General features: G+C 35.9%; 3 protein-coding genes and 3 non-coding genes across 6 annotated transcripts; 2 read left to right on the forward strand and 4 right to left on the reverse strand.

The window, feature by feature from the left end:
* Positions 1 to 26,549: 26,549 nt before the first annotated feature.
* Positions 26,550 to 26,631, reverse strand: TRNAS-AGA (transfer RNA serine (anticodon AGA)). The gene has a single exon. It is a non-coding gene; the product is annotated as a tRNA-Ser (tRNA).
* Positions 26,632 to 26,911: 280 nt separating this feature from the next.
* On the reverse strand, positions 26,912 to 26,993 carry TRNAS-UGA (transfer RNA serine (anticodon UGA)). The gene has a single exon. It is a non-coding gene; the product is annotated as a tRNA-Ser (tRNA).
* Positions 26,994 to 27,086: 93 nt separating this feature from the next.
* Positions 27,087 to 27,168, reverse strand: TRNAS-AGA (transfer RNA serine (anticodon AGA)). Its single transcript has one exon. It is a non-coding gene; the product is annotated as a tRNA-Ser (tRNA).
* A 414-nt stretch (positions 27,169 to 27,582) lies between these two features.
* LOC149954170 (pre-rRNA 2'-O-ribose RNA methyltransferase FTSJ3) lies at positions 27,583 to 30,333 on the forward strand. The gene has a single exon (XM_090168948.1). The coding sequence runs from the start codon at positions 27,902 to 27,904 to the stop codon at positions 30,278 to 30,280; it is 2,379 nt and encodes a 792-aa protein (XP_090025074.1). The 5' UTR covers positions 27,583 to 27,901; the 3' UTR covers positions 30,281 to 30,333.
* Positions 30,334 to 30,340: 7 nt separating this feature from the next.
* On the reverse strand, positions 30,341 to 35,469 carry LOC149954171 (intraflagellar transport protein 80 homolog). The gene is made up of 18 exons (XM_090168949.1): positions 35,307 to 35,469; positions 35,021 to 35,240; positions 34,841 to 34,951; positions 34,709 to 34,777; positions 34,524 to 34,633; positions 33,921 to 34,010; positions 33,711 to 33,848; positions 33,519 to 33,643; positions 33,011 to 33,184; positions 32,868 to 32,942; positions 32,647 to 32,810; positions 32,525 to 32,589; positions 32,332 to 32,470; positions 32,115 to 32,265; positions 31,116 to 31,287; positions 30,796 to 31,058; positions 30,535 to 30,658; positions 30,341 to 30,465 (listed from the first exon to the last, which is right to left on the reverse strand). Exons 1-18 carry the CDS (start codon positions 35,346 to 35,348, stop codon positions 30,394 to 30,396), a joined length of 2,304 nt encoding a protein of 767 aa, XP_090025075.1. The 5' UTR covers positions 35,349 to 35,469; the 3' UTR covers positions 30,341 to 30,393.
* A 338-nt stretch (positions 35,470 to 35,807) lies between these two features.
* On the forward strand, positions 35,808 to 36,293 carry Vhl (von Hippel-Lindau protein). Its single transcript, XM_090169861.1, has one exon. It carries the CDS (start codon positions 35,808 to 35,810, stop codon positions 36,291 to 36,293), a length of 486 nt encoding a protein of 161 aa, XP_090025987.1.
* The last annotated feature ends 35,796 nt before the right edge of the window (positions 36,294 to 72,089 follow it).

A 72,089-nucleotide genomic window follows, 5' to 3' on the forward strand; every position in this document is an offset into this window, starting at 1 on the left:
ACTTCGATGATTCAATTTGCACCATTGATCGATTACATCCGATTAAATCATTATTAAGATGATTAAACAGATTAAATCACGATTAAATCGAGTAAGTGATTAAGCTGGTTAAATCACGATTAAATCGAGTAAGTGATTAAGCTGGTTAAATCACGATTAAGATGATTAAATCACGATTAATCTGATTAAATCAGGATTAAATCACGATTAAATGGAGTTAGTGATTAAACCGGTTAAATCAGGATTAAGTCACGATTAAATCTAGTTAGTAATTAAGTCGACTAAATCACGATTAAGCTGATTAGATCGTGATTAAACTGATTAACTTCTGATTAAATCAAGATTAAAAATGTAGATCGTGATTAAACAGATTAACTTCTGATTAAATCGAGATTAAAAAATTAAATCGTGATTAACTAGAATAACTTCTGATTAAATCGAGATTAAAAAATTAAATCGTGATTAAACAGAATAACTTCTGATTAAATAGAGATTAAAACATTAAATCGTGGTTAAACAGAATAACTTCTGATTAAATCGTGATTAAACAGAATAACTTCTGATTAAATCGTGATTAAAAAATGAAATCGTGATTAAATAGAGTAACTTCTGATTAAATCAAGATTAAAAAAGTAAATCGTGATTAAATCGGATTAAAAAATTTATCGCGATTAACGGGATTTAATCGTATTTAATCCGATGAAGTATACGCCCGAAAGAGGAGTGATCTGCCCCTCGATTTCAAAAGCAATGACGCTATCTTGTCTACATTTCAACGGAATATCACCGTAAGTAGAGTAACAACAATAATTATGACAATTAGCAAATATGATCATCGTACTGATTACGCAATCAAGGTTTAGTTCAGCACAGAGGCCCTCTAGTGTTTAAACGTGAACAAGACGAAATATATTACTACCAAAGACGACACTATAGTACTCACAATTTGTCAGTGTCGAAAAAAGGTTCAGTCTGAAAATTTGCGAAAGATAGACAAATCGAGATACGTAATTTTTGAAAGGAATTCAATTATAATAAAAAACAGTTTTTATACATAGAACTGACTTAATATTTTTATACTTTTAACCCTTATTTTTAGTGAATTTAAATTAATAGATTGCCAGCGTTATTATTTTAGATTTAAAAAATAAAAAACTCGATTATCTTAAATTTTAAACTTGCTTGACTTAGTATTAAAACATTAGGAAATGTCATATTTATGGTTATTATGTTACTTATGATACCACCTATCTTTTGTTACCCTTGCCCTTGATTTAGATTTAAGTCATATCCAATTATAATACACATTTCCAACGAAAGAAAATTGTTGATGGGCGTATGTTTGCAATACTAGCGTCTGACGTTTGACATTGAATAATAATTGTTTAAGTTCGTGTACACAGTACTGTTGCAAGTGGGGCGTTCACAAATTAACAGTTTCCTGAGCATTTTTTTCGTTGCCGACGGGAGATCCCAACATCGCGTACGGGTATATTTCATTATACCAAAAGTAACGTATTTAATGTAAGTATGACACTACCTATTCTCCCAACGCCAATTTTTGAATGATTGTCTGTTTCGCCAATGACCGCGTAAATTATATCATAGCTAATTACTGAAGACTCTTTGTTAGTCGTTTCTCGTCTTTGGAACTCTCAGGTAATGAAAGCCCAATTGTTTCTACCTTTTTTAAGGATCCACCAAGGCTTAGTGAAAATTTAAATTAATTAATTTTTTCATCGAAGACCTCAGGGTGTGACGAATATCATATTACAAAACCTCCGATTACATAATTAATTCACGTCAGATGATCATTGAAAGAATTCATAGGGCATACTTATTTGCATTATGTTACTTGCGATTACACGAATTATTTAAATTTTTATGTTTAACACTCATCAGGGTCATATTAAGGATATAAATATCACGTGTAAATACGTAATATCGATAAATTATTAACACGGTCTTTAGGTTATCTTTACACGTTTTATTAACGAGCTTAATTTCTTTAAACTCGCGAAGAAATTACTCCATAAAAAACTACAAACTCAAGCCAAGATCTTCGGGTTATCCTTACACGGTTTACCGAGGAGCTTAATCTCTCTGAACCCCGTGAAGAAATTATTCCATAAGAAAACCAGTGGCGGCGCTAGGGGGTAGGCCAGGTAGGCCACTGCCTACCTTAAAATTTTGAGGGGCCCCAAAATCACCCTATAAGGGGCCCCAAATTGATCTAGAAAGGGTCTCAAAATTGTCCCACGAGATAAAATTATTTATAAATAACAATGAAACAATTGTCGATAATGTATTTAGAAATTTTTGAGGTATCTCCTAGTAAATAAAACCAGTTCTGTTATATTTGGACTCGTTTTACTGTTGTTAGAACTTTTTGTTCGTCATATACATCACTACTTTATTTTATTGAAGCATTTCGTTGAGAAAAGTGGGGTCCCGGGTCGGGGGCCCATTTATTTGGTTTGCCTACCCTCGCGAAAATTCCTGGCGCCGCCACTGAAGAAAACCACCAACTCAAGGCAAGATCTTCGAGGTCTCTTTACAGGTTTTAGTGCTAAGCTTAATCTCGGTAAAGTTCGTGAAGAAATTATTGCATAAAAAACCACCAACTCAAGGCAAGATGTTCGAGTACTCTTTACAGGTTTTAGTGCTGAGCTTAATCTCTCCAAGACACTCGCCGAATTATGAAATAAGAAAACAATATACTCTTCGGGTTCTCCTTACACGTTTCATGGTAGAGCTTAAACTCTCTGAAACTTTCGCGGAATTATTCCACAAGGAAAAAAACGAAGAAAATATGTGGAAATAAACGCTTTCACGAAGACAAAAGTGGTGTAAGTTAAAAGTAGGAGGGGGTCTCATTTCGACGTTACTTTTTAACACTTCGCCTCAAGTTGAATAACCTTTAATTCTTCGAGCGCGTTCGCCTATTTGCCCTGTATATCCTTCTCTCTAAGCGCAGCACGTGTTAACTACGGTTTGTAAAGTCTAATTATTTCGCAGGGGTGTAACGTATAAACCTATCTTGTAGTTACACACAAAATTACCAAACTTGAGAAACTACCAGTTTCCTGCAACGCCTAAATTATCATTCTTAGGTTGTTTTTTTTAAGATCGTCTACGCGACACGTATGTATTTTAAAAACTCAAAGGGAAAGTCGAAACAACAAAATTACTTTTCTCATTTATATTTAATTTAAATTGCGTTTAGGATTAACGTTTATCTGTCATTCTAAGATTCTTACAAAACCGCTTAGATATGAACACATTTTACGAGGGAGAAGGTCCTTTCACAGGGGTAACGCCATTAGATGGCGCCAACGGTCTGAAACGTAAAAATTTGAAATTATCAAAAAACCTTTCATGGCGAATTTTTCTCGAGTTGGACTTTATTTTATATTCTTTACATCAAATTAAATTATATTAGATATCGGCTGTCTGAAGGCAAAACCTAGTAAACGCCAATTTTGAAAATTTCGAGTTCGTAGTAATTTCTAGTATACATGCGAATTGCACAGTTACAACCCCCCAAAAAACCTTCCTTGGTGAGATATAACCGTAAGTTCGAATTACAATCCAATAAGAAATAATATAAATTAAAATTAAAATCTTAATAATTTCGAAATTAAAAAATGGCGTTTAATAAGATATGTCATGGAACAGCCTTTGATATTTTTAAATACATCAGTAAATAATATTTTAACGCCAAAAATTTAAATTTAGCGTCATTAGTTCGATTTATTTTTAATGTTTTTATTTAGACTAGATTCTAGTCTAAATAAAAACATTAAAAATAAATCTAACTCATAACAGGTTGCTCTAAATATTGGTTTCCTTGTAAGTAATTTGTGAATTATATTCATTAAATAAATTCTGGCAACTTGATCCACAATTGAATTGAATTTTAAATTGAAATATATTTAATTATGAAAAAATTAAACCATTCATATTTATAGTAAATAATTGCTACCGCCCAGAAATGTTCCAATAATTTTGAGTGGAATAAAAATAACGCATTGATTAGAAGTTATCAAAGATTTATGAGTTTGCGGAAAAACCCTATTACACATTTAATCGCAATTTTAGCTTTTTGACGGCTTTTAGAGACACTCGGTAATTGTTTCTACATGTGGGCGCTTAAGATAAAATCAAAGCTCTCTTAATCACCGAAATATAATTTAGGCGTTTGATGACGAAAGATTTCCCGCGCTTTGCAGATTACTGCTCCTAAAGATCCTTATTAGTTCACGTCGAAATGTGCTTGAGTGAAACTAATGTTTTGCCCGAACTGTAGTGTTGGCCGTAGACGTCATACGATAATTATCGAACAAGACCACCTAATAATGCCTTTTCTCTTCCCAAATATTTGACTGCTTTAAACCATGGTTTATCAAGTGGTTTTTTTAAATAAAAAACCATTGTGATTTTTTGGTTTTTATAATAAAAAACCATAGTGATTTTTTGGTTTTTATAATAAAAAACAGTGATTTTGGTTTTTTTTTTAATAAAAAACAGTGATTTTGTTTTTTTTTAATAAAAATCAGTGATTTGTTTTTTTTTAAATAAAAATCAGTGATTTGTTTTAATAAAAATCATAGTGATTTTGTTCGGTTGTACACATCGTAATTTTGTATAGTACATGTACCTATATTCGTTTTCAAATGTTTATATAGCGCACGCGCGCGTGAAAGTGAGTTTTTGGTTGCTGTTAAAAAAGGTGTTATTTTGCGCGTGTAAAAATAAATTAACGGCCAGTTCTGTTTTGAAATAAGAGGAAAAAGGTTTACCGGTTTTTATGTCGGAAAAGTTCGCGTCTTTTATTTCGCTGTTCACGACATTTTTTGGTCCGTCGAGCCGGATACATTCGTCAACTTGATTATGTTCCTCAACTAATCATCGAATCGGCTATCTTTCCGTGAGAGACAGTGAAAATTAGCGTGGATTCTCCGTTGGAAACCGTTTAAACCATCGATCATATCCCGATCGTAAACGAATCAACATAAGTCATCATGGATGTTCTGGTGAGAAGAAGAGCAGCTATCAAGGGACAGATCACCAGGATTGAAAATGCGGTGGGTCAAACAGCAACGAATCTATCTGACGTCGCCTTGAAGCTGTATGTAGACAAGGTGGAAAAACTATCGAAAGACTTGGATGAGGTTCACGATGCCGTAGTTGCAAATATCGATCCCGACGACGACGATTTCGCGGATCACGAAGATGAATACAACCCCCTAATCGCTCGACTCGAAGATCTGACAATCCTACTCGTCACTGAATTGAATGAAAGAGCAGCAAACATTCCAGTGAGACAAGTCAGACCAGCTAGTGATGTACGTTTACCGAAGCTGGAACTTCCATCATTCAGCGGTGGTTACGTCGATTGGCTTCCATTTCATGATCTCTTCACGGCCACCGTACACAACAACGAATCGCTCACCGGAGCTCAGAAGTTTCAGTATTTGAAGTCATCATTACGAAACGAAGCAGCGCTCCTCGTTCAATCTATTCCGGTAACTGACGCTAACTATCTGGAGGCTTGGGATATCTTAAACAATCGGTTCAACAATACCCGGGAAATCATCGATGCACACGTAAAACGTCTCTTCAGTCAAACTAACGTCATCCAAGAATCTTCATCCGCTTTACGAACGCTCATCGATACCACCGCCGAATGCATAAGGGCGCTCAAGGTTCTCAAAGAACCAGTACAACATTGGGACTCCATACTACTTCATCTTGTAAAGGAAAAACTGGATTCAGAATCTCGCCGACAATGGGAACTTTCCCTGAGGGGGACCGAAAGACCAACTTTCGAGGATCTCGTTACATTTCTTGAACAACGGGCCAGAGCCTTAGCAGCAGCTCCGCCTACAACTACTGCAATCAAGTCGAAGCCTCCATTACATCAGAGACCGAGTACAAAGGCTCAACATGGTGCTCTGAGCGAGACGTGTCACTTTTGCAACGAAACACACTCTGTATACAAATGTACCAATTTTCTGAATGCATCTTCGGACGAGCGTTGGAACATGGTCAAGAGGAGTGCCATGTGTTTCAATTGCTTACGAACCGGTCATCAAAGCAATGACTGCAAATCTGGTCATTGTAGGAAATGCAACGCACGACATAACACACTTCTACATCAAGAGAAGGAATTAACGAAGACGAAGGCAACCTCCGGTGTAGTTTCATGCCCATCTCGTGAAATAATTGGATCAACCCAAGTTATCTTGGCAACCGCAATGGTCCAAGTCAAGGGATTTGACGAGCAACTTTATCCAGCCCGAGCGCTTCTGGACTCGGGTTCTCAAGCCAGTTTCATCACGGAACAATTCACGAGGAAACTAAGATTGAAGCGAACACGTTTCAACGTCTCAGTTGACGGAATTGGAGCAACCGGAATGAACACCCCTCAAGGCAGTGTCATGGTGAATATTCGGTCAAATATCATTAACACGTTGGAGGTCATCGTCGAGGCAATCGTCCTGAAAAAGGTCACGGATTATTTACCTAACAGTCCGTTCGATCCTGGAAATTGCCTACACTTGAAAGGCTTAACACTGGCTGATCCAACTTTTCATAGCCCTGGACAAGTGGATATTTTACTAGGTGCTGACGTGTATCTAGAGCTCTTACAAGATGGCATTTGCAAGGGGAAAGAAGGTCTTCCAGGTGCCTTTAATACTCTTTTCGGATGGGCAGTTTCCGGTCCATTGCTGATGGTCGGAAGAAGTTCGAAAATAAAGGTCCACCATTGTACATTGGAAGCAGATTTGAAACATCTTTGGGAGCTAGAAGACATCCAGCCTCGAAGAATACTATCTCCAACAGAAATTCAATGTGAAAAGAACTTTGAAGAATCACATACACGTGACTCTACAGGAAGATTCACTGTACGATTACCAAAGATAAACGATGCACCAAAACTTGGAGATTCTAAACAAATGGCAATCCGTCGATTCTCTCACTTAGAACGACGTCTACGTGTTAACCCGAATCTCTATGAGGAGTACCGCAAGTTCATGGGGGAATACATTGCCCTTGGACATATGGAACTCATTCCCTCGAATGAAATAAAAATCGAAACCAATCCATCTTACTACGTGCCTCATCATGCGGTATTCAAAGAAGACAGTACCACCACGAGAGTTCGTGTGGTGTTCGACGCCTCTGCCAAATCTACAACTGGAGTTTCCCTAAACGATCATCTGCTAGTGGGGCCAAAACTTCAAGATGATTTGGTCAACCTCCTTATTCGCTTTCGTCAACATCGCATTGTAATGAAAGCAGACCTTGCCAAAATGTTTCGTCAAATTAGAGTACATCCAGACGACTCCGATCTTCAAAGAATTGTTTGGCGAAACAACTCACACGAACCCTTGCTCGAATACCGTTTGCTAACGGTTACATATGGAACCGCATCAGCGCCATACCTAGCAACTAAAGTCTTGAAGCAACTCGGCCATGACGTGAAAGAGACACTTCCGTTGGCATCTTCGGCTTTACAAAATGACTTCTACATGGGCGATCTAATGACAGGAGACGAAACGATTGAGAACGTTTTAAGACTTCAGTCAGAAATCATTCAAGCTACATCTCAAGCAGGATTTGAAATAAGGAAATGGGCGTCGAATGAAGCTGCATTATTGGATACACTACCAGCCAACATGAAGGATTTACAAAAGCCACTATGCATCGAGAACGACGAATCAGTCAAGACTCTCGGCCTATATTGGACTCCTTCGGCTGATAATTTCTCGTTTATGGTTACTTCTCCAGCGTCAAGAAGTTCAATCACTAAACGTACGATTCTTTCGGATACAGCAAGGATATTCGATCCTCTGGGACTGTTGGCACCAGTAACCGTTCGAGCGAAACTGATGTTACAGGAAATGTGGCAGCTAAAATTGAATTGGGATGAGCAACTTCCCCAACCACTTGAAGCTAAATGGAGGTCGTTTCGAACCGATTTACCAGAAATTGAAAACATTACGGTTCAACGGCACATTTCGCAAGCTAATGCTACAGACATTAGCCTGCATGGATTTTGTGACGCATCGGAGAAAGCGTACGCAGCTGCCGTATACTTGAAGACGGTGAATAACAACGGACAAATCAAAATACAACTGATCGCTGCGAAAACAAGAGTCGCTCCGCTCAAACAAATCACACTTCCGAGACTGGAATTATCTGGTGCATTACTTTTGGCTTCTCTGATTCAACTGATCAGGGAGTCATTGAGATTGGATATAGCTGATGTTCATTGCTGGTCGGACTCAACAATCGTCCTAGCTTGGTTGAAAGCTCCACCGCAACGTTGGAAAACGTTCGTAGCCAATCGAGTGTCAGAAATCCACGAGAAACTACCGAGAGCGCAATGGCATCACATTGCAGGAGACAACAACCCTGCAGATTGCGCTTCTCGAGGAATATCCGCTAGCGAACTGGGAAATCATGGTCTCTGGTGGCATGGACCGCAGTGCCTTATTTTCGCCGCAACAACGCAAGAACTACATGAACTCTCAGAGCCAAATGAATGTTTATCCGAGGAAAGACGAATTATTTCGTTAGTAACACATCATCAAATGGATTTCACGCTCCTTTCCAAATTTTCAGCGCGTAAAAAACTCATTCATATCACCGCCTACATTCTACGTTTTGTCTTCAATTCGCGAAATGCGACAGAATTGAGGATTACTGGACCTTTATCGAAGGAAGAGAACGAACAGGCGCTATCCCATTGGATTCGGGTCGTCCAAAGCAACAGTTTTAACGAAGAGATAGCTTGCCTTAAACAAAACAAGGAATTACCACGGAAAAGTAAAATCCTTTCGATGCGTCCGTACATCGATCAAGATGGGATTCTTAGAGTTGGTGGCAGACTTTGCCACTCCAACTTACCATACGAACAAAGGCATCCGGCACTGTTACCGAGACAGAGCAAATTAACAGAACTTCTAATACAACACGAGCACGAGAAACATTTTCACGGAGGTGCTCAACTACTAACTTCTGTCTTACAGAAACGTTATTGGATCGTCGGTCTTCGTGATGCCATACGTTTCCATATCAGAAGATGTGTTTCATGTGTACGACAGCAGGCAGTCACTGTAAAGCAACTTATGGGCGATTTACCACCAGCGAGAGTAAATCCTGCTCGGCCATTTTTGAAGTGTGGAGTCGACTACGCAGGACCATTTACCCTTAAACTAATGAAGGGACGAAGTCACTTCAGGTTTAAGGGATACATTGCCGTCTTCGCTTGCTTTACCACAAGATCAATTCATCTTGAACTTGTCAGTGACATGACCACCGAAGCATTTCTGGCAGCATTGAAACGCTTTGTTGCTCGACGAGGAAAATGCGCCGACATTTACAGCGACTGTGGAACCAACTTTACAGGAGCCGATCGAGATATGAAAACATTCATCAAATTCATAGTCTCTACAAACAACAACGATCAAGTGTCACGATGGCTCGCAGACGAAGGAATTAATTGGCACTTCAACCCGCCTGCAGCGCCACATTTTGGAGGCCTCTGGGAAGCCGGGGTGAAGTCCGTCAAGTATCATCTGAAACGAGTTCTTGGCACCATGGTTCTAAACTTTGAAGAAATGCAAACGCTTCTTTGCCAAATCGAAGCTTGCTTAAATTCACGTCCGTTAACGGCGTTAAGCTCGGATCCAAACGACTTCAATGCGTTGACACCTGGACATTTCCTAATCGGAGATGCGCTCACCGCAATACCCGAACCAGATCTCACTTCTGAAAACGTCAACCGCCTGTCACGTTGGCAATTGGGCCAACAAGTACTGCAGCACTTTTGGAACCGTTGGCGAAATGAATTCCTCTCTCGCCTTCAACAACGTCCAAAGTGGACTACACCAAAACCGAATCTACGAGTCGGCGACTTGGTCTTGCTCAAAGATGAAAATTTACCTCCAACCAAGTGGAGAATGGCAAGAATCACTGAACTTCATCCAGGACAAGACAATCAAGTTCGCGTCGTAACTGTCAGAACCTCTGACAAATCACTGAAAAGACCCGTAGTTAAATTATGCCAGTTACCACTAGACTGATTTTAATTGTATTCAAACTGTTTACTAAGGGTTATTTATGTATGCAAATGTAACTTTTCGGACTTTTACTATCTCATTTGAAATTCGTTATTTCAAGGCGGGCGGAATGTTCGGTTGTACACATCGTAATTTTGTATAGTACATGTACCTATATTCGTTTTCAAATGTTTATATAGCGCACGCGCGCGTGAAAGTGAGTTTTTGGTTGCTGTTAAAAAAGGTGTTATTTTGCGGGTGTAAAAATAAATTAACGGCCAGTTCTGTTTTGAAATAAGAGGAAAAAGGTTTACCGGTTTTTATGTCGGAAAAGTTCGCGTCTTTTATTTCGCTGTTCACGACAGATTTTTTTTCATAAAAATTATAGTGATTTTTTTTCATAAAAATTATAGTGATTTTTTTTAATAAAAATTATAGTTATTTTTATTAATAAAAATTATAGTGATTTTTATTAATAAAAACCATTAAGATTGTTTTCTTTTTAATATTGGTATTGTGGTATATACAATAAAACAGCAATTACAAGAGCCACAATTAATTTAAATAAGTATTTGAAATGAAACCAGGTTTAAGCCAAAAACCAACCTTTGGTTTTCCAATTCTGTTATAAAACATACCTCTACTAAGTTCCATCATAGTTATAATTTGAAGTCACGATATGGCGACACTATAACTAAATTAAATTTTGCAAATACTCGATGTGAAATTAATACTACGGTGTGGCTGGATTGTTTATCTTTGCACCCCCTCGTTTGGTTGACGCGTTACAGCCCACTTTCGATTGCACCCATCTCCTCTCGAGTCTCGTGTTTTGTCAAATCATTCCCAATATATACAAGAGAAAACGCCCGAATGGGTGAATTTCACTAAACGATTGGTTTTAAGGTGATCTAATTTAGATTATGCGAAAGAAATTTCAAATTAAGAACCAAATATAGTCTTTATAAGCGCCATCTAGGCGTAATCTCTGCCCGTATTAAACTGGGGATTAATCTCTATCTTTTACTACACGTGCCTCAGTTGTAAGTTTTACCATAAGTAACGTAATAAACATAAGTAAGTATGACACTTCATATTCTCACAATGCTAAGTTTTTAAAATAATAATAATAATCAGCTAGGCTAATACCCAAGGCACCACCTTAAGCCCAAGTCATCGAGCGACTTTTAAAGCCTTTAATTCAGGTGGCCGGGTTACAATGCGTAGGAGGGCGGTGGCAAGCCCTTTAATAATAATAAATAATAATAATAATAATCAGCTAGGCTAATACCCAAGGCACCACCTTAGGCCTAAGTCATCAAGCGACTTTTGAAGCCTTTAATTCAGGTGGCCGGGTTACAATGCGTAGGAGGGTGGTGGCAAGCCCTGCATGCCACGCGAGCCAACAGCTCCCTACACTAACTATTACCGTTAACCTCAACAAGTTTTTATGGAAGGGGAAACCGATGGGCTCGAGGGAAACCCCTTAAGCCATTGGGAAGAGAACACAAACTCTACGCGGATGGTATTGTTCCGAGTTTTCACTCAGTGCCACATGCTGGGATCGAACCCGGCTCCTCTTGCTGAGAGGTGAAAGTGCTAACCACTCCGCCACCCCACTTATAGTCTGTTTCGCCAATGACCTGATGTTGCTAGTGCTAGCGATCATACTACTAAAGATTATCCCAACTCCTTTTTTTATAAACCAGTTACTGACATAGAAATTAAGACAATTATAGGATCTCTAAATAAAAAAGCTGCTGTAGGACATGACGAATTAAGTGCATCGCTTTTGGTTGACATTGTTGACTTTATTAGCCCTCCAATACAAAACCTTGTAAATCTTAGTTTTACTTTGGGAAAATTTCCCGATTACTGTAAAATAGCCATTATTGTACCAATCTATAAGAGTGGAAAAAAATCAATACCGGGCAATTATAGACCTATTTCAATATTATCTCACTTGTCAAAAATCTTCGAGAAATGTGCCAAGGTTAGGATTGTTTCTTATCTTAAAAAAAATAACGTGATATCTACAAATCAATATGGCTTCCAACAGTGTTTAAGTACTGATGACGCACTCTCTGAATTTACAAAAAATATATCAAAGCTTATTGATAAAGGAAATAAGGTTCTTGCAATCTTTATGGATCTGGCCAAGGCTTTTGATTCAATAAGCCACTACAAATTGTTAGTGAAACTGGAAAAAGTAGGATTTAGGGGAATTGCGTTGTCATGGTTTCGTAGTTATTTACACATGAGGAAATGTCGAGTACGAATTAATAATAGCTTAAGTGATGACGAAATAATAACCTATGGTGTACCCCAGGGTACTATTTTAGGGCCAATTTTATTTTTATTATATATAAACCCTTTATGTGAAAAAAACTGGCTTGGACTGATTAATTCTTTTGCTGATGATACTGTATTATTGTTATCTGATACGGATTGGAAAATTGTATTTTCTAAAGCGGAAAAATGTATAAACGATATAAAATCTTGGTTGGATAATAACCTTTTAAGTCTAAATGTTACAAAGACAAATTATATAGCTTTTGCTACGCGTGCTGATAAAACTATTATGGAAAATACGATTAGAATACACTCGGCAAATTGTTTAATACAGAGTAATTGTAGTTGTGAAAAATTAAGCTCTGTTACATCACAAAAATATTTAGGTGTATATATTGATAACAAGTTAAAATGGGACATACATATAAACTCTATCATTAAAAAACTACGGTATATGATGTATAACTTATATTTTCTACGTAATATTTTACCATATACAACTTTAAAAAGTGTCTACTTTTCTTTAATTAATTCCAATTTAAAATATGGTATTATTGCATGGGGAAGTGCGTTTAAAACACACCTTCTACCTCTTTCTAAAATTCAAAATCGAATTATTCGAATATGTCTAAATAAACCAGTAGATTACCCAACCTTTTTATTGTATAATGAGTTTAATGTTCTAAGTGTTGATGAATTATTTAAATTTACAAGTCTTATCTATATATATAGAAATGTGGATAAATATACTAAGAGTGACCATGTTTATAGCACTCGGTTTATTTCTGATAATAAAATTGTCCCGCCACATTCTATAAGCTGTATAGCGAGAAATCATGTCTACTCATCTAGTGTATATCTGTATAATTTACTTCCAAAGGAAATAAGAAATGAAACTGATTTTAAATTATATAAAAAACTTATTCGAGACTGGATTGTTAAGCGATAATTGTTAATTTATACCGCGATTTTCTTTTCTTTTCTTTTTTTTTTCTTTGTTTATATGAATTATAAAAGTTGATATGTGAGGTGACCTATCCCTCTCACTCTCTCTTTTAAAAGTGTATTCCCCACAAACAAGCTTGCTTACGTGGGGAATTTATATGTACCTATATGTAATCAAATGTAATCAAAATAAACCAAACCAAACCAAACCAAACCAAACCAAACCAAATTATTATGTGGCTAAAGACTGGCAAAGCAAATTGTCTATTATATTATTTATTTTCGAATTTGAGACTTGAACGGTTAGGCAACTTCCGATAAGACAATCGCTTTACGGCAGACTATCATTAACCGAAATATATCAGTGTCATACTTATGTTATTATGTTACTTATGGTTTTACGTATATCAATAGACGAGTTGGGCCACCCTCTTGAAAACGAAAAGATGGTTCGGAGGTAAACATAGTGCAGGGAAAAATATGGTTTATAAATAAGTAAAGAGAAATTTTTTACATTTTACATCATCAGGCGGATGAATACATGCAGGGGTGCCAGTGCCGAATTAAGGACTAGGGCTGTAGGTCCCCACCGACAGCAGGCCCCCACCACTGATGAAATCAATGGAATTTTACTGATTCGGTTTAAGAAAAAAACATATCAGGCCTGTTACTTTATTTTTTGAAAAATAATTATTCTCGTGACATTAGCTCAGCTTCGGGATACGCGAGTTTTGCCTTTTTAAGCTTTCCTTACATAGGCCCAAACCAAAATCTGCCTAGGGCCCCACCTTCAGTAAATCCAGTACTGAGGGGCGGTTTCTTTGAGGCCCTAGGCTTGAGCCGCTTGACGCAATGTGCATGGCACCTGGGCCGCACCTCCTCGAGACCTAACGTAAAATTCTGCATCGTAATGTTTTGCCCCCAATGCAGGGCCCTGCAGAGGGGCCAAATCCAAAGGGCCCACAAACGTGCTTTTTAGGAACGCCGGTATCAAAGGGACCCATCGACTAGATCTTCACCAGCACCACATTTCAGTTAGAATGGCCCACGATGATTAATTTGCCTCAGGACCCCAAATGTCTCTGATCGGTTCGAACCTTCATTTCTACATCCTAAAGGGATACTTCTAAATATTTAGCGTATACTCGTGATAATAAATAAAAATGACTAAACAAAGAGTGATAAAAATACGATTGAATAAATTTCATCAACTCGATTGTTTCCACACAATTGAATAAGCATCGCCATATCGTTTTTATCGCTTCTCCGACTGGTCGTGTTTCTGATTTCATTTCAATAGATCTTTACTTTAGACATAACGACTATTTTTTTATCCACCAAATCTCGTTAATTTCACTTATGCCCCTCGGCTAAACGGGTTTCGATCGTTAAGATTAAATAAAAAGGCGCCAAAGCGTATTTATTAAATTATTAAGTTTCGCAACGTTAGCTATAAACACTCTCGACAAAAATGGCTATTTTATCGTCGAACCAAATGATTTTATTCCGTAAAGAAATTGCGCCACTTCATGAATATTCACTTAATATACGCAGCGTTAATTCTAGTTATTTAAAAAAATGAATATGGAATTTAAAAATATTACCCAGTATAGAACCGAGATAGAACGCCAAAAATTTAAAGAAAACATTTCCTTCAAGAAGCTTAACTAGTAACTTACCAAACCCGTTTGGACCGGCAAGTTGGGTAATACCAAGAATGTAAATAGGTTAAGAAAGAATATGTAGATGCGTGGTTTTGCTTCTAATGAATCACTAGGCAAATATATTATCTGTTATCCTGAATATATCCTTGGTAATACTAAACGATGTGATATTTTTTAAACTCTAAATTAAGCGTAGTCGCCATAAGCCCTTTGAGCAGTGATGTCCTTGTATCGAACTATTTAATAAAAACCGCACCTTTCATAAGGTATAATTTAGATGTATGGCGAATTTTGGGGGGTATGATCGTACCCCTCGTGGTGACTCTAACAGTATTGGTCGCTGAGTGAAAAATATTTTATTAAAATAGTTGAGGTTTCCAGAAAAATGTGCTTTTCATTTCGCAGACACTTCGACATTTTCTGTAACCGTCATTTTAAATTTCCCAACTATTTCGAATTTTAATTAATACGGATCGATCTATTTTATGATTGTGTATATGAATGATTTTTCCCATAATTTATTTAGTTTAAATGGGATGGAATTATAAATAAATTAAAAATTAAAATTATTTGTCGGCAGTTAAAAAATTGACTTTTTAACAAGGCGGCAAACACCCACAGTTATTTTTTATTTAAATATATATTTTTTCGTTTCTAACTTGTCAACTCCTTCTCTGTTTTTACGGTGGAATCAAGGATCCTTGGTGGAATATGATATTAATTCTACAAATAATTCACCCCGATCCGTGCCCCCTTGTTAAAATCCTAATTTCTAAAAACACGTCGCCGGAAATCTCGACCACCCGTCGATAATTTTGTCTCTAGATTTATAAGATTTGACTTTCATATTTTTTTTATTCATTTTGGGTAAATTTTTATGGAAATATTTTCAAAGTTTTGAAGCTAACTTAGACCGTAATAGTATTAAGGAATCGCTTTTAAAAATAACGCTCGATGGTCAATGCTGGCATAAAAGGTGAAAGGTCATATTTTTAAGAAAGTTAAGATCGCTCATTACGATTTCATCTGTGCTAACTTAAGACTCTCTAGCTAGACTTGTCGGTTTAACAAGTTTAACGCTATAAGTAACATAATAAAGATAAGTATGACACTTTCTATTGTTTTATTGCTAAAAAAAACCATTTCTAATCTAGTCTATGCTACTTCATATTTCTGATGTTTTGATTAATAAATTAATAATTCTGAAGCTTTAATTATAAATAATTATTAATATTATTATTATTACAACTAATTAAAAATATTATTATTATTACAACTAATTAAAAATATTATTATTATTACAACTAATTAAAAATATTATTATTATTACAACTAATTAAAAATATTATTATTATTACAACTAATTAAAAATATTATTATTATTACAACTAATTAAAAATATTATTATTATTACAACTAATTAAAAATATTATTATTATTACAACTAATTAAAAATATTATTATTATTACAACTAATTAAAAATATTATTATTATTACAACTAATTAAAAATATTATTATTAATACAACTAATTAAAAATATTATTATTACAATTAATTAAAAATATTATTATTATTACAACTAATTAAAAATATTATTATTATTACAACTAATTAAAAATATTATTATTATTACAACTAATTAAAAATATTATTATTACAACTAATTAAAAATATTATTATTATTACAACTAATTAAAAATATTATTATTATTACAACTAATTAAAAATATTATTATTATTACAACTAATTAAAAATATTATTATTATTACAACTAATTAAAAATATTATTATTAATACAACTAATTAAAAATATTATTATTATTACAACTAATTAAAAATATTATTATTATTACAACTAATTAAAAATATTATTATTATTACAACTAATTAAAAATATTATTATTATTACAACTAATTAAAAATATTATTATTACAACTAATTAAAAATATTATTATTATTACAACTAATTAAAAATATTATTATTATTACAACTAATTAAAAATATTATTATTATTACAACTAATTAAAAATATTATTATTATTACAACTAATTAAAAATATTATTATTATTACAACTAATTAAAAATATTATTATTAATACAACTAATTAAAAATATTATTATTATTACAATTAATTAAAAATATTATTATTATTACAACTAATTAAAAATATTATTATTATTACAACTAATTAAAAATATTATTATTAATACAACTAATTAAAAATATTATTATTATTACAATTAATTAAAAATATTATTATTATTACAACTAATTAAAAATATTATTATTATTACAACTAATTAAAAATATTATTATTATTACAACTAATTAAAAATATTATTATTAATACAACTAATTAAAAATATTATTATTATTACAACTAATTAAAAATATTATTATTATTACAACTAATTAAAAATATTATTATATAGTATCAATAATTATAAATATTATTATTATTATTATTATAAATAATTATAAAAATTGTTATTATAAATAATTATAAATATTATTATTATAAATAATTATAAATATTATTATAAATAATTATAAATATTATTATTATAAATAATTATAAATATTATTATTATAAATAATTATAAATATTATTATTATAAATAATTATAAATATTATTATTAAAAATAATAATTTATTTCTTTATAATTTAAAAAATCATCATATTTGAAATCTGGGGAGTTTTGGCCTTTGCCCACCGACCCCAGGGATAATATTTAACCCCTAAAATTTCAGGGGTTACGCGCATTTTGATTCTGATAGCGAAGGGTTCCACGGAAAAAAAGGTTGAAAGGTGGGTAATAATGGCGACCCACCTACCAAAATGTGAATTTATATGAAAGACCAATCAGAAACTGCTATAATTCCGTTACAAGTAGTCTGGAACGCAGACGATTTTGTACCGAAAACACGAAACTACGCAAGACAGGAAATTCGTTTTCATAAAAATTCAAATTTCGCCGGGTTTGTCGACATTTTTACCCACCTTTTATTATAGGCGTATATAATAAGAATAAGAAAAAATGAAAAAGCTCAATTGAAGACGGGCCGTGACTGGCACGCGCGATTCTCGGTGGTCGGCATGTTTCTTATCCGAGTTTAAAAAAGTTGTAATTTGAAAATTCAAGTTTTGGGAAAATCAACCTTGAAGTTTTAAATTAACAATTTATAATTATTTTAAAAACGTTAAAATCTAGTTATAATTGGAGTTACGATATTCTGACTTTGAAATATCCATTCAACTAAAATCGTAACTTGAAGTTACTATGAAATTAGTTTACTTTTTCTAACAAAATATTTTCTAAAAACAATTTTCTATATTTTTTAATCTCATAATACCTCTACATGATAAGATAGAGTGAATTACTATAAAGATATCCGAGTTACGACCTTTTAAAACTAAGGTAATGATATACTGTTCTATGATCACGAGAGTGGAGAAAACATAAGGAGTCGTGCTGTAAAAACAATTTAAATATTTCATCTGATGCTTGAAGGAGAATGAGGGCTGACAAAAAAGGGGTGAGCACCAGGTCTTTTTGACGTCAAAATTGTTGGATTTCGAAATTCTAAACTTTTGTCCCGGATTTCATGATTTCTCAATTTCTCGTTGGATTTCAGGATTTCTCGATTTCTCTTCGGATTTCGGGATTTCTCGCTAGATTTCGGGATTTCTCGCTAGATTTCGGGATTTCTCGCTGGATTTCAAGATTTAACGTCGGATTTCGGGATTTTGCCATTTCTTGATTTCTGGTCGGATTTTGGGATTTCTTGCCATATTTCTGGATTTTGAAATTTCTTGATTTATCGTTGGATTTCGGGATTTCTCGCTGGATTTCAAGATTTAACGTCGGATTTCGGGATTTTGCCATTTCTTGATTTCTGGTCGGATTTTGGGATTTCTTGCCATATTTCTGGATTTTGAAATTTCTTGATTTCTCGTTGGATTTCGCGATTTCTCGCTGGATTTCAAGATTTAACGTCGGATTTCGGGATTTTGCCATTTCTTGATTTCTGGTCGGATTTTGGGATTTCTTGCCATATTTCTGGATTTTGAAATTTCTTGATTTCTCGTTGGATTTCGGGATTTCTCGCTGGATTTCAAGATTTAACGTCGGATTTCGGGATTTTGCCATTTCTTGATTTCTGGTCGGATTTTGGGATTTCTTGCCATATTTCTGGATTTTGAAATTTCTTGATTTCTCGTTGGATTTCGGGATTTCTCGCTGGATTTCAAGATTTAACGTCGGATTTCGGGATTTTGCCATTTCTTGATTTCTGGTCGGATTTTGGGATTTCTTGCCATATTTCTGGATTTTGAAATTTCTTGATTTCTCGTTGGATTTCGGGATTTCTCGCTGGATTTCAAGATTTAACGTCGGATTTCGGGATTTTGCCATTTCTTGATTTCTGGTCGGATTTTGGGATTTCTTGCCATATTTCTGGATTTTGAAATTTCTTGATTTCTCGTTGGATTTCGGGATTTCTCGCTGGATTTCAAGATTTAACGTCGGATTTCGGGATTTTGCCATTTCTTGATTTCTGGTCGGATTTTGGGATTTCTTGCCATATTTCTGGATTTTGAAATTTCTTGATTTCTCGTTGGATTTTGGGATTTCTCGCTGGATTTCAAGATTTAACGTCGGATTTCGGGATTTTGCCATTTCTTGATTTCTGGTCGGATTTTGGGATTTCTTGCCATATTTCTGGATTTTGAAATTTCTTGATTTCTCGTTGGATTTTGGGATTTCTCGCTGGATTTCAAGATTTAACGTCGGATTTCGGGATTTTGCCATTTCTTGATTTCTGGTCGGATTTTGGGATTTCTTGCCATATTTCTGGATTTTGAAATTTCTTGATTTCTCGTTGGATTTTGGGATTTCTTGCTGGATTTGGAGATTTAGAAGAAATCCAGGCTGTATTTCAAATTTCTTAGAAAGTGTACGGTATTTCTTTGAATGTCTGACCCCTCGGCCTCCATTGACGCGTTTTACGGTTTCATAGCATGATAGCAACACTCCAGACATTTTCTCCGTGACACGAGCGACTGGTAATTTGTTCAGGTTTTGGGGAGTGGGACCAAGTAAGAACCGAGTTACGCAACGGACGACAATGGAGTTTATCAAAGAAGAGTAAAAGAATTGCCTGCCACCCCCCCCCCCCTTTTCCGATTGTTTATTCGGGGAATATACCTGTTGCGAGTGCGAGTGGAGATTCCCGAGCTGATCTTGAAAAAAGCTGAGAAGAAACATTCCTCAGAAACGGCCTCTGTTTCGTCCTTCGCGGAAAAGAAAGAAAATATGAATTGAAGGTATTATAAGACGACTTCTTTAAACGAGAAACGCCTTTTCCTCTTTTGCCAATTCATTATTTTTGTGGTTTTTTTGTCAGACTTTGGAAATAAAAATTGAACCAAGGCTTAGGTTAGTTGACAACTCGATCTTGCCGATAACAACTGTCAAATGGTTATTTTTCACGTATAACCTTCTAGACATAATATTTAAAAGAATTGTATAGTATATCTCTTACAGGAGGAAGTATTTATTGCCTTTCTTGATAATGTTATTCGCTTACACACGTAAATACCTACGCCGGCTCCCGTTGATTTTTCCAAATAACGTTTGGTTGGGCACGGCCAACTTTGATATCTCGCGCATCTCTCGCGCTACAGCGGCCATCTCATTCGTTGACGTTTCTGTGTTAACCTATGAGCAAAAGATGTGTATGACGTCAGCGCCCCTAGCGGATTATTATGAACTCCTACACATTATAGTACAGTTTATAGGGTTAAAATCCTTGCGCGCGGAATTTCTACGAATGTGTTGGCCGTAGTAGCGCGAACAGCGCGTGATCAAAGTTGGCCGTGGGTTGGGTCTTTGGGAAGAAAAAATAGTGCGAGGAGACACGGCCAACTTAGATTCACCGCTACTCGCAGTAAATCTAAGTTGGTCGTGGAGGAGACAAATGGTCATATCCAATGAGGTAGAATATGAAATTATGAACTAGAGATCCAAACAAATCTGGGATTCGCGCGACACGTTTTATTTGAGTAGGAAAATTAGGCTTAAGTTTCAACTTTATCCAATCGCGTTGGCGCCATCTGTTTCTATAAGCAGACACTTTTACAAAATATATTAAGGTTTAGTTTTCCAATAACACGATAGATGGCGTCAGCACGATTAAGTTCATTGACTAGGCCTAACTCTCCAACTCAACAAATACTGTCCCGCGAAACGGTAGGGTATGGAAGGCGGATTTGGATCTCTATTTATTCTACCTTATTGGTCATATCTTGATTTTCTAAAACTATTTCATACGGAAAATATGGAAAATATTTCTACGCGGCGCAATTTTAACGTTTTACATCATTATGTGAATTAATTGACAGATGTATAAAAACGTGTAGAGGTTAACGGTAATCTCGCGTGGCATGAAAAGCTTACCTCACCCTCCTACGCAATTTCCAGCCACCGGAATTAAAGGCAGTAAAAGTTGCTAGATGACAAGGGCCTTGGGTATTATTATTTTTAGATACTGCTCTCGTTAGATACATATCATAAACTTCAGAATTTAGGTAATGTAAGCGGATTTGAGAGCCACGTAGCGGGCAACGCGAGAAGTTAATTTATCCCCGGAAATTTGGTCTACTAATCAGACGAGACAAACAGTTCTTTATTACAAATCACTAACCTAATTAAAAAATACCTTGACCCATCGTGTACCTTATCACATGCTTATTTTGTCATGGGCTCTTGGACTATAAGTGACCTTCTCACCTTAACCACTAGGTGTCTCTATGCTAACTGAAAAGGCTTATAGAAAAGGCAGTGCGACACCACGCTAAGTCACCCATTATTTTTCACACAGAAGAAAATCGAGTCTAAAACGACGGTCATAGCCGAAGTTATATTCCTCTATTCACGTCACGAAAAGTTTTTTTAATTAAATTCAGTTTAAATAAAATTACATTATGGTTTTATTTTACATTTTTACATTAAGGGATGTGAGTTTAATCTACTGCAGGTGTTCAAACGACTAGATTCAATATGTAATAACATAAGTATATAACATTTTCTATAAGTTTGTCACTTTGGTGAATATTTTACTGAGAGTTAGTATCGGAGTGACGTCATCGCAAGAAAAAAATCGCCCCCCCCTAGCGAGGAGCTATCGAAGGGTATGTGTGACGCGTTAGCAAGTGGACACAAAACGGTGACGAAACCCGTAATGCAGTCTGTCTTGTGAATAGCTCTCAGTAAATTTTTTGCATGTGAAGAATAGGAAGTGTCAAACGTATGTAACAATATTATACACTTATGGTAATAAGCTTCAATAATATCTGACCTTTGCCTACGTTAATAACGTAGGCAACGATCTGACACATGCGCCGTTAGACGAAAAAGCAAACGAATATGGTACTTTGACGTTATACGTCAGTGTGACCTCGGTGACCTATGGCGTCAGTTCAGTCTTATCTTTGTTATGAAAAAGTACCATTCTAATAATTATTTTTAAAGCCAATTGAAACTCGCTTATTATATCTTGGAGTAGATTGTAAGCGTTATCGAGGAAGTTCGAATTTTTTCAAGCCTTGCGATACACTACCGCCATCTAGTTTCAATTTAGTCAACTAAAGTATATTTTTTATATATTTAACTGAATAAAAAATATAAAAGGGTATATATATATAGTAGGCCTTACATGTATTCACCTTTTCGGTGTACGTAGAGACACGTAGCGGCAAATTCCAGAAGATTATAAACTGATGAATATTATCATCGTCTGCTATTTTAAAACAAAGCATACCCATATCCACTAGTAATGGGACATTTTTAATGTAAACAAAATAATCTAATCATTTATCAACTTTATATTCAATTTGTAAACGTAGCATTTCAATGGAAGCGTATCTTTAAAATCTTGTTACTGCAATAACAAATTCGTTTCGACTGATTGATTTTTGGGGGAAATTAACAATATATATTTACTCCAATATTTTAATTTCCTAGTTTCGCAATTTTTTATCGAAGTTTTATCGCTTGGTGAGATCACTGTTGTTCGCGGAAGTAGCAAAAACACACTCGATTCAGAGATTGTTCTCACTAGTCTTAACCGATTATTCAAAATAACGGTCAAAAACGCCGCCGATCAGTTTAGTAAATTATTTTCAGCGGCGTAATCGTCGGCCATTTTCGGTATGGAGATACAGGCCGGAAGGCAGGCAAGGCTGCCAGATTTCGATAGACTGAAAACGGCCAACTTTCTCAAATGTTTTCGTTTTAAAAACGAAAATTTTGCGGCGTAGCTATCGACTTAGACGATAACAATTTAAATTTTTAAGTTGGACATTTAGGTAAAAGGTGGCTCTATAAATAGATTTTACTTTTTACAATTACTAGAAGTTAAAAAAAAGAGTATCCGTCGAACCATCTAGACCATGGATTGCGCGTGATTCACTATTCGCATTACAAATATAATTGAACGTAAGACGACTACCCAAACTTATAATTACAGCCCACCGGACACGGCCTACAACTGACTACTCTGTGGGTTTGACCCATTAAAATGGAAATAGGAGGAGGCTCTCATTTAAATGAAAAGTGCGAAACTCGAAAAGCTGACCGCCTCCGTGCAAACGGTCACTTTTACGTAAAAGTTCGGGTCAACCGTTCCCAAATGTATCTAATACCCGTTTTAACAGATACCCACGCGTTTCTAACTCAAGTCTGAGTCGTTTTTAGTCAGGAAGCTTCGACTCTTGGAGCTTCCTTCCTAGATGGGTGATTCTTATCAGTTACCCACCTTTCAGGGATTCGATTCCGTTCTGCAGTTTCAATTTGTACCTCTCTCTTCCTGTCTAGAAAAAGTATCCATTTCGTGGGATAATTTATTGGAATTAGATTAGAGAGAATATTTCTACGATTATATACATATATTTGCCCGAAATCGTATAAAACGTTTCACTGGTTTTCTAATTTCCGATATTTATTTTATCTTAGCCTCCGGGTTTGGGAAAACGTTTCAAAGTTTATGTACGTTTACTGGGGAAGATTTTTGGAACTAAATCGAAAAATCGTCTACGACTGCCGCTTATCACACCTACGTTTCGTTAAACTTTGGAACAGAAATGTTAAACTCATTGATCCATCATAAATATGGAAGTTTGTACTTTCTTTATTGGTATCTATTAAGACAATTTCGCCGCTAGTGGCGTGACCGAGCTAGAAGTTAATAATAAATAATTAATAAATACTTGTAATTCATTTTTAATTAAATTTTTGCTGGATGGTATATATCATTACAAAATTCTAGTGAAACAATATTAAAATACTGTGCGAATAAATATTATTTAAAATCAACATGTAACCATAAATACTTGTTGTCATTTTGTCAAGACTACCAATGGAATAAATACTTGTTGTCAAGACTACAAATGGAATAAATACTTGTTGTCAAGACTAGCAATAGAATAAATAATTGTTGTCAAGACTACGAATAGAATAAATACTTGTTGTCAAGACTACGAATGGAATAAATACTTGTTGTCAAGTTTGAAAATTAAATAAACACTTGTTATCAAGGTTGAAAATTAAATAAACACTTGTTGTCAAGGTTGAAAATTAAATAAACACTTGTTGTCAAGGTTGAAAATTAAATAAACACTTGTTGTCAAGGTTGAAAATTAAATAAACACTTGTTGTTAAGACTACCAATGGAATAAATAATTGTTGTTAAGACTAGCAATATTATCAGAAGTATAGGAACCAAAGTTTTTGGAGATATCCAAAATTTTAAGAGGCATTTTCCTTCAAGGGCGTATTTAAGGGGGGGAGTTTGGGGGTTCAAACCCCCCCCCCCCCCCCGAAATGCTGATGACTGGGGGGGGGTGCCTAATAAAAATCAGTGAAACTTCCGTCAGCACCCCCCCCTTGAAATTTTCCCTCAAAACCCCCCTGAAATAAAATCCTGGATACGCCCTTGTTTTCCTTAACGTGGGGAGATGAACATCCATCTGAATCTCACACCCTTCAGTTTTCGAAAAAAAATTGCACTAAGGAATTGTGGGTATCCATATTCAATATACACGTTATCACTTACTAGTCGCTAGTTGGCGATAGTGGATCTTTGAAGGCGTGAAACTTGAAATCGTCGATTTCGGAAATCCCAAATGTAAATTGCATTTACGAGTTAGTACGAGTTAGTACGAGATATTGCGAGTGGTCTGATAACTTTGCTTCGTATACTTCTGATACTGTAAATACCGACTATAATAACAAGTCTTGTTGTCAAGACTACCGATAGTATAAATACTAACAAGGAGAGTACCCGAGGTGTTTATTGCCGATTTTGTTCAAAGTCGGGCGTAATGTAGACCTATATGAAATATGAAATTTCCCAAAAGGAAACGTTGCACTACCCATTCGATTTGCTATGGCAACCGAAAATGTTTTTGATCACTTAAAACAATAAAATCTCCATTTAAAAAAGCATGGGATTTTCTCGGTTTCACGAAAATTTTGAAAAAAATTGAAAAACACGAAATGTGTAGTTTGGACCACATTTAGGTAAATTTCATCAAGTTTGGGTAAATTGAAACATTTTTAGGGTAAATTTGTAACAAATTTTGGGTAAAATAAGGAAAAAATCTTATTTTGGTTGTAAGTGGTCAAAAACATTTTCGGTTGCCATGGCAAATCGAATTGGTAGTGCAACGTCTCCTTTTGGAAAATTTCATATCTCATATAGGTCTACATTACGGCCGACTTTGAACTAAATCGGCAATAAACACCTCGGGTACTCTCCTTGTAAGTATAATAACAATGGAATAATCAGGCGCCGTTTTCTTAGATTGCTACTACTCTATAATATTTAATAGGGATCTAAAAATAAACTTTCGCCGTGCCATTGACCGAGTTAAGCATTGGCCAGGTGCCCCCTGGGGGTCCTTGTTAACAATGGGGAACCATTTTGTTTTAAACTTACAATTTTAGAAGGATAAAATATTTTTAATTGATTTAATTTTCCATAAATTTGCTTTAAATAATCTCTTTTTGTTGCGATATTAAACAATATTAATTTGTATTTGATTTTTCCTCACGGAACGAAGAAAACGTATAGTGTAAAGCTTGTTTTCCACGACGCGTTTCTCAGCTTTGAAACGTTCAAACGTTTTTACGCGCGTAAAGAAAATAACATTATGACGCGCGCCAGTGGAAAACCAGCTAATAGCTTGTTTTCCACTAGCGCGCGTCATAATGTTATTTACTCTACGCGCGTAAAAACGTTTGAACGTTTCAAAGCTGAGAAACGCGTCGTTGCGCGCGCCAGTGGAAAACAAGCTTTACGCGTCCTTTGGACGGTTGTTGGTTCATAAGTATCAAAACCAGTCACCAGATGGAGAGAAGCTCTCTACGCGGCTATCGATTTCACATACTCTGTAGAAAATAGGTGCCTAGGACACCGGCCTTTGTTTATTTGAGCTTTAAAATTTAAAAGCCGTTTTTCTCTAAAAAGTTTGAACTGGGGAAAATCTTGTAGCAAAAAGATACCATCGCAGTCGGCAGGATTCGAACCTGCGCGGGGAGACCCCAACAGATTTCTAGTCTGTCGCCTTAACCACTCGGCCACGACTGCCTGCTGTGCTGAGGCTAAGACGACCAACTAGTTAAAAATTGAAATTATATTATTTCTATTCATGCAGTATAATGTAAACGATAAATATAATATATATATCTATGATCATCATTTCATAAAACAATGATACTTTTTTATTCGAAAACGTTTGTGCTATATTAATATAATTTTAATAGTTCAGTTTCTAAAATTATTTTATTTTCTATACAATATGATTTTCAGTCTGGAAAAATTTCACTTATCAAGTTTTTTTATTTAAAACTTTTAAATAAAAATAAACCGCAGCCGGCAGGATTCGAACCTGCGCGGGGAGACCCCAACAGATTTCAAGTCTGTCGCCTTAACCACTCGGCCACGACTGCCAATGACGTTTCCGAGATAATACTTATTCTCATTTATGTTTCATGTAGTTTGGAGATCAATAAGACTTTAATAAAAAAAAGGATAACCATCTTCGCAGTCGGCAGGATTCGAACCTGCGCGGGGAGACCCCAACAGATTTCTAGTCTGTCGCCTTAACCACTCGGCCACGACTGCTTAAAGTTATGCTCTTTTATTTTATTCTTAAAGAAAATTATCAGTCTGCTACCACGCACATTGCTCTAGATAAAGATAATTATGAACCAGTTAGGGGTCCCCACGTCTTCCCACTTTTTCCCACCCCATCAGTACGTTTCTCTTGGCAAAATAGCTCCCGAATATGTAGTGCCCGGGCGGACCACCCCTATAAGCTATGCGACTGTTAAAAATGTTTACAGCAATTTCAGAGAAATGTGATGAAATATAAATGTGCACAGTGAACTGAAAAATATTCCGTAGACCTGGAAAAAGGCTGTAATTTTTATGATACTATCAGTAACATAAGGCTAGACTTTGGCTATGGCTGCCATTTCTTTTTTAATATAATTGTTTTTTGTCTTTAGTTTTTTAATTCTGTTATTGTAGAATTTTAGTTCCAACTAAACATTTAGTTTTTGTTTTTAGACTGTGCTCCCACATATGGTGGTGAGCCGCTGTTTCAAAAGAGTTGTATTTTATACGGGTCTAAAACTCGCGCTTACGTCATATTCATACTATCTTGAAAATGTCTAATGCCAGTGAGAAATGCAGATGGCGCTGGAATTGCTGTGTAGCTCCTGTGGACAGCTCTTGAATTTTGATTCTTGATCTGGAATAATCGTCTGCTTCAGACATGAACGAAAGTACGAAACATTGATGCACGTGGCGTCCGAAATCTGTGTTTGTCTATAACGTATTTATATCATTAATAATGCCGAAAAAAAGTAAAGTAGGAAAGCAGCGTAAAGATAAGTTTTACCACTTAGCTAAAGATGCTGGATACAGATCAAGAGCGGCTTTTAAGCTGGTACAGTTGAATCGTAAGTTCGAATTTTTGCAACGTGCTCGAGTCTTAGTAGATTTGTGCGCAGCACCAGGAGGATGGCTCCAAATTGCTCATCAAAATATGCCAGTGTCCAGCGTAATTATCGGTGTAGATCTAGTTCCAATAAAACCTATTCCGAACGTAATTACCCTACAAGAAGACATCACCACAAGTAAATGTAGATCAACTTTGAAAAAGCATCTAAAAACATGGAAAGCGGATGTTGTTCTCCATGATGGAGCTCCGAATGTAGGGAAAAGCTGGGATCATGATGCTTTTGCTCAAACTCAGCTTACTTTGCACGCTATGAAACTAGCTACAGAAATGTTATTGAAGGGAGGTTGGTTCATCACCAAAGTGTTTAGATCCAAAGACTATAATGCATTACTTTGGGTTTTTAATAAACTATTCAAGAAAGTCCATGCCACGAAGCCACAAGCTTCACGTCACGAATCTGCTGAAATATTTGTCATCTGTCAACACTATTTAGCTCCTGACAAAATAGACCCAAAATTCTTAGACCCTGCCCATGTCTTCAAAGATGTAGAACCAGAAACCAAAAAGAAGTTGAATCTTTTCAAAGCTGATAAACAGAAAAAAGCCAAAGCAGAAGGATATGCTGATGGTGATCAATCGCTCATTAACAAAGTCTCCGCCTCTGAGTTTATTAACAGCAACAATCACTTGGAAATTTTAGCCAATTGTACAGAAATTACCTTTGACAGTGAAGAAATTCTCAAACATAAATTAACATCTACAGAGATACAAGAATGTTGCCGAGATATTAAAGTTTTGGGAAAATCTGAACTGAAAGATCTTCTAGCCTGGAGGAAGAAATTAAAACAAATCTTTGATAAGACAAAACGAGAGCTTAAATTGCTAAAAGAACATAAAGATGATGTCATAGAAGTTGAAGCTAATGAAGTTGAAATCGAAGATGATGGCAGCGATGAAGAAGAGAAAAGGCTTAAACAAGATTTGAAGAAAAAGAAGAAGAAAATCTTAAAGGACAAACGGAAATTACAAGCCAAAACTGAACTTAAAATGGTAATAAAAGATGATGAACCCATAGCCCAAGAGGATGCTGAGTTGTTCCAGTTGGAACAAATTAAGAAAAGAAATAATTTGATCGCAATATCAGATCAGGATGCGTCAGTTGTGCTGGAAGGTGATGATGAAAGTGATGATGATTTACCATCCCGTAAGAAGAAAATGATGGCGTATGATAGAGATGATAAATCAATGGAGTGGAATGAATACAACACAAATCCCGATGATTCTGATGAAGAGAGTGCCGATGAAACTGGAAGCATTCATTTATCAGAATCAGATGATGATGATGATCATTCAGAGGAGGACAGTGATGATGATAATCAAATGGAGAAGAAAGATATTAATCCTTTAATAGTAGATCTAGAAGAAGATAATGCAGAGTCTAAAAGGGCTAAATTGTGGTTTGACAAAGAAGCGTTCGGAAATCTTGACAGTGATGAGGATATAGAGTTAGATTTAATGGCAGCAGCCAATGATAAAAAATCTGAAATTAAACTGAAGAGAGCCGCTGAAAATGATGATCCAGAATTAGTACCAGATAAAGCTGATTCCGAAACAGACTCGGCTGATGATGTTAATAATGATGACAGTTCATCAGATGAAGAAGAGGTACAAGCGCCACGTCGTAAAAAGAAGAAAATAAAGCTAGACCCACAAGGAATGGCGCTAGGAACTCTTTTGATAAAATCCAAAAAGGCAAAGAGGGATATAATTGATTCGGCTTACAACCGCTACGCGTTCAATGATGAAAATCTTCCAGATTGGTTTGTAGAAGATGAAACCAAACACAACCGGCCTAATATACCAGTAACAGCTGAAATGGTTGCAGATTACAAAGCAAGACTGAAGGAAATCAATGCGAGACCCATTAAAAAGGTTGCAGAAGCGAAAGGAAGGAAACGGAAGAGAGAGTTGAAGAAAATGGAGAGGGCAAGAAAAAAAGCTGAAGCGGTTACTGAAAGTCTCGATATGACGGCGCAAGAAAAAGCCCAGCACATTAAAACCATATACAAAAAAGCTTTGGCCGAAAAGAAGGATAAGAATGTTACGTACGTTTTCCCCAAGAAAGGCATTGGCAAAAAAGTACGGCGCCCCCCCGGAGTCAAAGGCAAATTTAAAGTTGTTGACAAAAGAATGAAGAAAGATGATAGAAAGAAAAAGGTACAGGTTAAAGGGAAGAAATCACAACGTAGGAGGAAAAGGAAGCGTTAATAATTTCTTGTACATAATTGTTTTGGGATTTAAATAAATTGTACAATATTTATTTCCATTTTGTAAACTTTTATTTCAGATAGTGCGTATAAATAAGTTTAATATTTTGCTATTTAGTGGCGACTCTGTTCTCTTTGATTCTCTTTCTCTATTTCTGCATTAATTTTCTCCCAATCAATTTTAACCTAAAATTAAAAATATTTTTCAATTCATGAGTTAAAATAAAATGTTCTGTGCTATTTTAACCAAATTACTTCTTTAGAATATTCCAAGAACTTTTTATTTGTTTCATCCATGTCAAACCGTTGAAGGTATTTTTGCCTGAATGCAATAACTGTATCTACATGACATTTATTTCTTAAAGCCAAATCAAGAGCCCTGAAATTTTTAATATTAAGGGCTGTTATATATCAGTAATGGTTAATTAAATATGGTCTCAAATTGTGGTTGTAAATTTTCTGAACATTTCTTATTTTAATAACCAAATTGGTAGCGTGTTATTAAACTACCATTACCTATCCCAGTGGTAATTGTGTATATTATTTAAGATGGCTCTAAATGCAAGTCCAGCATGCAGCAAGTAAGTTTCCGCTTCCCTGTTGTTTCTACACATTAAAGCCATTTCCGCATCTCTGAGCTCTTTAAGCGGCATGCTCTTAATGTGTTGGATGTAATAGACTTTATCCACTTCTTCCAAAGCGGCATAAGCAACTTCCGCTGTGTTTAGATCCCTCGCTGCTGTTGCCATTGCAGCCAGACAACCCCACAATGCTTCATCCTGAAGTTAATCTTTATTAAATTTGCAATTTCAATTTTTATTAAGTGAACTCTTTACATTAACAAAACGACAAAGTTTAAGAGCATCCTCCCAATGAGATGATGAAATATATCCATGTAAAACCGAGGCATACGGTGAAATAGATACGGAAACTTGAGACCCATCAACTCTTCTTAGAGTGACATGATTACCCACAAAACTTACAATCTGGGGATTCTTGCCAAATTCCCTATTAATAAAAATTTTGGGTGAAGTAAACTACAGCGGCCTTATTGCTTTTTATTTATTTTTGGCTTGCGCCTTGTAGATAGCGTGAGTATTTTTTTTGCCGCAAACAAATATTTGATTTTTTTATTTAATTGGTTAGGTTAGGTTAGGTTTTGCCGATTTTGGGTGAAGCTTTATAATTTCTTTGGCTTGAGTCTGGTAGACCTTGTCACATAGACTGCGTGGATATTTATTTTTTTGGCCGCAAATGAAGATTTAATTTTTTAATTTAATTTAAAAGTTGCCAATTATTGGGAATTTTTACGTTTTTTGTTGAGTGTTCGCTGACACCACTGTTTTGGTAGCCCACACAATGTGTTTTTGAGTTGATGTATTTTTGTTTTTTGTTAGAGGGCGTCACTGAAGCTTCTATTGGCTTAGGCGTATTATGTACCCTCTTTATGAATAAATAAATGCTTTTGAAATATTTAAGTACAGTTTACAATTGCACTAGTTACGATGTTAGTAGGTACGATTCCAGATGGTCCATAAGTATGGGGCTTGGGCATGAGAGCGTAGTTAACCTGCATCACTGTCAGGCACCAATACTTACTACCACTACAAACTGTCAAAAAGAATTGCAATAAAAAACTACAAACTTCCAAAAATTGTCAAAATGTTTAAATTTAATTAAAAAATTAAATCTTCTTTGGGGCGAAAAAAATACCCTCGTAATCTCCACGTCAAACGCTATCGTATCCACCAAAAAAGCATAAGGAAAAAAAAAGGCCGCTGTACTTTAATTTGCCAAAAGTTTAAGTTTAATTGAGACTGGGAAATAAATTTTACCCGGCTCTTCTCTCAGTTATAGTTCTTGGCAAAAGTCCTGGATCTACGAATACAACTCCTGGGTAATACCAAATAATTAATCTACCTCCTTCTTGAAGTGTAGCTAATAAATTGGCGCTATCATTCCATTGCATGGATTGCATCATAGCACCTTAAAATAAGGCAAGATTAAACAGTGTTTTATGTTCATTCAGTTGTACCATGGTTGTACCATTACCTAATTTGTACGATTTGACTGCTGAATTGGGCTGAGGTCTAACCATAGTCAGATACAAGTCGTTATTCTTATCAATTATGGCTAGTTTTCGTTCATTAGGCAGCCCACATTGATCCAAGGCTACATCTATCACTTCTGCCTATAAAAAAATTATTCAAACTTATTGGGTTAGATAATTGGGGGTTATAATTACTTTATGGGTAAAAGGTTTTCCATCCCCGAGAATTCGTCCAGTTTGTGTGTCAAATATAAATATTACTGTAAAATATTATTTTATTTAAAAACTGATACAGTATGAAAAATATAGGATGGTACCTTTCTCGTCTGACTTATCCCGGACAGCAATAGCATCGTTACTCAAACTAACAGTGTAACTATTTAGAATATCTGGTCTCATACCTGGCCATTTTGGGGAACTTAGGAGTTTACCATCGTAGGAATGAAGATATAAACCACCTCCGTCAATTAGCAGAAAGTACCTAATGTTAAAAATTATAATTAATCATTTGCGCAATAATAAGTTTTAATTCTATTACTTTTCTGACTGCATAATTAGACTAGCATTGCCCTCTTTGAGGTCCGTAATTTGTGGAGTATTCCAATTTTTTGTACTGTTAACAGAAAATTATATTATAGAGTCAGTTCCATACTCCTATGCATTCTTAATTAATCATATAACCTGTATATAAAGCATTGGTTGGAGGTTACAACCAACAAATGGCTAAAGCCGAGTGAAGTTTTGATTATATTATCTGTGAAATCTAGACTTTCCATTACGTCATTCGATACGTTTCTAACCACTATGGTTTTTCTTCCCCGCACTGTAGCTTCGAAATTTTTCCATTCTAGCCTCCTGTAAATACATCACTCTAATGCTAATTCTAATGCTTAGGGATGCACCGATATATCAGCCTATTTATCACTTAAAATGAAAAAAAAAACATTCGGATACTCTCTGGCAAACTTCTTTTAATGAAAAATTAGACTAAAATGGTAGGACAGTGCACTGAACTGTCTTTTACAATGATTTTATCATATACACTACTGTTATGATAGATAACTTTGTTAATATTGGCCTACGAATAGCCGATATATCGACCACCAATAGCTGATAATAACAACCAATATTACCGCCGATATATCAGTGCATCCCTACTAATGCTATTTTGGTTGAAATTATACAATACTTTTCTATAACATGGGCGAAGACAACATGCCCATTTCCACAAGCTCCCGTAACTTGCGTTCCATCACTAGACCAACACACACTATAAATACTTTGCGTTTGAGGTTTGTCTAATGAGAATGACCACTGTATTTTAAAGATATATAGTTTATCAATAAAGATATGATGTTAAAAATTTTACAAAACAACCCACCCCAGTTTTATCACAGAGCCTTAATGTGTTGAATGATCCAACGCTAAAAATTTCACCATCAGGTGACCAAGCCAAAGAAGTGACAGGATAGTCCATAGAACCACTAGTGTATAACAACCTTCCGTACATATCCCAGACCTTTACAAGTAAATATTAATAATTAGATTAAAAAAGCAAAAACATTTAATTAAAAAAACCTTATAAACTTGCTTTATATTTACAATCCTCTCCTCCTGATACAATGTGAGTATTATTCGGGTTCCAAGCCACTTTTAATATCAGTGCTTCGTGAGCTTTCCACTAATTTGATAGAAATTTTAAGTTAGTTAAGTAATTATGCATAAGGTGCATACCATATTTTCATTAGAAACAAAATAGCATAAGTAAGACGAAAAACAATGTTGCTATGCTATTTGGATGATGACGTGTTCACTTCTTAAATTTTAAAATTTAAATCCTCATAATTGAAAATGTTAAAACTTAACAATGCATTATTTTGCCAAAGCAAGACTATTTAATACTTTTGAGATTTTCTTTGCATTATACCTGGCAGTTCTAAAGACTAGTAACAATTCACGGAAAAAGTTGTCAATTGTTAGTAACATAATGATATGGTAATTTGGAAAAGAAACTGTCATTAAAAAAGTACTGTTGGGAGAATGGCAGTGGCGTAGTCAGGATTTTTTTCCAGGGGGGGGGGCACACAATTAAAAATAAATAAAAATACTGGTATGAACTACCATCCATTTTTTTATTCACCCCAACCTCCACTACTGGAGAATAGGTATAGTAATTTAGGTAATTATTTTTAACCTGTAATGGTTTGGAGTTAGGCTGCAAAGACTTTATGACTAGATTGCTTCCCAATGTGAATAAAATTTGGTCTGAATTAGGACCCCACGCAATGGAATATATAGAAACATCTGTAAAATTATAAAATTTTATATTTCATAGTGAATTTAGATGGCTTTTGATTTTGTAATTTAATGCGCCTTAACTATTTGATGTGAGTGTAGATCTTAACATCCCAGATCTTGACCAGATTTTAATTTGCCCATCTTCACCAGCTGAAGGACATTAGCATAATTGAAAAGTTGTAAACAAGTAAAATATAATTTAAATTATCTTACCAGTGGCCAAAGCAGTTCCATCATGACTCCATCGCCCTGCTAAAACAGCCCCTCTATGTGCTTCGACACTTTTCTCAATGCGTCCGGCTTTTGAAATTAAATGAAACTTCCCTGTCAAGTATATAGGAAATTTTATAAGTGAAACACAACGCGCTAGCCATAATGATATTTCTCGACTACCATCAGTTGAAGTTAGAGCAAAAAGTTCGCTTCCCGCTTGTTTCTTTGCAACACCAGCAACTCTTGGAAACCAATGCATATCTGTTGGAAATATGTCCTCTGGTAAATCTGAAAGTTTGGTAGCATCGCCTGTTTTGAGACTCCATTGCAATATTTGGTGATCATCTCCAGCAGAATAAACTATTTCAGTGGTATACCAACCAACACAACTAACTAAATCCTATTATTATGACAGAATAAATTTAACTTCATAATTCATATTTTATTTCAAAAATATTTCACGTACTGTATGCTTTGGCTCCTTTGGTAAATACGTTTTAAATCTCATGTCAACAAAATTTCAAGGTACTTTTAGTTCCTTTTAAAAATTTACCCGCGGTTTTGTTTACAAATATCTGACTGACAAGGTCGTTGTCATAGTGACAGACAGTCTTGAAAAATCTCCGTACGGTATCGCCATCTAGGAACCTCGGCTGAAACTAAAATATTTTTTGCGTGTGACATTTCTCACCTAATTCGTTTTTGTCCTTGAAACAAGTTTTATTTTATTGAAATATTCATCGAATATTTGAAATTTGAATTTTCTTTACTTACCTTGAAGACTTTGAGCATGTTTATTAACCTTCAGTTGCCTCTTTGTTCATTTTCCCTCCGGTGACATCGGTTTTAAAGTTAAGCCTTAGTGACTTTTCTTTCCATTGGTATAGGATTGTAAAATTGGAATTGGGTTTTGGTTACTTCGTGAAATATTTTGACATCTATTAGTATCGCGATAGTTGTAAGTGACATGGTGAGAGATAATTCTTTGGTGCAAGATGATGTCGAGGCCGATCTTGTTCCGAAAAACTGGCCCAAATCAGAAAATTCCATACATCCAAGCTTCATACGCTTTATCAATCGTACAGAACGGAATGTAGATGTTATTTGGCTTGATTATCAAGGAAAACAACGCTTCTACAATACTCTTGGACCTGGCCCTAATCATTTCCTCGATGTGAACACCTTTGTTGGGCACCCTTGGATATTTAAAGACCGAGATACAGGTGACTATATGGTGGTACAAAGAAAAGTAGTTTACGTTTCTAAACATTTTCCACGTACACCTGTTCGAAGATGCGTCAATATTACCCTTCCTGTGTTTTCCTTGAAAATACGATGTTTCCAAGTTTTTAAATCATTATTGGGAAATTCCAGTGATATAAAGGAACTAGAAATTCCTCAGACTCTAGTGAAAGAACTCGAGGATTATTACCTTAAAAGTGACGTTGAGTAATGCAACAAAGTCAATAAGAAGTTTTTATAACTATATGAAGCTATAAACTAAATTAGCCTGTCTATTTCATATTCTTTATTTACAGTATGAATGTTAGTGGTTTTTATATCAATTCAAATGAAATTTATTTTTAAATAAATGATTTATTATACATATCAGGTGAAATGAAATTAGCAAGGTAATTGCAAATTTAGACTATTAATTATTGCCTGTAATATGTTTCAGTTTTTGTGACAGGCAGAATATTACATGAATTTGGTGAAGAGTGTGAGATACATATTCCAAAAACCAAGGTTTTAAACTTTTAGGAAAAGAAAATTTGCTGTATCACTGCAATGCATTTGTATTCACTCATTTTCACTTTTCTTCAGATATAATTTACATACACTGCGAGTCATGGGCTGATTCCCTGTCCCTAATGAAGAGTTTTGCCAAGAAAATGAGGGTTAGAAAAAAGACAATGAAAAATAGAGCGTATAATATAGTTTAGATAATTGAGTAGAATCTCTAAGGAGCTTCTTTCTCTGTTCAGTGTTCATCTCTCTCTTAAAATGGCATAACAGAAAGAGCCCCTCTTTCATTAGAGAGTAGTAGTTCCTTAGAATACCCGTAGTAAGAGAGGGTGAACTGTTAGAATCATCTCGCCTCTTTTTTTTCTGTGTAACTTTCTAGGCAATCGACTCCTCTTCCTTATCATCATATGAAAGGAGAGAACGTTTCTTTTATTTCCGTCCCCATCCCAACTGCTTTTCTTCTTATCCCTACAGAGATTCTCTAACATCCACAGGGATTGAGTGATATATTGTTTACTCCACTACGTTTCCCCGACTTTGGAAGCCTATTCTTTCGGGGGAATAAGGTTGGCGAGATAAAGTGAATATTATGGCCGTCCCATTTTAATCGCTTAAATTGTCCAAGCATTAAAAGTTTCGTGTTTTTGCCTCCGTCGCTCTCCATTCGGAATCTTTCCTCCCGTTTGTGTCTGAGAATCTTCTCGCGAGAGGGCGGCAGAGTATTTTTAGGGGCTGGAGATAGAATGAAGTCTTTTGTGTTAGACTGAGAGGAAGGGGCGAGAGAGAGGGTCGCGGAGAAATTATTAATTTGAAGTTCCCTTTTATTCCGATTTTCTGGGCCGAAATAAGCTTTTACAATTGAAGTTTTTCACTCTCTCTCGCCTCCTTTTTTCTATTCTCTTTCATTCTCTTCGAGTCAAGTTGTTTTTTCGCCTAGCTTTTTATCCACTTGTACAAAAAGAAACTTAATTGGGTAGAAAAGAGACGCACCTCGCGCGATAGAAAGAAGAGCGCCCTCTTCAGTTCTTTCGGGGACTTAGAATTCATTTAGAAATGGCAATCCTTCTCACCCCTTTCACAAGGAGTACAAAAAGCGTTTTCTCAGAGCCAGTAATTGAATGCCAAGACGCTTTTTTTTCTTTCGTAAATCTTTTAACTCCTCTTTCCATTATGAAGTGGAAATCCCTCTTTAAACATTGCTTCCAATAAGTAATACTTAAATTATCTCTAATTTATTTAAGAATTTAACACTTCCCTCTTATTAGCTCTCCCTTTCTCCTGCACAAATTGACATTCTGTAAGAATCGAAATTGCATTGAATAGGTTAAGCCTGTTTTAGGAAACTTAGGGCCAACACGTTTTTTAGCGCGAACCATAAGGGTTTCAGTTGAAATAATTAAAGGAGTGACGTAGAACTCACGTCATACCCAAAAAGATAAGCGCATCTATCTAAAAGATAAGCGCATTTAGCCATGGAGGACGAAACTACTATCCTGGAGAGGAAAAGAAGGCTAGCGAACAGTGGCCTTTGTGCCTAGTAGAGTGTCTCCACCTATCGATGAACGGAATAACTATAACTTTATAAAAATTCCGTAATGGCTGTCCTAAAATAGGAGGCGCTAAGAGCCTACGAGTCAGGCGTAACGCCTGGCGCCTCTAGCGTATTTTCGTGCCGTACTTCGAACAATCGGCCTGTGCTAGAGGTATCGTATTTACCTCTCCAGAAATACTTTCTTTCTCCATGATTTAGCTAGGCAACTTTAAAACATTATCACACGCTGGTCCTAAGTCTCGGCAGGGGTCACTGCACGCCCTCTCTATGACGACGAGGCAAAGAGAACGTATTAGGACTAAGTATATAGTTTTCAGTTCATTCAAAATGTGTGGTCCTACTAGAAATCGCTCTGAATAATGTTTTTAGCTATTTAATTATGTAAATTATAGGCTTCGAGCTTAAGAAACATAGCGCCACCTGCCTTAATATCCATCAACTTATTCAGATAATATTGAACGAGCAGGCAGCTCTCATATCAGTGTCGTAGCGTGGGAGGGGCAAAGGGGTCCATGGCCCCGGGCGGCTTAGATGTAGGGGGCGGCCTGTGGCCTGGAAAATTGAAACGAACGCGGCCGGCCGAGATTGTGTATCAGAAAAATTATAAAAATTATTAAAGGTCTACAATGTTCATGTTGAGATTAACAAATCTGAGTTTCTTGGCAAAAGGTACCAATTACTATTGACCATTTCATTAAAGAGTTCGCGTTGCTAAAAACACGCAAAATAAAATTTTAATTTTTAAATTACTTGAATCCTTTTGCAATCAACAGAGCAACAAAGTATCACAGATTTTTCACCGATTTTTTGCTTAGTTGCGAAAATAAAGAGGGGGGGGGGGGGCGGCCAATTTAGGGTTTGCCCCGGGTGAAAGAAATACACACTACGCCACTGTCTCATATATTCAATTTAAAATTAGGTCGGTAGGCGTCAATACTTGTGACCAAAATTTAAACTACGCACGAAGCCTTTAGTTCTAAAAATATGCAATTAAGCTTTCTCTGACATTCTTATAGCTAGTTACGTTAATTTTGGTTATAGCAGACGTTTTTAAGTTCATAAAAATGGAACATGTACCTTCGCAAGCTTCTAGCAGATTCCATTGGGCGCGAATTTCCTGTCAAAACGTGGATGTGTACACCGCATTTTTGCCCAAAGTTTACTGCGCGAAATGTTAAAATTACACTGCGTACTTCTCTCGTAAGAGATATATTATATACTTCTGGTTATAGCTATTCCTCCGAAATAAATTTAGCATCTATTTATATTTTTAACGAAATCTGTAAGAACCAAATTTTCCATTGAAAAGACAATATATCCGCCTCATTTTCCCCATTTTTCCATATTAAAAGATAGGTTTCTATGACAACCATTTTTTTAAAATCAGTATAAAGCTGGTACTGTTTTTGACTTTATTATATAAATGAAAATCATACAAAGGTTTCTTTTATAATAAAACAACTTTTAAGTTTCCATTGTTCCACGCGGGAGGGCGCCACAAAAGGGGTCTTATCTCCTAATACACTTTTTTTTTTTAAAGAAGTTCTATTATAATAATCATCTTCTGTCTTTAAAGATGTGTTGCTTTTGGTGACTTTTTTGTATTCCGTCGGGTACTTCTTATCTTTGGAGCTTCTTTTGTTACCTCCTATCCCATAATGGATAAAGTAGAACAATGGACTATTAGACACTGTTTTTAAATTTTCATTAAAAAAACGACAGAAAAAATGTATAATAGCTAAATCAGGTGTTAAGCATCATATTTTTCCATTATGTGTCCAAACAACGAAGCTGGGTTTTGTTTCCATTAGATTTAGTTTTAAAGGAAATGTTTTCATACTTACAAGGAGACGACCCGAGGCAGTGGCGTAGCCAGGATTTTGTTTCGGGGGGGGGGGGCACGCCATTGAAAAAAAGTAAAAAATAAAAATATTTGTACGTACGACCATACGTTTCGGGGGGGGGGGGGGGGGCACAGCGGGCATATGCCACTGACCCGAGTAGTTACACACCGATTTTATTCAAACTCGGGGGATTGGTAGACCTTTATGTAATTTGAAAAATCTTAAAAGGAATTTATTCAATGGGCAACGGTTTTGCCATGGCAACGAAAAATGTTTTTGACAACATAAAATGGAAATTTTCCCATTGAAAATAACATGGGATTTTGACCTATTCCGAGGGTCCCCCCCTGTGAAAATTTAAAAAAATTGAAAAAAATTTAAAAGGCCAAAATTATAAAAAAAATTATAAAAATTGACGAAAAAAATCAAAATTGATCACATTTTGATCAATTTGAACCAAATGGTTACAAATGAGCCGATATGGCTAAAATTGTAAAAAATGTGAGAAAAAAATATAAAAAATACAAACATTGAAAAAATATATAAAATTGAAAAAATATTGATAAAAAACAGTAGTTTCGATCAAAATTCATAGGAATTGACGGAAATTTATAAGTTGTGTAAAATTGGATTAATGGATAGATAAATTGCGATTTTTTGAAAAACAAAGTATTTATTTTGGTCAATTTGATCAAACTGGATCAAAATTGGAAAATAATAGAGCTAAATTAGACCGATTTTAAAGTCTTGTCAAAATTATATAAAAATAAACTAAATTCGACCAACTATCTCAAAATTGTTAGAATTTTTTTTTTTCAAAATTAAAAAGTGTTAATAACACCAGAAATACATGAACCAAAATTATCAGCGTCCTATTCCTCTAACACGGGAGGCAAGTTCCCCGTTTTCCTCCACCTTAGTGGCCGCGTGCTACCTTCCCCTCCTCGAAAAGAGAACCTCCCCACCTCCGCGGCGAAGGTTTGAATACGCTACCTGGCGACGGCCGAGCGAAACTTTCTCGAAAAACAAATAAATAAAATATGCTGCTGGGGAAAAATTACAAGTGCTTCATGTGTCAGTGGAAGAAAGGCTGTCACCATTAGAAGCAACGTCCAAGGAAAGAATAGCTCAAACAAATATCATAGTAATCAGTTGTTATTAATTAATGAAGCCCAGTTAACGACTAATAAAAACTAGACCAACTTGACTACGTTAAGAATTATAAACAATAAATATTTGTATTATTTTGTTAAAATAATTGTGCTTGTTTTATTTGAAATATAAAACTGAATAGCAAAGTAAAGGTAGCCTTACTCGTAAACGAAATCATCATTTTTATTTATTATTTCTACTAGCTCTTTTCTCGTGGTTTATTTCAGTTTCTTCTTCTTCCGTAGCCTTCTGTTTCTTTGGTCTTCCCATATTCTTTACTACTGCAGGCCTAAATATTTTTATCTGGGTTTCATATATCTTAAGTAGCTCCATTAAGTAATTTGTATATTTTCTAATTCTAATAAAACTTAAGTATTTCTCTGTTCTTTCATACATAAATGGTCTGCTAAGAATAGTTAAAAAGGTTTAAATTTATTTTCTTTTAGCTGCAGCTACCGCGTGGCGCGTTCCACAGTTCCACTGACCTCTATCAAAAACAAAACACGGCTAAGCCTAGGTTTGCAGACCACGTTGCTCACGATTTTCTTCGATGAAATAATTTATCTTAGCCTCACTAGATGGCGGTCTAGTTACCCGTGGTGCATTCGAAATTTTCTCTGTAGTCGCGGGAGGCGGAAAATTAACAAGGCCACCCTATTTAACCCTCCCCTGTCACACGGGGAAATTGCCGCCCGAGAAAAATTTGTTCGCTGATAATTTCGGTTCATGTATTTCTGATAACACTGAATAAAATTATCAAAATAGTTTCGATCCAAAACGATCAAAATTGATAGGAATTGATGGAAATTTATTTATATAGATAAATTTCTTTTTTTTTTAATTTTATACTTTCCAAATTTGGAAAATAATTTTTTTTTCGTCATTTTTTATCAATTTTTTTTTATAATTTTGGTATTTTAAATTTTTTTCAATTTTTTAATATTTCGGTCAAAATCCCATGTTGTTCTATGATGTTGTTTTCAATGGGAAAATTTCCATTTTATGTTGTCAAAAACATTTTTCGTTGCCATGGCAAAACCGTTGCCCATTGAATAAAATCCCTTTAGGGTTTTTCAAGTTACCAATCCCCCGATGTTGAAGAAAATCGGTGTGTAACACCTTGGGTCGTCTCCTTGATAGTTAATTTTTATTTGCGAATGAAACATTTATTTATTTTTTTTTAACTCGGGGCTACATAATATCACAGAGAAAAGGTCAGGTTCATAGTGTCAATTTTAGGTGTAGAGCGCCATCTCTGGAACGGAACACGAAACATTTTTCATAAGTAATGTTATTTTAAATAATTATTATAAATGTTTTTTTTATAAATGCCTTACAGTTTTAATACTTATATATCGTTACACAATTTTCCAACCGTATATTTAGAAGTGGTTAGAAATTTCTAAATTTGTTACTTGCGATAGTTGTCATTATTAATACTTTCAATTTTGGCCAATAGATGGCGACATACGAGTCTTTTAAAAATAAATGATAAAAATTGCAAGCTCTTAGGTAAATTAGTTCTTTAGTAAAACAATTTAAGAATAAGTAACATAATTAAAATAGTATGACACTGAACGATTTCGGTTAGTGATAGTTTGTTACGGAACATGAAACTCGTCACGCTTTATTAATTTCTTCGTTGGCAAAATTAATAACAAATTAGTTTGATGACGATAAATATTTTATGATTATGATTCATTTTCGGTTTCCATTCAATAAAGTATCATTATTTTGCCCAAATACACGATATTTATATAGTTGTTAGCGTTCAAATTATTTATAAGCCTTGGCCGATATTTAAAATAGGCTGTTGGCGGCGATCACTTGGGAAACATGACATGACATTTCTAAAGATTAGTAACAGCTAGCGGCGAGTTCTTAGTCCTTAGTAACGTCATAGTCTCATAGATTTATGAATTAGCATAGATACCTTATGTTGCACACTGGCCCGTGGGAAAAACATGGAAGAGATAGTTAGCAGAATACCCTTATTTTTTGGATGCGCTACGGAATAGTGCCATCTATTGGTGACCAAAATTAGTATTTTAAAAAAAGAACGCTATAGCTTAGGCATAATAATGTTGATAGCCCGAAAGTAACGTGCTTTTGGTAGAAAGATCGCGCTGTAACGTAGCGCATCCAGAAAATGCACGTTGTCTGCTAGTTGTCGCTTTCGTATCAGCCCATGGATTAAAAAACAAATCGTAGAATTGTGAATCTATAATATTTCATATATCTATGAGCCAAGTAAGGATTTAAATGGTCATTGGCCAAACATGACTGTCATAAAAAAATAAATCGTGGATAATAAGTATTGTCACACTTCTGGTGCTTATGCTATTTATAATTTAACGCGTCTCCGTGATGCCAGGTGGATAATGCAGCGTAAGCCTTTTAGGTGCGTCAAGACGCGTTCTAAAGCCAAAATTTGTATTTGATGGCTGGGACACTTTCTTGAAATCATGTACGAACGAAAACAGTTATCATTAGTCGGTGTCGTCATCTACCGCAAACCATCCGTGATAATAATTTAAGCAATTGGCGCTATCTACGAGTATAAGCAGATAGCGTTTAAAAAAATTATATATTTTTTTTCTAAAAATAGGTGACGCCAACGACTAATGATAATGGTTTAGATTCGTGCATGATTTGAAGAAAGTGTTCCTCAAGACCCCAGCCACAGCAGATGTAAATTGTGGCTCTAGAAGTACTACTACGTCACCACGTGTGAAAAAGACCTCTCCTCCGCGGGAATAGACTTCGTGCTTAGTTTAAATTTTGGTCATAAGTATCGCCACCTACCGACCGAGTTTGAAAATGAATATATGAACTCGGTCTCTAGATACAGTGTCCATGGTCTGCTCGTTTAAAATTATCTCTGCACAACAGCTGAAAGTTCAACCGAAAAACATTCGAAAGTTGTCTGCTACTTCTTCACATAATTAGTTGACGGATACTAAGGCAGATGGCGCTATATTTCCTAAGCTCGAAGCCTATTAGCTTGATGCATTTACATACTTTTACCATGCCCTATGGTCGTCTCAACATAGTCGTTCTCCCTAAATGTAAATAAATAAATTATTGGTACTATCAAAAGTAACAAAATTACCAAAAGTGTGTCAATCGACCCTCTTTCTGAATGAATGTTACGAGCGAAATACAAGTTGGGAGGGGAGAAGGGAAAGTATGCCTTGGGGAGGGAAGGAAGTTAAAACAAATAACGCGTCGCAGTGAGGAACGGCAGAATTAAGTAGAACTGATCAAAGCTACTGTATTTTTTGATTTTTCGTCGTTCGGTGGAGATGCTATTGCCATCTACTTACGATATAATACCATAGACTAAAAAAAGATACAGAAAGGTGGCAATAAATAGTCTTTTATGTGGTCGATCTCGAGTCGAGCATTCATTAAACCTTTAGCATGCGAAAGTACAGGGATTGTCACACTTTTGTGAATTATGTCACTTTTGGTAGTAGTATATTTCGCCTTGGGCATATTTAGGCTCAGCTTTTATTAGATCACTTGATATGTCAAAACAGATAGTTTATTTTTGATTTGCTTTCCACAAGATTATATATTTTCTAAAGGTATAAGCAGAAGTAACATAATAACACTAAGTATGACACTTCCTATTGTCTTAATATTAATTTCCGGGCCAAACCTTTTTTCGACACTGAAATTTTCGCCAAGTCCGACTTGAACTTGCACTCGAACTGAGTAGTAGTATATTTCGCCTTAGGAATATTTAGGCATTAGGGGGCTCTGTGCTGAGACCTAAACCTAATTGAGCAATAGCTCTGAAAAGCAGTTCGGTGATAATTTTTCCTAATTGACAAACTTATTGGTATTATGTTACTTTTGGTATAAATCAGATATTGGTTCAGCTAACTGTATCTAGTGAGATAAATTATAGCAAATCAGTTCAGATTGGTTACTTGGTATAAGAAATCATTTAAAATTTAAGATCAGATTGTTAATAGAGAGGAGTATAAAATATTAATCTAATCTGAATAACTTATTATCGATCCTAGGGGGTAACCACTTCGAAAAAAATTGCACACCAAATATTTTCGATATTTTTTTTAAATATTTCCAAATATTTCCAGAAATATAAAAAAAAATTCCATTTATTTATCTAGGTTTCCAATATTTCTTTCGAATTCTCGAGATTTTCTTATATTTCTTTGGATTTCTAGATTTCCAAAAATATCGAAAATATTTCCGTTTATTTCTAGATTTCCAGAAATATCGAAAATGTTTCCGTTTATTTCTCTAGATTTCCAGAAATATCGAAAATGTTTCCGTTTATTTCTCTAGATTTCCAGAAATATCGAAAATGTTTCCGTTTATTTCTCTAGATTTCCAGAAATATCGAAAATGTTTCCGTTTATTTCTCTAGATTTCCAGATATATCGAAAATATTTCCGTTTATTTCTAGATCTCCAGAAATATCAAAAATGTTTCCGTTTATTTCTCTAGATTTCCAGAAATATCGAAAATATTTCCGTTTATTTCTAGATTTCCAGAAATATCGAAAATGTTTCCGTTTATTTCTCTAGATTTCCAGAAATATCGAAAATGTTTCCGTTTAGTTCTCTAGATTTCCAGATATATCGAAAATATTTCCTTTTTATTTCTCAAGATTTCCGATATTTCTCCTGGATTTCCAATATTTCCTATATTGCTTGTGGATATCTAGATTTCCGGAAATAATTATTTCGATTTATCACTGTTTGTACACCAGATTTCTTAAAATCCGATATCTGAAAATTACGAACTGAATAACCTGATCAGTTGGCCGTTGAAAGCACTTTGTCAGACTTATCAGTGTTATGTTACTTATGGTATAGTGAACCGCAATATATTGGTGTTCAGGGAGAAGTTTCCTAAGAGCGGCTACACGGTAAATGTATCCGATTTAATTTTTTATTCTCCGAATGAATGGAAACAGAAAAATATAGTTTTTTCGCGGTTCTGAATAAGTCTATTTTTACACCCGTAAAAAACCCCTTTCTAGCATTTAAACGCGTCGCTATGCTACGCTTAAATTCTCGCGATAAAGTATTAACCGAGGAAAGAGCAAAAAAGGGAGACCTAGAAGCAGCACTTCCTTTCGCTTTGAAACGCGCGTGCTGACAAAGAGGGGTTTTTGTTTCTGGCATTCGTCACGTATCCCAAATGACTTCATCTTTTTGCTCGGGCGACGAGATAAAACGTCCCCCTAGCGGCACGCCAGAGGACCAAAGTGTCTTCTTCTTTGGATAGGAAACAAAAACCCCCTTTAATACGGCGCACCAACTCCTTGACAACTATTTAATTAATGTAAGTTGTCTTTGGGCTGTGAAATCTAGTCCGCTAGTCCCCCCCCCCTTACATTTTTTTAATCGCTACAATCTCGCGCGCATGCGTAGTGTATTCGCGGTGTGGCGTCGAAAATAAACAAAAAAACCGGGAGGTTGGATAATCGCCCATTTATATTTTGATGTACCATCGTTTAAAGTCGTAGTTAACCCGATGTTTTTGTAGAAACTAAACGGTAGGGGTGCAGTTTGCGCGTACTAAATGTGTAGTTTGAAGCCGGGTGAGGTAACGTTTCGGCTCTAGTGAGTCTTGATTGATGGTTTCGATATTCACGCGACAGATGGCGACTGTATCTCGAGAACTCCGAGATGCCATCTGAACGCGTCAAGTGAAACGAGCTGGGTCCGTTTCTCTTCGTAACTATTTGATTCCATTTGTCAATCTCCCGAATTTTTGCGTTTCCTCCCTCTTACTTCCCGCGGTTAGGGGTGTCCCTAGGGGTGTTGCCGCTTTACGCGGGTGGTCCTTGAACCCCCCGTAGTTCCTTCCGCGGTTTATTAGCTAACCGTTACCCAAAATTCGCGGCGATTGAGATAACATTTGGTGTTCCTTGTTTTTCCTTAATTTTGCAAATCGCCCGCAGATCGTGAATATTATTCTGATTGATTTCCCTTTAAATCCCGAAATAAAATAATGAAGAATAATCAAAGAGTATATTTTCAACTAATTTCTGAAAGTATAATTTATTTTGGTATTTTCTAAATGGCCAGCAAGAAGTTCGAATTTTTTTAAAACCTATTTGAACAAGCTGGTTTGTTTTTCAAAATTTAGCATTATGAAAAATCGAAAATTATCACAACAATGATAACTCGGTAGTTACCATGGTAACCAGTGGCGTAGACAAGGGGATGGTTACCGTGTCAAAACCCCACCTTCGGTGTAGATTTGGCTGAATTAAAATTTCACCCCCTTCTCAATCCCCCTTAGGTACTTTACATAGTTTAAACAATTCCCTTTAACGATTTCTGGCTACGCCACTGATGGTAACCAACTATTGATAGCACCCTACAGCAACCATGAACCAAGAATCTAAGGGAACTCACTGTTCATGCTTTAAAAAGCACGCGTGAATACTGGGAATAGGAAAATCATGGTTAGTTTTAGTCGTTCAATGTCGACAAACTTGGCGTTGCTGAAGTCGATTTCCGACGTAGTTTCGTAGACAAGCTGAAGCGTTCACGTTCAATTTTGACAAAATGGCGCCGTTGTTGTCGGTTAAATAATTAGGCTTAGTAAGTCTTAAACCTTTTATTTTCGAAATCGGCTCTTTAAAAGTTTAAGTAATGGTAATTAACCATTGTGTTCAGTAAAAATAACCTGCTAAGCCGAGTACGGCTGAGGTTTTTAATCAAATTCACTGGAATCCATTTTATTTCTAAACTTAAAAAATTTAATGAACTAAGCCTAACCTAACATTCTCACACGTACTGTCGCCTAAGCCACAACTAGTGATAGTTGAACAGAATTCTTGAGGCGCTTCAAAGCGGCTGGCGTACCTCAGTAAGTTAAGTTTGAAGAAACCACCTATGGACTGTGAGAAGGATGATAAAATACGCGAAAAGGTAGATTTGTCCATAATTAAAAGGGATAATACAGCTAAATCCTAAACAAATTTGAAGAAATTAAAAAACTTACTAATAACTCGGATCAAATAGATCTTCGAGCAAAAAACGCGAAACGCGGATCAAATAGATCTTCGAGTAATAAAAATATAGCCAGAAATTCCAACGGTAGACCGGTTTCGTTCTATTTGGAACTCATCAGTACCGTGCGGGAAATCTGGCTGGCGACTGTCAAATCTAAAGGAGAAACTAAGCCTAAACATTAAAAATTTCAAAACGCGTTGCATATAGCAACGGAAAGCCGAAAAGGGGGGAGAGTGGTGGAGAATAGTATATACGATAAGTTAAGTTTGAAGAAAGTAAGCCTTCCGATTAAGGCCACGCCTACCGTGACAAAATATCGGGATGATCGGTCCCGTAGCAACCGATGAAGGCTGATTTTTCCGGAAGTGTTGGCAGTGACGTAATTTACGTCATATCCGATGAACAAGGTTTGATTAAAGAAAATACCTTTATGGTATACTTAAAAGTGATTATTTTACGTATGCTAGGAGTAATAAAAATAAAATTAAAATTATACAACGTCAAAAGTTGAAAATATTTTTTCTTTCATCAGTCAACGAACTCAAATTCAAATAAAAATGTAATAACATACTTAAAAAAATATTAATATATATATATATATATATATATATATATATATATATATATATATATATATATATATATATATATATATATATTCGGACCTGACTATTTTTGGAGAGGGCCAATGATGGGTTCCATTCATTAACTTCTTCTCGATTCGATTGTAGTTCCTTTTTCTGCCGCTGCTGTCGCAAAAAGCATTTCCCAATTTTCGGAGTGAAAAATGCAACCGCTACTTCTGAAAGCAAACTTTCACTATTGAAATTGGGGAGTGGATTATATAACGTATTTTTATGATCCCTTGTTGAATCTTTTTGATAAATATACTCCAGATTTAATGCGTATTTTAACGACCTAGTGGCCCTCCTTTCTCTGTGGTTATATTGAAGTATCTCTCGATTAGGCGGAAGATGGCGCTAGCGTACTCTCTATCCAGCGGCTGATTAATGATGAGTCTTCAGCTCTTCCTCCTACTTTTAGCCCCACAAACTTTATTTTTAAAGTGAAAAAACATGAAAAGCCCATATAATGTTATTTTGATTTTCTCCCTATAATGTTAAAATATGACTGCATAGTGAATTTTCATTGTAACGTGCAGTCTAGATAACTTATGATTCTGATAAATTTCTAATAATGGCATTTCACTTGCAGGGATTCTAGATACGCGATAGTTACTGTATTCGCGACCGAAAACTACCACTACGCCACCTTTGATTCGCCATTGAAACCTAGATAGGTAGCGGCTAAAGCAGACGCTACTAGTTTTTCTTCGTCGTTATTCGTAAATTTAATTTTATAAATAATGATACTTGCATTTTAATATAATTTTGGCATCGATAAGTTTATTTAAGAAAAAACGTTCTTATGACTTTTTAATTGGTCTGTAGCAGACGCTAGATTATAGGCGCTACCTCGAATAAGATAGCACTGTTACGCCACCTAGACTCGTTTCGGTCGCGAATTGTCCAAAGATTTACATTCCTAATTAAGTCAGAAATTTACATTCCTAATTAAGTCAGAAATTTACATTCCTAATTAAGTCAGAAATTTACATTCCTAATTAAGTCAGAAATTTACATTCCTAATTAAGTCAGAAATTTACATTCCTAATTAAGTCAGAAATTTACATTCCTAATTAAGTCAGAAATTTACATTTCTAATTAAGCCAGAAATTTACATTCCTAATTAAGCCAGAAATTTACATTCCTAATTAAGTCAGAAATTTACATTCCTAATTAAGTCAGAAATTTACGTTCCTAATTAAGTCAGAAATTTACGTTCCTAATTAAGTCAGAAATTAACGTTCCTAATTAAGTCAGAAATTTACGTTCCTAATTACGTCAGAAATATACATTCCTAATTAAGTCAGAAATTTTCATTCCTAATTAAAAGGGCTACAGAATAGTTTTAATTTTGAGGACGGGTTCGACAGGAGCACTTGTTTTGGGAAGCGGGAAAATATTTTGGTCACGTGATTGAAGCTACCTGAAATTCGGCCCGAATATTTTAAACGATTCGGTGGGCCTTTAAAGGAAATATAAACATCAATGACAACTAAAAATCTTATCGACCTAATGAAGTAATTTTTGAAAAGATGGCGCCAGTAAGTCCTAGGTGGTTAAGCTACTTCCACCAATGGGAGAGTTAGCAAAAGGTCACGCTTTTTCTTTGCCCAATAGAAAAGAAGGGGAAAGGTCAATAACCTTTCACCCGCTTTCACATTGGTGGAAATAGCTTAACCGCCAAGGACTTACAATAGTTAGTGGCACCTAGGAGCAACAAACACAAGGAGAACGCAGCTAGCCTTTAAACACGCTAACGAAGGGTTGTGTACGCATTTCATTGGACGAGCGCCACGAGCCTTTACGATGAACGTTTTACGAGCGGGGGGAAGCCAATTTCGGTATTTTCCCCTTCCGACGGCAGCAGGCGCTAAAGCGTCTAGCCAATGAAAAATGTACGCAAGAAAATCCACGACTTTTGACGGGTTGCGTTCTCCTTGTGCGGGGTGTTGTGTTTGTTGCTCCTAGCTGGCTATTCAAAATTTATCTCATTAGGAAGTTTACACTTATGTCACTAGTTAAAGTGGCGCTGGGTGTAACTTCGAAGTAACCAAGGCGTGAAATCTCTTTCAAAATAAGCAAATTTTTGATTGTGACCAAGGCCTATTGAAAATAAAACGCTTTGCAATGAAAATTCAAACTTATTTCGACGATATAATGACAAATTATTGAATCGTAACATGAAATTGACAATTATAAACATTCGTTTTGTTTCTGACGGAACTTTTTTTGAAATTTGAGATCAAAACGCGTTTTTACTGGTATTTATTGCCATCAACGTGACCTGGTAATCATTCTGCCAACAAATAGAGATAAATCCTAATTATAGTGTTTCGTATATGTAGACAATTGTTGTAAATTTAAAATGCACATAATTTTACACGCGACAAGGCTTCGAGTTTTAAATATGGTGTAGGTACATTTGTTCGAATTTCATTCGTCCGAACCGCCGAAATAACAAATGTTTCAATTGTTCGAATTGGACAACTTGTTTGTTTCATTCGTCCGAATCGGTAGCATCACTTGTCCGAATTCTGTCGCTAAATTAGTATTTCTTATTGCGGTTTTAGGTAAGGTTAGGTTCACGTTAATGTTACTATTTTCTTATATTAACGGACAAACGATAATTCCAAGGAGAGTCTAATATTATTAGACTCTCCTTGATAATTCGAACAAATGAAATACATTTTCGGACATACGATCCTGTTTTCCGGCATTCGGACAAATGATCATTCGGACATTTGTACCACCGTTCGGACGAATGAAATTCGAACAAATGTACCCAAATCTTAAATATCTGGGGCACTTCCTGATAACGAAACAAGGTTTTCAAAGAAAATTTACTATCTATATGAACTAGTTTAGTCTTGCCGAGTATATCGGGAATAAGGTGAATTTAGATAACCACGCGTGCATCATTATCAACCAAGGCTAAATCCTAAATTAGATCGTGTTAAATCCAATATTCAAAAACTATTTTTTATGATTTAAAGTTTTGGTCAGATAATGTTAACTTAATTTTTATTTTTATGAAAATTGGAATCTGATAACCCTGTTTTCTACACCGAATATAAGATTTAAACAAAGGCGCTGTACTGTTTCGTTGTTAGTAAGGTTTCTAACTTTGGCTGAGGTTCAGAAAGACTATTGGTTTTTCACACTATACTTAAAGGGAGCTTATAAATATATCTGTCACCTGTTCTTAAAAGTAGATTAATGGATGATTTTCACGTACACAAAAAAGGTTCTTCTACTAGCTCCTTCCGTGACTAACCGCTAGGTGGCGCGCGTAATGATAGTAAGCTCCACATTCATTAATTAAAAGTACGAACCCGATCCGCTGCCATCGAGGATTCATACCTGTTTGCCAAAAGGCCGTTGCTACAAAAGAATGAGACAATGGGAGAAATTTTGCGGGACCCGTGTATGGTGTCTTTTGATTATGTGTCCTCTTTGAGTATAATTTATTGTGGACGACGCGAAACACCTTTCTAGTACAAAGCCACCAAGCACCTCCGTTTAACGGCCTTTCTTCTTGTATTGTAACCAACGGCATCATCATCAAACTTTCGTTTTTGATTCGGTTTGATTGGCGGTAGCAGGTGGTCTTTTACGATCTATTCTAGCTCTCTGTCTGTGGCGCTGTGCGATATTTGGATTGTATGGAAGTGGCTGTGTTGATAGATGTACGGGGAATTGTTTATCTTCATTTAACCTTTTTCGTTTGTAGTATTTGAATAACAATACTTCCTGTTACTTATAAAAGGGCTGAATGTAAAATTGTCGTGGTATATTAAATCGTTAAAATTTAGAATTTAGAACTTTTAGGGTATATTAAAAATGAAGGGACTTTAATTTTAAAATTTCACGCAATTTGTTAAAAAAACCCTCTTACTGGTCTAGCAAACACATTTAGCAACACAATCAAGCAATAACGATAATAGTGGGTGTAGGGAGCTGTTGGCTCGCGTGGCATGAAGGGCTTGCCACCACCCTCCTACTCTTTGTAACCCGGCCACCTGTTTAAAGGCATTATAAGTCACTCGATGACTTGAGCCTAAGATGGTGCCTTGGGTATTAGCCTATAGTCAGTTGCAGGCTAAGAAAGACAAAATATATAGTACAGTCGGCGCAAGGATACCTCAGACCATTTCCGGCCAGTCGACCGCGCGAAATTTGAATTTGGCCACTTTACGGTCAATTTCAAATTTCGTGAGTTTCATCGTATTTTCGCGCCATCTAGGAACCGAAATTGGAATCTATTTTTTAATTTCATGTTGTCATGAGTTTAATCACTGAATACAGCCGAATTATTTTGCTAAAGAAGGTTCGATAATGGAAGCTCCAAATATTTTAAATAGCCCAAGAGGTTACTATAAAAAGCATGATAAAGGTTAATTGTTAACAGGTAAAGATAAAAAAATAATTTTAAACGTCTATAGCTCATTAAGACAACGTTACCCCCAAGAAAGCGTGGTAACTATTTTAAAAGAAACTGCCGATTTAACTGGTAAGACGTAGAAATAAATTTACAAAATTAAATATTTATACATACTATTTTAAATTTAAGAATGATAGGAATGCCTTATCTTTTAAATTTGCTCGCCACCACAATTATGAAATTTAAAAATAAATATTCCAATTTTGGTCTCTAGATGGCGCTAAAAGACGACAAAAAGAGCAAAATTCGAATTTGACCGTAAAATGGCCAAATTCAAATTTCGCGCGGTGGAATGACCGGAAACGACCTGAGGTATCCTTCCGCCGATTGTACTATATATTTTGTCTTTCTTAGCCTGCAACTGACTTATAGCTGATTATTATTATTATTATTAAGTTACTCTAGCAACTCAGTTTACTAAATCAACTTCATAGCAACTCACTACTAAATAAACTTCATAGCAACTCAGTCTACTAAATAAACTTCATAGCAACTCAGTCTACTAAATCAACTTCATAGCAACTCAGTCTACTAAATCAACTTCATAGCAACTCACTACTAAATAAACTTCATAGCAACTCAGTCTACTAAATAAACTTCATAGCAACTCAGTCTACTAAATCAACTTCATAGCAACTCAGTCTACTAAATCAACTTCATAGCAACTCAGTCTACTAAATCAACTTCATAGCAACTCAGTCTACAAAACCAACTTCATAGCAACTCAGTCTACTAAATAAACTTCATAGCAACTCAGTCTACTAAATAAACTTCATAGCAACTCAATCTAGCAACTCACTCATTCATTGGTTAAATTTGGCGTGGACTGTGTTGCAAGGCAAACCTTTACGTAAGTGGTGAGGTCTGGTTAAATTAACGACCTTCTTGTTTATGGCCTAACACTTATCAACTTCCTATTTCGCAAATCAGATCGAGTCAAAGCTAGTTAGCCATAAAATGAGACGGGGAACACTTTTCTAATTGGAACCAACTTCGTAACTCTTACGGTTCTCAAGTTAATTTTCGAACTACCTTGAAGACATGGTTCAAGGTCATTCAAATTTTCATAGTTGGTTGATCCCCTGAGCGCTCTATAACAACCTAAAATTTCAAAATCGTAGCTAAAACACATTTTGAGATATTCGTCCTGGTCCATTTTTTAGTTAACACCCTGTATTTTACATCTTAAATTTATAAGTAATAGACTCGGTAAATTTGAACTGTAATGACCTAACTGCCTACTTCTCTCGTAAGAGATGTATTAATTAAACTTTTGTATTTAGATAAGTGGAATTGAATTAGCTTTTTCAATTTACATAGAGCCACGCAGCGGCCCACGCGAGAAGTTCATTTATCGGCGGGATTTGGATTTTGGGATTTCTCGTCGGATTTCAGGATTTTGCATTTTCTCGATATCTCGTCAGATTTCAGGATTTTGCAATTTCTCGATATCCCGTCAGATTTCTAGATTTCTCGAGTGTTTTCAGAATTTCGCAAATTTCTCGATTTCACGTCGGATTTCTAGATTTCTCGTGGGTTTTCAGAATTTTGAAATTTCTCGAATTCACGTCGGATTTCATTATTTTGTAATTTCTCGAATTCATGTCGGATTTCATTATTTTGTAATTTCTCGATTTCCCGTCGGATTTCAGGATTTTGCAATTTCTCGATATCCCGTCAGATTTCAGGATTTTGCAATTTCTCGATATCCCGTCAGATTTCTAGATTTCTCGAGTGTTTTCAGAATTTCGCAAATTTCTCGATTTCACGTCGGATTTCTAGATTTCTCGTGGGTTTTCAGAATTTTGAAATTTCTCGAATTCACGTCGGATTTCATTATTTTGTAATTTCTCGAATTCACGTCGGATTTCATTATTTTGTAATTTCTCGATTTCCCGTCGGATTTCAGGATTTTGCAATTTCTCGATATCCCGTCAGATTTCAGGATTTTGCAATTTCTCGATATCCCGTCAGATTTCTAGATTTCTCGAGTGTTTTCAGAATTTCGCAAATTTCTCGATTTCACGTCGGATTTCTAGATTTCTCGTGGGTTTTCAGAATTTTGAAATTTCTCGAATTCACGTCGGATTTCAGGATTTTGCAATTTCTCGATATCCCGTCAGATTTCAGGATTTTGCAATTTCTCGATATCCCGTCAGATTTCAGGATTTTGCAATTTCTCGATATCCCGTCAGATTCCAGGATTTTGCAATTTCTCGATATCCCGTCAGATTTCAGGATTTTGCAATTTCTCGATATCCCGTCAGATTTCAGGATTTTGCAATTTCTCGATATCCCGTCAGATTTCAGGATTTTGCAATTTCTCGATATCCCGTCAGATTTCAGGATTTTGCAATTTCTCGATATCCCGTCAGATTTCAGGATTTTGCAATTTCTCGATATCCCGTCAGATTTCTAGATTTCTCGAGTGTTTTCAGAATTTCGCAAATTTCTCGATTTCACGTCGGATTTCTAGATTTCTCGTGGGTTTTCAGAATTTTGAAATTTCTCGAATTCACGTCGGATTTCATTATTTTGTAATTTCTCGATATCCCGTCAGATTTCAGGATTTTGCAATTTCTCGATATCCCGTCAGATTTCAGGATTTTGCAATTTCTCGATATCCCGTCAGATTTCAGGATTTTGCAATTTCTCGATATCCCGTCAGATTTCAGGATTTTGCAATTTCTCGATATCCCGTCAGATTTCAGGATTTTGCAATTTCTCGATATCCCGTCAGATTTCAGGATTTTGCAATTTCTCGATATCCCGTCAGATTTCAGGATTTTGCAATTTCTCGATATCCCGTCAGATTTCAGGATTTTGCAATTTCTCGATATCCCGTCAGATTTCAGGATTTTGCAATTTCTCGATATCCCGTCAGATTTCTAGATTTCCCGAGTGTTTTCAGAATTTCGCAAATTTCTCGATTTCAAGTCGGATTTCTAGATTTCTCGTGGGTTTTCAGAATTTTGAAATTTCTCGAATTCACGTCGGATTTCATTATTTTGTAATTTCTCGAATTCACGTCGGATTTCAGGATTTTGCAATTTCTCGATATCCCGTCAGATTTCAGGATTTTGCAATTTCTCGATATCCCGTCAGATTTCAGGATTTTGCAATTTCTCGATATCCCGTCAGATTTCAGGATTTTGCAATTTCTCGATATCCCGTCAGATTTCTAGATTTCTCGAGTGTTTTCAGAATTTCGCAAATTTCTCGATTTCACGTCGGATTTCTAGATTTCTCGTGGGTTTTCAGAATTTTGAAATTTCTCGAATTCACGTCGGATTTCATTATTTTGTAATTTCTCGATATCCCGTCAGATTTCAGGATTTTGCAATTTCTCGATATCCCGTCAGATTTCAGGATTTTGCAATTTCTCGATATCCCGTCAGATTTCAGGATTTTGCAATTTCTCGATATCCCGTCAGATTTCAGGATTTTGCAATTTCTCGATATCCCGTCAGATTTCAGGATTTTGCAATTTCTCGATATCCCGTCAGATTTCTAGATTTCTCGAGTGTTTTCAGAATTTCGCAAATTTCTCGATTTCACGTCGGATTTCTAGATTTCTCGTGGGTTTTCAGAATTTTGAAATTTCTCGAATTCACGTCGGATTTCATTATTTTGCAATTTCTCGATATCCCGTCAGATTTCAGGATTTTGCAATTTCTCGATATTCCGTCAGATTTCTAGATTTCTCGAGTGTTTTCAGAATTTCGCAAATTTCTCGATTTCACGTCGGAATTCTAGATTTCTCGTGTTTTTTCAGAATTTTGAAATTTCTCGAATTCACGTCGGATTTCATTATTTTGTAATTTCTCGATATCCCGTCAGATTTCAGGATTTTGCAATTTCTTGATATCCCGTCAGTTTTCAGAATTTTGAAATTTCTCGAATTCACGTCGGATTTCATTATTTTGTAATTTCTCGATATCCCGTCAGATTTCAGGATTTTGCATTTTCTCGATATCCCGTCAGATTTCAGGATTTTGCAATTTCTCGATATCCCGTCAGATTTCAGGATTTTGCAATTTCTCGATATCCCGTCAGATTTCAGGATTTTGCAATTTCTCGATATCCCGTCAGATTTCAGGATTTTGCAATTTCTCGATATCCCGTCAGATTTCTAGATTTCTCGAGTGTTTTCAGAATTTCGCAAATTTCTCGATTTCACGTCGGATTTCTAGATTTCTCGTGGGTTTTCAGAATTTTGAAATTTCTCGAATTCACGTCGGATTTCATTATTTTGTAATTTCTCGATATCCCGTCAGATTTCAGGATTTTGCAATTTCTCGATATCCCGTCAGATTTCAGGATTTTGCAATTTCTCGATTTCCCGTCGGATTTCTGGATTTAGCAATTTCTTGATATCCCGTAGGATTTCTGGATTTCTCGTGGGTTTTCAGGCAGTGGCGTAGCTTAGAACTCAGAGGCCCCCCGCAAAAATCTCTATGAGGCCCCCCTATAAAATTTTTTAAATGGTTAGCGGGGCCCCCCGAAGCTCGAGCCCCCCCGCACCGTGGGCCCTGCGGACCATCAGCTACGCCACTGTTTTCAGGATTTGGCAATTTCTCGATTTCACGTCAGATTTCTTGATTTCTTTCTGGATTTCGAGATTTTGAAGAATTCTAGGCTGTATTTCGTATTTCCGACCCCTCGGGTGGTGTACACACCCGTGGTTTGGCGGGAAATTGGCGAAACTATAAAGAAAATATGGTCTTAACCAACTTGTTAAAATGGGAAAACAAAATCACGTGACTACCATTTCACAGCCAACTTCGATTCGGTAACTTGTGCTCATAGTTGGCCGTGCGACGGTAAAGAAAAATGTATTCCTTCCAGATGCTGCAGACAGCTAATTAACTTTCTTTTACAAAGTGTTTTAAATAATAGTAATAATTAGATAATTTAGCTGAAACGATTAAAATTTAAACCACCATTAGCAAAATAAAATGAATAATAGTTCGTATTTCTTAGGATAGATGGCGCTGCACATCTTCACAAAGTCACGTGACTACCATCTTTTCAGGCCCCCTGGACTTTATAGTTTCGCCTATTAACTCGTACATGTTTAATTTTAATGGTTTAGATCAAGGTTCGTAAAAGAAAAGCACTGGGATACCAATCTCGAAACTTTGGGCATACGACCAATGTCATCACTGTTCCGTACGATCCGATTGTAGTAAGCCAATGCGAACAGGAATGGGCAAAAAGCATATTTCTCTTTCTCTCCGGCAGAGGGCGAGCGAGGGCTCTCCATTGTGGACTTTACACATTACTTATAAATCTCCTTTGTGTTTGTCGTGCGGTATACGGCGAAGGCAGCCAAGAGTGTAGCGTCGAGGATAAGGACGATGGCTGATGGTCCGCGGAGGACTAGGAGGGGGGGACGCGCGTATCCACCGGAAGCGTCCGGGACAGCCAGCTTGTAGGGGCGACCCTTCTTTTTAAAAAGCGCGGGTGGCGGCGTCGGGTATTATTTGACCCGCGGGTTTTGGAAGACCCGAGAGGAAGGAAGTAGCCAACGCTCGAGTGGCGGCCGGCAAAGGCCCTAACTCGACCCCGCAAAACTATGAGCTTTTATGAGAGGGCGAAAAGGGTATAAAGGAGACCCGCCCCCTACCGGCGACGAAAGAAAACACTGAAAGCCTATCTTTCTCTATCTTTTCTTTAGTTTCTGACTATTATATTGGCAGAAATAGACGAAAACCGAGCCGGAGTAGGGTTGGGCGCAAAAGGTCTTATAATACGCGCTCAGGAACTCGATGCTTCCGGCATCGTACCATCCGTGATCCGTCCGCATCCCCGCAGTTATCACATACGTTATTCCGCTTTCAAAAATAAGAATGGCTGCTTATTATTGTACTTTGATGAGCCGTTTTTTATTCGTATCAATCTTCTTGTTATTAATAAATTTCGTTCGGGTTTTAAATATTATTGGCGTTTTTACGCGTAGGCCTGTGCACGGCTAATGTTTTCAATTAATTTCTGGAATTTTAGTTTGACAATTCGTATCATACGAGAGAATCTAGTGGCCAGCATTGTCAAACCTAGGAGCAACAAACACAAGGAGAACGCAGCTAGCCTTTAAACACGCTAACGCAGTGTTGTGTACATATTTCATTGGACGAGCCTTTAAGCTGAACGTTTTACGGGCGGGGGGGGGGGGGAGACAATTTCTGAATTTTCCCTTTCCGATGGCAGCAAGCGCTTAAGCGTCTAGCCAATGAAAAATGTACGCAAGAAAAATTCACGACTTTTGACGGGTTGCGTTCTCCTTGTGTGGGGTGCTGTGTTTGTGGCTCCTAGGTCAAACTAACAAGGAGAGTACCCGAGGTGTTTATTGCCGATTTTGTTCAAAGTCGTACCTATATGAGATATGAAATTTCCCAAAAGCAGACGTTGAAAATGTTTTTGACCACTTAAAACAAAAATTAGATTTTTTCCTTATTTTACCCGAAAATTGTTAGAATTTTACCCCAAAAATTTTCCAATTAACCAAACTTGATGAAATTTACCTAAATGTGGTCCAAATTACCCATTTTGTAAAACCGAGAAAATCCCATGCTTTTTTAAAGGGAATATAACCTGCAAAGCAATCTTTACGGAAGATCCCTTCATTTTTTTCAAATTTCCCTGTACAGTGGCGCCAAACATTTTTAAAGCCAAAGGCAAGAGCGGTCAGAGCTGCAAACGTTGGTGTTCCACACCAAATACCAGAGGTTATATTCCCTTTAAATGGAGATTTTTTGTTTTAAGTGGTCAAACACCTTTCGCCCGACTTTGAACAAAATGGGAAATAAACACCTCGGGTACTCTCCTTGTTAGTTTGACAATGCTGGCCACTAGTTTATCTCCGATCATATTAGACCAACGTTTGCAGCTCTGGCCGCTCTTGCCTTTGGCTTTAAAAATGTTTGGCGCCACTGTACAGGGAAATTGGAAAATGGAAGGGGTCTTCCATAAATATTGTTTTGCAGGTTTTATTCCTTTTAAGTTATACACGTCGTCAGATTTGGCTAAGATCAAAGTGTATTATCTTTACGTATCAGCTGTTATCACATCCACCATTAAATTTAAATCGATCTATAAGAAGTGACACCCCTATTGAGGAGGATAAGGAAGCCTCCCCCCAAAAATTTTGGTTAATTTTAAAACCAGTGCAATTGACATAAGGGTGAACTAATTAATACCTATTAGAGGGAGGACTTCACACTTTAAAGGGGAACGGACAAGCTTTTCCAAATATGGCCTTACTTCCGTATCAAAAGATTAACAAGACGTTCAATATACTGACACGTACCTTTTTTGTCTTGAAAAAATAGCTTTTGGCCCAAAAAGTTGAAACGAAAAATAACGCCAGGTGTTTGGGTTGGAATTTTCGCCGCCATCTTAGGGGCTGCCACCAGCGCCCCTAACCCCGTATGAGCGATTTGCGAACTATCCTAACTTTTGATATCGCCCAATTTAGGCTTACTTCTCTTATAACTGGAACGCGCCGCGCGTGCGAAACAAATTTTTGCGTCTTCAGCAGCGCGCGCTTTTACATTGTTTTTCTGTCTCACCGACTACTCACCTGATGTCGCGGCGGACGCGCGCTTTTCGATTTCCCGAAATTTCTTTTTTTTATTAAAAATTAACCACTTAATATTTTTTGATGCGGTTTTCGCCATAAATTTTAGTTTTTAATGGGCTATAGGGCTATCTAACTGGTTAAAGCTTGACCGTTCCCCTTTAATAGTGCGTTGATTAGCGTGCTCCCCCGACGGGTACCGATGCAATTGTCATAGTTTGAATACAACTTGTCAAAGATTTTCGAAGGTTTGTTCTAACTTGGAGGAATAAAGCAAGTATACAGGAGTTGCGGAGAGCTGCGAAATCGGTTTCGTCAGTGACCGTGAACTCGCGCGAGACGGAGGGGTTCAAACGCGACTAGCGCCAACTGCATACGGAATTTTGCAACTATTCTCATTTTATATCATTGTTTTCGCGTCGTCTGGTTTGTTTTGAAACATTTCTAAATTCCTTGCGCCTTTTTCCAAAATGACTCGTATTTGTTTGGAGGAATAAAACAAACCAGACGACGCGAAAACAATGCTATAAAATGAGAATAGTTGCAAAATTCCGTATGCAGTTGGCGCTAGTCGCGTTTGAACCGCTCCGTTTCGCGCGAGTTCACGGTCACTGACGAAACCGATTTCAAACCTCTCCGCAACTCCTGTATACTTGTTTTATTCCTCCAAGGTTCTAATAGGTGTTTCTATAAAATACGGGAGGTCACGTGTAAATGTTTTTCTACGTCACTAGCTATAGTTATTGAAGATACAGAGCACGCGCTCGAATCGATCAAGATTTTGGAAGTCCACGTGTGAAACGCGCGTGCCAATAAAGTACTAAAAAGCTTAATCTCGTGACGCGGAGAAAAACATTTACAACTTTTAATTTTTATTGTTTTCTTTTATGGAACGTAAGTTGCATATATATTTTCGGAATAGAAACTTAACTACTTTATATTTTTCTTGTTCATTTGATCATGTGCTTCCCGAAATGTAACCAGTGGCGAACCGAAGAGAGTACGTTGGGGGGGGGGGGGGGGGGGGGGAGGTGAGGGAAATTCGCCAAGTAAAAAACAAAGTTTGTCAAGTCGTCTAAGTTTGAATTGTTACGGTAGATTTCAATTTAAATGTTTTATTAAAATTATAATCGGTGGCGCCATCCGATGTTAAAGGCGGGAACTATAGGGAGGGGGGCAGAATAACATAGTGTGAGGAATTGGTGCATATAGCGTGGAGCCTTCACACCAAGCGCGCCAAGGGTAAATATATACAAATATATATACACACAAAAAAAACAGTGAAAAAGCGAGAAAAAATAATAATGAAAATGCACAATATAACTATAAAACACGACCGAGTAAAATACACAATGAATGTCAGAAAGGAGTACTCAGATCCGAATGGCACTATACAATTGAATTAATAGTACTAATGTACTTTGAAAGTTATAGATGGCGCCACCCGTATAATGATAGAGTTGACGGCTGAGTGCGCCGACTCGAAATTTCAGAATTTGTTTCGCGAAACCACGACTACCGAACGCGCCTATGTCATTCTAGCGGTACTATTCACAATTCAATGACGAAAACGGTTCGGCGTCTAGTTATATAGTGAGTGAAGCATTATATATATATAAAGCGAGATACACGAAGAAGAAAAAAGAGATTGAACGATGCTACAGCAATTTAATAATCCCATCAAAACCGCTTACTATTTTCTCGTCGTGTATCCCGCTGTAGTAAAACATAGATACATTTCATCCTGACGAATAGTAGTTATTGTTTAACTGAACTGCTTTGAATAACTGAAATTATTCATACCCAAATATAACATAAACAATTCAAACACTTATTACTGAAATATTAACGTAAGAACAACCGACACTGTATCACACGTTATCTTTACCCAACGCAACTTTAGGAATATTGGCTTGTAAAATTTTCACTTCCTAAAGAATATCACTATAATATTTACGACTTACCTCATTTACCCTAAGTAAAAGAAAACTGTAACATCTCCTATAGAAATTAAAACTAGGAATTTTTATATATTTTATACAGATTGCCAAATTTAACGTAGAAAATGAACACTGAAATAATAACGAACAACCGATATACTCTATCACGCGTCTATCTGCCTTTGAATGTTATAAGGTGCTGTAGGAAAAATGACTATTTAAAAAGCTTTTACCACAAGGCTGAACTAAAGTTCCGACACACTAGCTGCCTAGCATAGAAATCGGGTCTTGTAAATTGTACATAAGGAGAAGCAATTACATAGATATCTCAAACATAGTTAATGACTTTAGGGAAGTAAATTGCTGGGAAATTCTAAATGATTTGTTACAACATCGTTTACAATCGATTTAGTAGTTTTTTAATTAACAAACATGTTTCATTATTTTCATTTTGCCAAGTCCACCTCGATTTGCCAACTCTACAAAGCTTTGCGGGGGGATAGCCTCAGGATAGCGGCCAATGAGAAATAACGTGTAGTCAATGACGTCAATCACCACGCTAAAATTCAAATTGTTTGGCCATTCTATTAATTATTTCTAATTAACTACGAAACGCAAAGCAACGAAACTTTATAATTGGGTATTTTAAACGTACGCGCTTCGTTTGATAACAAAATTAAGTTGGTAACGAATAATTTTCAACTTACTCTTTAAGTTTTTAAGTCATACGTAAGTCGCTGGCCCATTATTCTACATGAACATTTATTTCTATAAACACGGCCATATTTTATATTTCTTCCGTCATGTCGTGGGTAGGTGGGCTCTTTTAGGAAGCTATACAGATAAGAAAATTGAATTCTTCTATTCCGCGGGTGCGGTGTCGTCCATAAACACCTTTGAAAAGAGAGAAACGGGGGAGGAATGTGTTTCTTTCGACCACCGAAAGAGGGCGTGCCTACTCCTTCCCCGAGAAATAAAGAATGACCCCCCCCCCCCCCTTTCATCTTTTCACTCTTCCAGTGAAGACGATTTGAGGAAAATATGAAGTTTGCTGTCACAGTTAGAAAAATGGACGCCTCCCCCACTCTTTTTACCCAACCTATGGGTGAGCTAACAAGTCGGAATTCGACGTCCAATCTAGCACCTTTGTATAAAACTCGAAATATTTTTAAAGCTGATCTTTTGGATAAATTAGGTCGAAAAATTATACAGGGTGTTTCAAAAGGTTATGCAAAAATGTTAAGGAGCTGTAGGGGGTGAGTTGAGAAGTATGCCGGTTTTTGTCCCATTTGCCTACGATGAGTTAAAAGAGTGCCAGAGAGCTTCAAAGTGTGACATACTATCCCCTGGAAGTAGGTTGCAACAAGCGCAAAACTAAGCAGCAGGGAAATGCGATTTCAGGGGTACGATGAATTGGCGAATGCGTGGGAATTGAGATAAATAACCCAAAAAAAAAAAACAAATGAGTAAATAAGAAATGTGCAATGAGTTTAATTAAACATAGAAGAACAAAGTAGGAAAATTTGTTTCCTTGCTTCTGGGTTTTAGACTTGTTGCAGCCTACTTCCAGGGGCTAGTAGGCCACACTTTGAAGCTCTCTGGCGCTCTTTTAACTCATCGTAGGAAAATGGGAAAAAAACAGGCTTCCTTCTCAACTCACCTCCTACAACTCCTTAAATTTTTTGCATAACCTTTTGAAACACCCTGTATATATATTAACTTGGAATTTGTAAGGCTTCATTCCTAATTATACCCGTGACCGATGAATGTTAGAACATTTGGAAATCTTATTTAATGAAGTGTAGCCTTACAAGTCACGCTAAGGATACTAAAGGGGTATTTGCTTAAAGCAAATTATTCAAAAGCTTTAGCTGAATGGTCATTACCTAAACTTATACAGCAGCGAGGCTTAATACTTAATATCTGCAAACTGGCTGTTAGACAGAAGGTAACAATTTGCTAGTTCCAATAACATTACCGCCATCTATCGGTTAACAAAAATTTTGCACTGTTTAAGGCAGCGCGTTCTTAAAATTAGTCTCACGCAATAGTACCATATAGACCAATTGCGATAAAATAAAAGCGCGTGTCAAAACTATTGAAGTTGGCTGTACTTGTTATATTTGAAAATACTTTTACCATATGTAACATAACTACTCATAAGTATGCAACTAGCTCTATTTCGTTACTAACGGTTTGTTTCACAGATATTGCGTCATCCGTACGCTACGTAATATTTGACGTCATATTTGATGTCATATTTGACGTCATCGAATCTCAAATGCCGATTATGCAGTCGCACAATTAGCTCTTCTTCTGGTATACCGACTTCCATTATTTTAGTAAACAAACCGGTTTGAACAACGAAGGCTTATGAGCCAAAATGAACTACAATATACTGTCAAGTGCTGTTAATGCAATTAATTAAGATTTCGGAGACTCAGGTTCTAAAATAAATTTGCATTGTCAAATAAAAGAAGCAGGTTTATTGAAAAAATAGTTGAAATTAAGGTTGAGCTTTTCTGGAGTCTTTGCAGATTCTTTTGAGCCTAGGCCTAACTCTTCTAGGCTTGATATGGGTTTTAAAAACGCTGGTGGAATATCCCACTTCGACGACTTGTTCCATTTTCGGAAAGTGATCACTGAACCAAACCGTATTGGTCATTTTCCCCAACCTTTTCTTTTTCTAAACTACTCATTATTTAACTCATCCATACAAACCGAGCGAGTTTATAAATTTCAATAAAGCTACTGACTAAAATTCCTTTTTAAAGGTTTACCATTGGCTTAAATAAATATGTTATAGGCCAATAGTGTGATTTCCTAAATTACGAGGATGAATAAAAAGGTTAAATTCTAACGTAGTCCACCTTTTTACTGGTTCGTGGTGAAACAAACCGTTAGTGAAGATTTTTGAATGGAATAAAGGTACAGTGGCATACTTATGAGTAATTATGATACATATGCTTTTACGTTATTGAATCTGGCAAATGAAATGAGATTGTAAATTTAGAATGAATATCTTGATTTTGAAAACCTGTTTCTCACAATGTATTATCTCTGTTTAACCACATTCTCTCTTTCGTTAACAGTCGAATTCTTAGGCTCTGTGCTTTACTAGCAATGGTAAGCCCATTGAATTGGGAATAATACTGCTAGAATTACAATTACATTTTCGGTTGCCATGGTTACGCGGGACCTGTTCTGATAAGACTGTACAAAATTCATCTTTATAATTAGGCGGTTGCGCCATCTATATTTTGTAAAGTTATATGGCTAAAAATAAATAAATATTAGCTAACTCACCGTAACTTGAGTTAAAAAGGAACGTGTTGACAGAATAAAATTATTTTTAAACAACTTCAAAGGTTTATTTGTTACGAGTAATCATACATTTCAATTTCGCATCAGATTCACGAAAAAATTCAATTGCAATATAGTTGCCACCACTAGAGACAGATGCCGCCACGGGAGAACGATATAGTTGATAAAGTCTCCTTATTGAACGAAATTGGTCCCGCGCCAGCCAGATTTAGTTGTACCTTTATTTATTCCCAACTCAATGGGACTGGGTAAGCCTAACACGTATTTGAAAATCATTGGCTGGTTGCCGTCACTAAGAAGCCGCCGACCCAAAAAATGAAAAAAATGAGAATTTGTAATGTTGCTCACGAAATTGGTTTAGTTAGGCGTAAATTTACGAATTAAGATGGTTAAAAAATAGATAATTCGGTTAGTGAAATTCTGTTCGAGCCAATGCTTAGTGTCGAATCGGTGCAGATTTTAACGTAACACGACGTGAACGGAAATTTTGACCACTTTCTATGGGAATCATCAGGGTCACCACAGTCTTGCTTAGACATTCCTAGTGTATACACATGTCATTTCCTGTTTTAATATATTATCTCAATTATAAAATATCACAATAAAATATCAAAATTTCAAATAGTTAATAATATTAATTTTTTTTTAAAACAGACTTTAGAATTTGGCCTATTTATGATTTACTATCGCCTGTATAAGTGTTTCACACGTTTAGCTCCAACGTACGTGCATTAAGCCCACTACCCGGAGTTCAGTCACTTAATGGTACGGTTAAACTTACTCTCTCCGTATAAATTCCCATTACCTCGCTATCAACTAACATCATATTTATCTGACTTACAAATTTATTCATACTTAAAACGGAAAACAATTTATTTAATAATTGAACAATTCATACTTGAAACGAAAAACAATTTATTGAAACGAAAACCAATTTATTCAATATATAAACTATTCTTAAAACGAAAACCAATTTATTCAATAAATAAACTATTCTTAAAACGAAAACCAATTTATTCAATAAATAAACTATTCTTAAAACGAAAACCAATTTATTCAATAAATAAACGGTTCTTAAAATGTAAACTAATTTATTCAATAAATAAACGACTCTTAAAACGAAAAACTATATATTCAATAATTGAACAATTCATACTTGAAGCGAAAACAATTTATTCAATAAATAAACGATTTTTAAAACGAAAAACAATTTATTCAATAAACAAACGATTCTTAAAACGAAAACAATTTATTCAATAAACAAACAATTCTGAAAACTAAAACCAATTTATTCAATAAACAAACGATTCTTAAAACGAAAACAATTTATTCAATAAACAAACGATTCTGAAAACTAAAACCAATTTATTCAATAAACAAACGATTCTTAAAACGAAAACAATTTATTCAATAAACAAACGATTCTGAAAACTAAAACCAATTATTCAATAAATAAACGATTCTTAAAACGAAAAACAATTTATTCAATAATATAACTATTCATACTTAAATCGAAAATTAATTTATTCAATAAATAAACGATTCTTAAAACGAAAAACAATTTATTCAATAATATAACTCTTCATACTTAAATCGAAAATCAATTTATTCAATAAATAAACGATTCTTAAAACTAAAATCAATTTATTCAATAAATAAACGATTCTTAAAACTAAAATCAATTTATTCAATAAATAAACGATTCTTAAAACGAAAAACAATTTATACAATAATTGAACAAAAGTAGAAACGTGGACGGGACGAAAGCATGCACCCGTCTGTGGATCCGAATACCGTGAGAAATGAGGCAAAGAATAAATATAAGAAAAACTGAGCTAAAAACGTCCAAAGAGAGAGAGAGAGAGAGAGAGAGGAGAACCGGTATGACGCCTATATGAGAAGAAACGGAAATCAAATCGGTTATAAACGGTGCGCGGAGAGAAATTTCTGCCGGTGGGAGTCTGCAACAATCACTCGGCGGTGTCGGGTGGGAAGACGAGCCGACAGGGGCCGCGCGAGACAGCGCGGAAAAGAGTCGCAAAAATAAAGATATTTTTCTCGGCGCGAACGTTTCTACGCCTGGAGGGCAGCTTTTTCTTTCTCGCCGCGAATGTACGCGCCTCCATCTGGGGAGAGAAAGGTGGGCAACGCCGCGGCCATATATCGTCCCAAAGCTCTCTGTCTTTTATGATTTTTGAAGACAGTCATATATTTTTGTTAGTTTTTCGTATATATAGAAACCCGGCGCAATGAGAAGAAATCGAGCCGAGATAGAAAGCCCGCCTCCAAGGAGAGAAAAATAAACCGTCTCTTTTTGTATTTCCGTAAGCTGATAAAAATATTACGTTTCAAAGAACGCAACCTCCTTACGTTATATAGCTAGGGAAGTCAGAAAAAGGAGACTTAGTTGGTGGTAGGGTAAGAGGTAGAAGGGTACGGTACAGTCTGCGGCGATAGTCAAAAGACTTCGTCGTCCGCTCCACTAGCGGTGTGGGTGGGGATTCTTTATCATTATTTTGGCGTTGGACGCCTCGCTTATCAGTAATGTTGTTGGAAATGCTTTAGATTAATGTTTAACATCCTAGGCTAACTCGGGGTGCGTCGGGCGGGTGTCCCTCTCGAAAATGTCTCCGATCTCTGGTGGGCCTTGTCGAGTAGCGTTTGGACCCCCCTCCCCTTCATTCTCTGGGCTTTTGTGCGTACCAAAGATGATGCGAAGGAGGAGGAAATGTTTTTTTTGGTTATCTGGGAAAAGGATCTGAGAAATACTGCGCGAATGAAATTTTTACTCAGTTTTGTAAGACGGGTTTAAAAAGTAGTTTTTTTTGTTGGTTGTATACGCGGTTTGGTTTTTATGTTCTTCTCTCACTCTCGGAAAGTTATGTTTTGATGTTTTGTGGGCGGAAAATTTTGTTTTATAGAAGTTGTGATATTTAGCGTGCGGTTACGGCACTTTTGGGTCGTTTTTGAAAGCTTTAGTATTCATTCGTAAATGGCTTCCTGTCAGATACTAGGAGTCTTAAGAAGTTGAAAATAAATTATACGCGTTTGCCGTAGTAAATTGAAATACTGGGAAAGATATAGGGAGTCTTAAGAATTACCGAAGAAATCTGGACATTTGTAGAATTAATTAAAAATAACGGGAATTTTTAGAACTAATAAAAATATTAGAGAATTTTGTAGAACTTGTAAAAAAATTAGGGAGTTTTAAGAACTATTGAAAATTCTAGGGAGTTTCAAGACCTTTTTAAGAAATCCGAGAATTTTCAGAGTTAATAAAAAATATGGTATTTTTAGAACTAATAAAAATAGGGAATAGAAATTTAAGAACTAATAAAATAAAAAGGTAACTTTTGAACTAATGAAAAAACAGTGAATTTTTATAACTAATAAAAAACAAGAAAATTTTATAACTAATAAAAAACAAGAAAATTTTATAACTAATAAAAAACAAGAAAATTTTATAACTAATAAAAAACAAGAAAATTTTATAACTAATAAAAAACAAGAAAATTTTATAACTAATAAAAAACAAGAAAATTTTATAACTAATAAAAAACAAGAAAATTTTATAACTAATAAAAAACAAGAAAAATTTATAACTAATAAAAAAATTAGGGAATTTTTAGAACTAATACATAAATTAGGGAGTTTTAAGAACTTTCAAAGAAATCCGGGAAATTTCAGAATTATTAAAAATATATAGAATTTTTAGAACTAATAAAAAATAGGGTATTTTAGAACCAATAAAAAATCAGGGAATTTTAGAACTAATAAAAATCAGGGAATTTTAGAACTAATAAAAAATTAGGGGATTTTTAGAGCTAATAAAAACAATTATCGGTTCAAATCGATTCAAAACGTTTCGAAGGAGTTGTGTGAACCAGGCTAATTGGTTTTAAACCGTTTCAGACCGTTTTTTACCGCTTACATGTGAAAGTAGTTATATTTCCAAACCATTTTTATGTCGAAAATTTTATATTCAAAATTAAAGTAATTTTTAACCATAAGTTGTTGAAATTCTGGACAAGTCAGGAAATTTGAAAGTGGGAAATCTGTGGGAACTCTCTGTTATATAATTAACAATAGAAACGCATACCCTTCGTACACATAAATTAGGAAATCAAGTTGATATAATCTCTCCCTCATTTATCATTTATGGCCCTTCCACGTCCGTATCTGCAGAAATCTAAACATTCGGCTCACGCGAACATTGAAGAACCGTGCCCAATAATCCGCGTCTCTCGAAAATTTCCTAAATAGAGTCATCCGCGAGGGGGTGATTTGTCATTGGATTTACAAACACTGTGTTGACGCCAATGTTGGAATTGTCACCGTGGGCGCGACAATACAACGTCGCCACGCTAGCCCGGCTGAAGACCCACTCGCGGGCTTAAATCGCCACTACCTACTTAACTAGGGGATGTACGCCCCCCTTTGGGGCAAGCGAGGCGACGGAAAAGCGCGCCCGGGGAGGATTGAGGACCCCTGTTCTCCCACCTTCTCCGTATAGTCTACGGGGTCCACGCGACGAGCACGCGCTCGCATTCTCGCGTGACTAGCGCCTTTAATTTGCGAGCCGCGAATCCACGAGGTCTTTATGGGCTGCCGAATATGACTTAATCCGTGGTGGCTCATCGGATTCAATTCTTGGACGTGTTTGGGTACCGTGGCGCTCTTTACCTAGCCAACAATAGGGCCCTCGCGCCGCCGCTTCCAATTGCACACCGCGCACGCGCGCGCCTGGCAGCTGCTTCATTATAGAGCGCCATCTTTATAAAATTTAACGCGTTTCGCGGAATTAGTTCGGGATTAGGATTATAGAGGGCCCTTATAAGAGGAGGGATGGGACCCGGGGGGAGGTTCTTTGGACCATCGCCTAATTGTTAATCCTGATAAATTGTCGACACTCGCCGTGATGCAAATCTTAATTTTCGTCTTATTTCAAAACTCCCAGTTGGACATTAAATACGAACACAAACGTAACGGCCCAGATGCCCCCAAAAATACGTATTCTTTGTCGATACCCCTTTAATGGGTAGGGTTAAGTCCCTGATGGGCAGGCATATGGCCCAGTTTATGGACGCATCACGTACAAACGATAAAATTTAAACGTTATTTTTGGGCATCGATGGCGAGAAAATTCCAATTTACTCTTTAAATAATCCTCTTTTCAAAATTTATCTTCCGCGCGTTACGTTCAAGCAAATTAGTTAGCTTTGAATTATTTATGATAAATTATATATTTTAAATGAAAGATATTTTTTCGTTTTTAAATTTGGTAGAGGGTCCAATTTTGCCCGGGCCCCGGTGCTAAAAAAGGGCCCATAAATATGATTATTAGCTGATGCGACAGCTAGAAGCACCCGCGATTAAATGAATTTCCCCGGTGCAAAAAAACATGCTTATTATTATAACGCTACAACAATGAGAAGGGCCTTCGATAAAACGATTTGCTTCGGGCCCTGATGACAATTATATTCAACATCAATAATAATCGCTCTGGTTATTTGCCTGACATTGCAATTAAAATATTAATTTAACTTTAGTTATTGTAATAAAACAAAACTATCAATATCCTTATAGTTCCTTTAGTATGCCGTATTTATTAATGGTTTAGGAGCGCCAAATACTTAAAAACGATTTTTCAGAATTGGTTTAAATTCGACGCCAAGGAGATCTCAAGTGGTGTAATCGCCATAGAATCAAAGACCAAGAGACGAATTATGTCTATGAGCACCGTTACGGTTGGTGAGCTACCGTTGGTCTGGAATTTGAAACGATGTAAAACAAGAATAAAAAGTTAAAAACAGACCAATTGGGGGAATTACATTTATTTGGGGGAAAAACCTTATTATTAATACTTAGTCCTAAGTCAACTAATGACCGGTGGCCGAGTTCAATTTCACAGGAGGATGGTGGCAAGCCCTTCAAGCCACACGAGCCAACAGCTCCCTACACCCTTATTTATCCGTATTGGTCTTAATATCGTTCAGATCAACTGTCATTTTTAATCTATCCGAGAAATGTTTGGT

Source organism: Leiobunum rupestre, chromosome 3 (genome assembly GCF_980474605.1).
Source record: "Leiobunum rupestre chromosome 3, qqLeiRupe1.1.hap1, whole genome shotgun sequence".
In the NCBI taxonomy this organism is placed as follows: Eukaryota; Metazoa; Arthropoda; class Arachnida; order Opiliones; family Sclerosomatidae; genus Leiobunum; species Leiobunum rupestre.

What these genes read in the sequence shown, in the direction of transcription:
- LOC149954170 (XM_090168948.1), top strand. Translation starts at nt 27,902, where the DNA reads ATGCCGAAAAAAAGTAAAGTAGGAAAGCAGCGTAAAGATAAGTTTTAC.
- Vhl (XM_090169861.1), top strand. Translation starts at nt 35,808, where the DNA reads ATGGTGAGAGATAATTCTTTGGTGCAAGATGATGTCGAGGCCGATCTT.
- LOC149954171 (XM_090168949.1), bottom strand. Translation starts at nt 35,348, where the DNA reads ATGAGATTTAAAACGTATTTACCAAAGGAGCCAAAGCATACA. An exon ending in CAAAGGAGCCAAAGCATACA is followed by an intron (nt 35,241 to 35,306) that starts GTACGTGAAATA and finishes TCATAATAATAG; the next exon opens with GATTTAGTTAGTTGTGTTGG. An exon ending in CACAATTACCACTGGGATAG is followed by an intron (nt 30,659 to 30,795) that starts GTAATGGTAGTT and finishes TAAAAATTTCAG; the next exon opens with GGCTCTTGATTTGGCTTTAA.